Genomic DNA, 72,089 nt, shown 5'->3' with positions numbered 1-72,089 from the left:
TAAAATGTCTATATCCTTAATGTGGTTCTAGGAAGTGGCAGACTAGAAATATAGTCGATCATTTGATCGACAAATTATGTCACTTGGCTTATGCATAGGGAAATGAATGTTTTACATAATCCTGGAAGCATAGAGGTCACTCAAGATGCATCACCCATTGAAAATCCTATAGAATTATTGATTAATGAAGCATTCGAGGGTTTAAGGCATGAGGGGGGGGGGTGTTAATGTTGGTCCGTCAAAAGTAGTAGGAGAAGAATAAATGTTACATGATATGCCCACTTCAAATAACAAAGATTGTTTTGAGTTGCTTAGAGATGAACGTCAGGAATTATATGAAGGATCTAAGTACTCAAAGTTGGAATTTTTGTTAAAGCTCTATCACATAAAGTGTTTGTCTGGGTTAAGTGACAAGGGAATAACTATGATACTAGATCTACTCATAGATGGATTTAAATTTGCAAAGATTCCTGATTCTTTCTATGAAGCCAAAAGTACCATCAGTAAGTTGTGTATTGATTATATCAAAATAGATGCTTGTCCAAATAATTGCATGTTGTACCGGAAAGATGATGTTAATGCAGAATTATGCAAGTATTGTCACACTTCTAGATGGAAGCCCGAGAAGGAGAGCAGTAAAGACAATGCGCCTACTACTAGACCAGCGGGCTAACACTACTCAGAAAAGAGGGTTCAAAACAGATGTTTTGAAGTTTAATTGTGTCAACTTCTTTAAATTGATTCACAGTGGTGATTGTGAGGATGATGATCCATATATTGAAGCATCACAAGCAAATATGGTCTACTATGTTAATGATGAAACTAATAAAGGATGGAGTGTGGTTGTACATCTAAAGCCAAGAGATTTATTTGACATAGGAGAGGTTGATGAAGAGAAAATATACGAGAATAAGCCATACCGACAACCAGAATTTGGATAATTTTTTGATATTGATTACGAGAATATCCAAATTGCAATAGAGGAGCATATGACTGGATAGATATATCATTACTTTTTAGTTCCCTCCATCACTTTTTTTCACTTGATTAGGAAATTTTGATTAGTGTATTTTTTCAAAAACTTACATTCTTTTGGCTAAGAAAGTGGTATTTATTCTTTATGAAATTTTTGTGATTGCTTGTTACTCGGGTTCTGCTCAGAATTCAGCAAGTGTTTGATAAGCTATTATAATATGGATCTAATATGTTCAAACATTTATTTGAAAGTTCACTTTTTAACTATATTGGTTTCTTATTTTGATATTCTCAGTTACTATTGTTTTCAGGAGCTATAATCTATCTTAACTTAGTATTTGTTAGAACTCTACATTCAAAATCAGTAATGAACAAACGTTAGTTTAAAAAACAAAAGCAGAAAATTTCGAGCCCACAAGTTTCTTGTATTTCCTTAAAAAATTTAATACCCTCACAATGCCCAAGGTTGAGGATTAATTCCTCCCAGGATAAAATGGAATAACTATTCTGTGATAGCGGCACTTCAAATCACAGAATTTCGGCGAACTCAAATGGCGGAGCAAATCACACAAAATACTTACGTTTTTGGTTTTGGAAAAACAATGCAGAATGCAGAAGTTTGAGGGGAGTTAATTCAGATTTTTCGGTGGTGAAAATGAGGCTAAACTTCTCTATTTATAGCCAGCAAGGTTGAGTCCTAACAGGTGCAAAGGTGCTTGTTCAATGATAAGGTGTCTATTCAGCTATTGAATGGAACGTTTCAGCTGTTGGTCGCGAAATAATTCCGCGATCTTCCAATGCGCGAAAATGATTCCGCGATCTTCCAATGTGAAAAATATTTATAAAAGAAAATGTTAAATAATGGAAAAGGAAATAAATTTGGTCCAAATAATTATCAATCAATCATATCAATTGACCAAATTCAAATCCAAATCCAAATCCGAATTTGAATTCGAAGCCGAAGCCAAAGCCGGAGCCAAACCGAGCGAGTGACAACGATCACGGTGCGAGGCACCACTTCTTCTTAACTCTTTAAGAGCTAGAAGGTGAGCTTCTATATTTATAGACAAAGACTTTCTTTCCTTCTTCCAATGAGGGACAAAGTGCATTAGTAAAGTGAACTAATTCAAAATTTCACTTCCTTCATTTCTTTTCCCACCATTTTTCATTCATACCTCTTTTGTTATTAATAACAAAACCCAAAAATCGCCCACATGAATAGGGAATGGCTATCCAAAACAAATATGTATGAAAAAATATGTGTGATTCGCAAGTAAGGATTAACTGCATATGGATAAGTAGGTTTCCCTTTGAACTTTCCCTAGTGAATATATGTCGGATATACTCGATCAATCAGTAGATTTGATATATTTGAACCGTCAAACTTTGGTGTATACCTAGACAGCCATATGTCACACAATCAATCCTTAACCGTTTTTGGTTCTCATTGTTGTGTTCGTTTCAGCCATGAACACCGCCTGGTTTCATAAGTACGTAGAGAACGGGCCTTACAACATTCTCCTTGAAGCGGCTTACACTTCACACTTATATAGGTGGTTCCTAAACATGTTATCCTGTAGATACACTATTTGATATACCCCGTATCAAACTTAGAAACCATTAAAAAGTCCTAATGCTTTATCCTTGGTACTGAACATTGTCTGCATCATGAGAATGGACCAAAATTTTATTTGACAATGTTGAACCGTCATTAATGACTTTCTTTGATCTCCTTGAACCTAGATCTTGGGATCTCCAGCCTTCTAGGTAGAGTTACCGCCGTAGTGACTTGTCCTCAGCCATAGTCCCATTCCCTTTGATGACTTCTCAACCGCCTCTCTAGGTAGGCCTTTTGTAAGCGGATCCAATACATTATCTTTTGACTTTACATAGTCAATTGTGATAATTCCACTAGAGAGTAGTTGTCTAACGATATTATGCCTTTGTCGAATGTGACGAGATTTCCCGTTATACATAATGCTCCCAGCCCTTCCTATTGCTGCTTGACTGTCGCAATGTATGCATATAGGTTCCAAAGGTTTGGGCCAAAATGGAGTGTCTTCTAAGAAATTCCAGAGCCATTCAGCTTCTTCACCGGCCTTGTCTAAACTATAAACTCAGACTTCATTGTAGAGCGAGCGATGCATGTTTGTTTGGACGACTTCCAAGACACTGCTCCACTAATGGTAAAAATGTATCCACTTGTGGATTTTATTTCCAGTGATCCAATTTGTATCACTATATCCCTCAATAACTGCGGGATAATTATTGTAATGCAATGCATAGTCTTGAGTATATTTCAACTATCCCAAAACTCGTTTCATTGCTATCCAATGAGCTTGGTTGGGATTACTTGTGTATCGACTAAGCTTGCTTATTGCACAAGCTATATTAGGTCGTGTACAATTCATAATGTACATCAAACTTTCCAACACTCGGCATGTTCCAATTGAGATTTGCTTTGACCTTTATTCTTTACAAGACTATGGTTTAAATCAATTGTCATTTTTGCTTCTTTAAAGTCCAAATATTTGAACTTTTCAAGAATAATTTTAATATAATGAGGTTGAGACAAAGCTAGACCTTGAGGAGTCCGAAGAATCTTAATTCCCAAAATTAAATCGGCAACTTCTAAGTCTTTCATATCAAACTTACTAGTAAGCATGCACTTAGTAGCATTTATGTTAGCAATGTCATTACTCATTATCAATATATTATCCACATATAAACAAACAATGACTATTTGATTTGGAGTATTCTTAATGTAAACACATTTGTCACACTCATTGATCTTGAAACCATTTGACAACATTGTTTGGTTAAATTTTGCATGCCAGTATTTCGGTGCTTGTTTTAGTCCATAAAGTGACTTAACAAGTCGACACACATTCTTTTCTTTTCCAGAAACTACAAATCCTTCAGGTTGTTCCATATAGATTTCTTCCTCTAAATCTCCATTTAAGAAGGTTGTCTTTACATCCATCTGATGGATTTGAAGGCCATACACGACGACTAATGCTATTAACACCCGGATAGATACAATCCTTATTACCGGCGAGTATATGTCAAAGTAATCAAGACCTTCTCATTGTCTAAACCATTTAACAACTAATCTTGCCTTATATTTGTCAGTATTACCATCAGATTTTATTTTCTTCTTGAAAATCCATTTAGAACCCAAAGGTTTATTTCCTGGAGGAAGATCAACCAATTCCCAAGTATGATTACTTAATATGGATTCTATCTCAGTATTGACTACCTCTTTCCAATATTGTGCTTCCGAGGAAGACATTGCTTCTTTGAATATTTGACGCTCATTTTCCAATAAGAATGCCAAAAAATCTGGTCCAAATGAAGTAGCTGTCCTTTGACGTTTAGTACGTCTTGGATTATCCTTATCAAATGTACTTTCCTTTGTTTCTTCCCGAGGTCGCTTAGATTTTTCATTAGATGAATCACATTCCATTTTATACGGATAAATATTTTCAAAGAATTCAACATTATCTGATTCAATTACCATTGTGAGCACGTGATTTTTGCCTTACGAAAACTACTCCAGAATAAAATCAAAAAATAAAATAAATTTCTTTTACTGTGTAATTTTTTGAATTTGCGTGGTGTTAAATACTTGTGTTATGTCCGTAAGTGTTTACTTTGTCATAATAAAATGAAAAAATAAAATAAAATACATATTGCATGCATATAGGATTTAATTATGCATTTAAAAGATAATTTAAATAAAATTACAAAAAATATGCAATAGTTCTATTTTAAATATTCCACTGTGTGATTGATGTCTTGTCTATGTGTTAAATAATTGTTATAGAGTAATTAATATATTTTTGAAGTTAAAATTGTTTTACAATTAAAATTAGAAATTTAAATTAGAAAAAAATGAAAATATATATATATATATATATATATATACAAAATCGGACCTGGATTAAAATCCAGGCCCAAAACATTTTAACCCCCACAGCCCAATCCAAAACAGCCCAGGTACCGGTCCAATTCAAACAAGGCAAAACGACAGCGTTTGGTCTTAGTTTATCGAAGACCGTTGGATTAAATCTAACCAACGGCTGAGATCCCACGAACCTAACCCGTAACCCGTAACCCGACCCTTTAACCCGATCCAGCCTGACCCCAACCTTTAACCAAACGACGACGTTTGGTTAAGTGAATTGATCTCAACCGTAAATCTTAATTGATCCAACGGATGAGATCAATCCACCCCACTCGTATATAAATCCAATCCACACCCCAGCCCCCCAGACCAAACACCCCACCCTTCGGCCCTGTTCATCGTCTCCTTCAAGAGACCAAATGAACTTCACCTTCCACCACCGTGCACCGCCTACCGGAAATCGCCTCACGGCGGTTCCGGTAGTCCAAACCACCCCACCTTAACACCCTCGACTCCTCTCAACCTCCCCATTCCAAATCCATAACCCATATACCTCGAATCAGGCCCCAATGTCTCGAATCTTCGATTGAAGGTTGGCCTAAAGAACCAACTGTCTCCGATGACCTCCAAAATAACACCAGAGCTTCCCCTGTCCATCCTCATCACGGATCTATTAGTAGCATGGTTCGAATCTTCATAGAACTGCTCAAATCTTCATTTGAAGATTCGAGTGAAACCTAACCCTACTCAGATTCCTTCCAAATTAACACCAAATGACCCCTAGACCTCCCTCGTGCCTAGAATACCATTGGTTTGCTTCGAATCTGCCTAGAAGTGTTCGGATTTAAGATCCAAAATCTGAAACCCTAAGAATTTTCCAATCTTGGAATTTTTCCGATTCGAGTGAAGGATTGAGGTCTAAGAGACTTTAATCGAGGTATTCTCAACTGAGAATACTTCGAATAAAGTCTGTTCAACCTCAAAAATGTCCGAATCCAAGTTGAGTCTGTGTCTGAATAAATTTGAAGATTCAGAGGTATTTTTCTATTTCTTTTGTGTATTCTACGTGTATTGTTGTCTGTATTAATAGCTTGTTAATTTTTCATATTTTGTTTTGATTAATTCTGTCATTTCTGTCTCCTACCTATCTACTTGATTTGAATGTGAATTGTTTCTGTTGGTTGTGACTAATTACAATGTGTGTAATCGACTCGATTAAGTTCGTCGATTAGTTATATTACGAATTTTCATTTCTGAAAATGTTGACTGAAATAACCTGTTTTGGATGGATTATTTTGCTATAATCAATTAATTAGTTATTGTTAATCAGTTGGTTCTTGTTTAATAAATCCATAAAATGGACGTTATATGTGTGTTGTTTTCTGAACATTAAGTTCAGAACATTGTCAATATTGACAATGCTCCTGTTTGTTTGATCTTAGTTCAAAAGCTGAGTTCAGTTGAATTATTTACTGAACTCAGTGTAATATGTTGTTATGATGATTAGTTCTGAATTCAGTATGATTCTACAAATGTTTGATTGGATGTAATTGTGTTAGGAGGTTACATTCTTAATCAGGATTCAGTCCAAACTTTAGGATTGGTTGTAGCTGTATTAAATCAGATTAATAATCAAGCTTATACAGATTTTAAAATCTGTATTGTTAAGATGCTGAATTTAAGGCAGTAATACCAGTGTAAAACAGTAGGTCAGGGACATTTTTGGGATAGAACAATGAGGATAATATGTTAATAGCAATGTGCTGAAAGTGGAAGTTAATGGTTATAATTTAAGATACTAATGGGGAACAAGGGATAATGGGGCTGCTGAAAATCAGGGAAAAGTTAGCCTAATGGGATTTAAAGTGGAAAAACAGATTTTTAATGGAAATTTTCTGTTTTTAAAAGATAAAGGGGGTCCGGGCAGCACTTAAAAAAGGGGGGACAGACCTGTATAAGATAGAGGGGATTGGGACTGATTTAGGAGAGTTTTACACACAGACTTTGAGAGCTTAGAGATAGTTTAAAAACAGACTTTAAGAGGAGAAGAAAAAAAATCAGATTTGAAAGCAGATTTTAAGAATTTAGGAGAACTTATCAGATTTTAAGAGGGAATTTGAGAGAGAGAAATCAGTTTTTTTTCAGACAGAAATTTTAGAGTTCAGTTTTTCAGAGAGATTAGAACAAGGAAAAGTGAGACTTTGGGTAGATTTTAAGAGGAGAAACAATCTTATTTAGAAAGAAAGAAATATGAAATAGGAATCTGAAACGGGTAGAGGAAAGAAACTGAAATATGAAATGTTATCTTTCTAGAATCTGTCCGTTGTTTGCTTGTGAATATTGTTCGGCTCAAATCTGAAATTTTCCTCAAGCTTCTGTCACTGTTCATCTGGGTTAACGGGTCTTGTTCAGACTTGTTGTGTTATTGGTATATTCTGCTGATTTTGTTACTGCTGCTACTGCTGAAATTTACTTTTTCTACCTCCATTTCCAGGTACATACCTTTTAAACTCAGGTTGTAAAAAGCTTCAACACGACAAATAAATGAAGTTTGGAGTTATAATTTTGCTTTTTACTCATCTAAGTCCTTTAGTTTAAATTTCTGTTTTATTTCATGTTGGTTAACTAGTGGTGAATTCAACACTATGGCTATTAGTTAATCATCTTATTTTGAAATTCGCGTAAAAGTTTGTAATAATATTATCCATTTCGAAGTCTCATTAGTATAGTTATATTTGAATTGTCAAAGTAGGGAATATGGCATGAATGTTGGTCATTATTTAATTTTGTTGTTAGCTAAGTAAGAAAGTAATGTAGAAGTATCAAGAAAACTACAGTAGTAATATCTATTGTTAAATAAGGTAAAATGGTGTTGGTATTATTTTCATGTATAAGATAGCAGGTATCTATAGAACCATCAGTGGATGGTAAGTTGAGTTGTTATGGCTCATTATGATGTTAAAGTGCTACGAATGTTTCAAGACATACAAATATGTGGCATGTAAGGCAATGTTGTTAATCAATTTGTACAATAATTCCCTTTATTATCAATTTGATGCCTATTTACCATCCTAAATAAATAATTAGGCCTATTAGATTAAAAGCAAGTATATGCGAATAAGATGAGATATACAAATTGCAACATGTTTTATCAACGACAATTAGAAATAGGACTTGCACTAAATAGAAATAATAAAAGTTCTTAAAAAAATATTCTTCCCTTCATAAATTATTTTGTGAGTTTCATATGTCCCTCATTCTTTGGTATATGTATATATATGTTGTATTTGTGAAGAATAGTATTAATCATGTTCTTATTCTTTATTTTGAATTTGAATAGCCTTGGATAAACATAAATTATACGCGGAAATTCTAATCGACGGGCAACATTTAATAAATTGTGGATTCTTTTTCAAGAATTAAAGGGTATCTTAAATGGAGATTTCTCGTGATATAATAAACATTTTGTGGAAATTCCATAATACCATTACAGTATTTTGCGCAATTAGGGATACGTTCGCGTACCCTGATTATATTTAAAAGCAAATTCGGATTATGCGTACGCGCAATTTCGAGTGAATATTTTAAAGGATTTCTCCGAGGACGTTAAATTAATTTCATAAAAACCCGCGATGTGCGGTTCAATATTTAAGAAAAACAAATATTCTTGATTCAACACAATCTCGAAAAATGATTGCTTAATAAATATATTATCAAAAGTTATTGTGTACACGTACGCGTGACACAATTCCGCATCTTTTTAAATTTATAACACGAATATACGTACGCGTAATTCGATTCAAAAGAATGGTCTTTAATCACAATAAGTAAAAGCGGTAGAAAAATCACGTAACAAAAAGTATTTAATAAAAATCAAGATAATTAAGCCAATAATAAAAACAGTTAAGCGACCGTGCTAGAACCACGGAATTCGGAAATGCCTAACACCTTCTTCCGGATTAACAGAATTCCTTACTCAGGATTTCTGGTTCGCAGAATAATAAACAGAGTCATATTCTCCTCGATTCAGGGATTAAAATTGGTGACTTGGGACGCCTTAAAATTCCCAGGTGGCGACTCTTAAATAATTAAATAAATCCCGTTTCGACTGTCCTTTAATTGGAGAAAACTCCCCACGTGCCTCGCGACGCGGTAAAAAGGTGGTGCGATAGCTCTGGCGACTCTGCTGGGGACCGAACAGAAAAACCAGTGTTATTGTAACCCAGAACCATTGGTTCAGGGTTTAAAGAATTCGAGCTTAAAATAGCTGTGTTAATTGGCTTTATTTACTATATGATTTTCAACTGTTTATATGCTAATATGCTAAATGTTTTTTTACCGCTTTAATATTATTTGAATTGTGAATATATACAACTGCTACGAAACCCCCTTCTTTCTGAGTCTTCTGAATTTATGGTGTACACGTGCGCGTGACCCACCTTTCTGTTAAAGTCATACCAAATAAGACGGAGTTGGGACAAGTAACTAGGCCGGGCAGACTTTCGTGCTCCCGGTACGTTGCCCCCGCTTCGGCTCAAACTGTCCGTTTGGGTAAGCCAGGTTTAGAACAATCAACCTAAGGTTTTACACTTAGAATAACTCAGCCATGTACCGGATCCCTAGTAGGAACGAATATTTGCATCATATGCATTTGGCCTTGGAGACTCAACACAGGGGTTGGGTCTGTCTAGGACAGGTGAACCCGAAATAAAAAGACCATCATGATGCATCCTATTTGCTACTTGTGCATTCATTTACCTCGAACATGCTTGTTGACCAGCTTAAATAAAATCATGGTGAGAAGAAAGGAATAAAATGGGTTGTTTTAAAAATTTCGAAAAAAAATAGTTTTAAATTTTGAAATAAAGGTATTTAATAAATAAAATTTTTTTTCGAAAATAATTTTTTTTAGTATAAATTTTCAAAATGAATTTTGACTTTATCAAAATTAAATTTCAGATACAAAATGAGCACCACACAAAGCCCCTCATCCACAAGTACGGAAGAATTTCTATGTCAGCTTCAAATGTGGTGGTATGATTTAGGCGAAGACGGTCAAAAATGGGTCGTCAAGCATTTGGGAAATCTCACGGACATTATGAAAGTTAAACCCCGTGATGATCTGATTGCGGCGTTAGTAACTTTCTGGGATCCTGTTCACAATGTTTTTCGTTTCTCTGACTTCGAGCTTACTCCTACATTAGAGGAGATAGCTGGATATGCTGGTTTTGACAGAAGTTTAAGAAATCAAAGCTTGATATTCACAAAGGCTCCTTCGGTACATCGATTCTTCTGTCTTCTGAACATCAGCAGTCAAATCAGGAAAAACAACGTCATCAATGGATGTTGTTCCTTAAACTTTTTGTATTCAAGGTTCGGAAAGTCAGATGGGTTCGAAATTCATGAGAAAGGCCTTACTAATAAGCAAAACAAAGACACTTGGTAGATTCACCGTCGATTTGCTTTCATGGTGGCTTTTCTAGGAGTCATGGTCTTCCCAAATAAAGAGCGAACAATTGATATTCGCACCGCAAAAGTTGTGCAAATCCTCACCACTAAAGAAAATCACACCCTTGTCCCCATCATTCTATCAGATATTTATCGGGCTTTGACTTTATGCAAATCAGGAGCAAAAGTCTTCGAAGGATGCAAAATTTTGTTGCAAATGTGGGTGATTGAACATCTCCAACAACAGCCCAAGATCATACAGTATGGGTCAAACAATGATAATTGCATCGAAAGCTATGAGGAAAGAACAAAAAATTATCAGGTTCCAGAAGGGATAGAAGCATGGGTATCTCATCTAAAGGCTTTAACGGCAAATCAAATTGAATGGACCCTGGGATGGCTCCCGATGAGGGAAGCAATACATATGTCAACCTCAAATAGTTATCTACTACTATTGGGATTGAGAAGCATTCAGCCGTATGCACCACTAAGAGTCCTAAGGCAACTAGGGAGATATCAAATAGTTCCTGATGATGAAGATTTGAGTATGCAAGTAATCGAATTACACCCAGAAGCCACTATTCCCGAAGCTCTACTTCAGCAGATGTGGAATGGGTGCCGATACTTGAAAAGTGATACTCAAGTCCTAGACGCTACAAAGGGTGAGATAAATCCTGGATATGCAAGGTGGTTCGAAAAACGGTCTCGCGTGGATGATGTACCAGAACCTGAGCTAAAAAGGCCAACAAAAAGACCCCATGTTCAAAACTTCAATGATAAAATCCAAGAGCGGTTGATCTGGGGAGAAAAAGAAAAAGGGTACAAAGCAACTATCCATGCCCTAAAAGAAAATCTAAGAAGCCTCAGTTTGGAGAAAGATTTGCAAGAACAAGAAGCCGAAGGCGAGAAAAAGAGTCTAGCTTGTGAGAATGAAAATCTTCATGCTCGATTCCAAAAAATGAAAAGAGTTTCTGAAACGCCAAAGAGGAGCTGGAAGGATCAAAAAACCATCGCCAATCTCTTTGAAAGAATGCAAGATTATGATTCCATTCTTGCGGAAAACGAAAGGGCATTGAGCAAAGCAAAAGAAAGGATCCAACAATTAAACGAAGAAGCCAGATCTAACAAGGAACGCCAAGATAGGCAATCCGAAAAAGACAAGGCACAATTCAAGAAGGAAAAAGACTATTGGATGCAATCAGAAGACCAGCTTCGTGCACAAATAGAAGAGGCAAGAAGATGCAACAGAGAACATCAACAAGCAGACCTCGACAGGGAAAGATCGCAAGCAAGATTAGAGCAGGCCAGACTCCGAGCTCTGTTAGAATCAGCTCTAGATCGTGAAAACCGTGTCAGAGATATAGCCACCACTCGTCAGCAGCAATTGCAAGACCAAGACCAACGTCTCCAAGGTTTCAGGGCACAAATCCACGACCTGGCAGTCTTCACATCTCAAAGTTATGTAAACTGCCAAGGAATGGATTATGAAAGATTTACTGAGCATGCGCCCACTTTTGCTCGTCATCTAGCAATGGAGTTGGAAAGGATGTATCGTACGCTGGGAGGCCATCCAGGTCAAGCCCCACATTGAGCAGATAATCCAATATTTGACAACAAAAGTGGAAAGTGGGGCACGTTGTGAGATGTTAAGAATTGTATCTTTTATTTTGATTTAAGTGTGTGTTTTCAAGCCATTTTCTTAAAGTTTTCAAATGTAATTCCATCTTTGTGTAATAAATAAAAGTGATTGCCTTTGGTCCGAACTACGCAAGGTCTGATTCATGTAAGGCATGATACGTAGGCAATCTCTAAGATTCGACCACCACGATAAAAGATATATATAGTAAATAAAAGTAAATGACAATTTTCAATTTCAAGAAAGCTGGGACGACACAAGCAGCCGAGCAAATGCATAATAGAAAGGGATTATTTGTCTAGGAGCATTGCATCTCAACGTGTGATTATATATGTGTTAAACTCTCAAAACTAACAAGTTTGTTCATTTTCAGAATTCAAGCAGTTAGTTTCTCTAAAGAGTATACTGGCATATTATCACTATCACACAAGATCAAAAGGACCAATACCCGAAAGTATGTCTATCCCAGATGTTGACACAGGTATGGAGATAGAGGAGATGGATGTCGGGAAAATGAAAGAAGAGATGTTTAAGCTCAAGCAGCAAATGGCTGAGATGTACCAAGCTTGGTCTACAGGACAGTTACCCCCATCTTACCCAAATAACCCTGCTCCATCAATGACTCAAACTCAGGATAATATCACCACTGAATTATCCCCAAACTTCCCCATTTACCAGCACTACCGAGGCACCACCTCTCAGACACCACAGTCTCCACCTCCGAAACCCGTTCCATATTTTCCTCCACCTATGACTCCTGTTTTCGTAGCACCTCCCCCTGCTACATTCCACAAATCTCCTAGTGAGCCTACATTCCAGGCCCAGGACAACCAATATTACCCCCGGAGCCCACCCTCAAAGCCTCCGAAATTCATTCAACCACTCCTCGTTTTGATCTCCCAACCGAAATTGACAAGCCAGCCAAAAATGCTGAGCAAGAAGAGATGTTCAGGAAGGTCAAGAGTCTAGAACAATCGTTCAGAGACATGCGAGGATTAGGTGGGCAAGTCAGTGTAGCCTACAAAGATTTGTGCTTGTTCCCAAACGTACAATTACCAGTTGGCTTCAAGATGCCCAAATTTGACTTATACAACGGGCACGGTGACCCAGTAGCCCACTTAAGGGGTTTCTGTAGCAAGATGCGAGGAGCTGGGGGAAAGGATGAATTATTGATGGCTTACTTCAGTCAAAGTTTAAGCGGATCAGCTTTGGAGTGGTATACACGCCAGGACCATGGGAGATGGTACACCTGGGATGACCTGGCACAGGCATTCGCATACCATTTCCAATACAATCTGGAAATCATCCCAGATCGATTATCTTTGACAAAATTTGAGAAGAAACACAATGAAAGTTTCAGAGAGTATGGTTTTCGGTGGAGAGAACAGGCAGCAAGAGTGGATCCTCCTATGAAGGAGAGCGAAATGGTAGACTACTTCCTCCAAGCCTTGGAACCAACTTACTATGCCCACTTGGTTTCAGCGGTTGGGAAATCATTCAACGAAGTAGTGAAGATGGGAGGTATGGTGGAAGAAGGCCTCAAGACAAATAAAATCATGAGCTATTCAGCAATTAAGGCAACTACTCAAGCTATTCAAGGCGGGGTAGGAGGAATCGGAAGAAAGAAGAGGGAGGAAGCAACAGTAGTTGATTCAGGAATTTGGTCGGGACCCAGAGGTTCACCGCTTTACTATAATCAACCAACGACCTCGCCAATCAGCTTACCACCATGATTCATCCCAACACTACTATCACCCTTCAGAGCCTCATTTTTCCATTAACCATGCTCAAGCATACAATCAGCCACCTGTTCACACCAATTGGCGTGCTCCTGTCACACCAAATACTTACCCACGAGCCTATCCCGGACCAGGTTTCAGGCCTAGGCCAGCATTCAGGGGAGAAAGGGAACAGAAAAAGAAAACTTACACTCCATTGGGAGAGTCTTACACTAGTCTGTTCCACAGGCTGAGACAGCTAGACATGCTGAGACCAATACAATCCAAGCTACCCAATCCTCCTCCAAAGAATTTGGATTACACCATTAGCTGTGAATATTGTTCCGGTGCACCAGGCCATGATACGGAAAAGTGCTGGCATTTGAAAAATGCAATACAAGAGCTGATTGATACTAATAAAATCGAGGTTCAAACCCCCGAAGCCCTAAATATCAATAGAAATCCAATGCCAGCCCATCAAGAGGCTAATATGATAGAAATCATACAAACTGATGGGGAGACAAAGAAGCCGTCACAAACTGTCATGATGATCAAGTCTCATGAAACCAAGCCAGATAAGCAGTTAATGGAGGAGAAGCCGGTGTCTAAGCAGAACAAAAATGGTGATGAACCGTCTATGATAGTCGATGAGGGATCATCGAGCAAAGTTGCCGCAAAACAAGAAAGGCCGAAAGTGATAGTACCAGGGGTTGCTAACAAACCCATTGTATTCGTGGAAGGAGCCCGTACAGATCGGGTTATTATTGCACCTGTAATCCAGCTGCCGGTCATCAACAACAAAGCCATCCCATGGAACTACGAACGAGTGACTGTAATGTACAAGGGAAAAGAAATCAAGGAAGAAGTGTGCGAGGTGCAAGGCTTGACTCGTTCGGGAAGATGTTTTACTCCCGAAGAGCTGAGAAAAACTAAAAACAATCCAATGCCAACAAAGAGAGCTGTGACGGAAGAAGAGGCGGAGGAGTTTTTAAGAAAAATGAAACTCCATGATTATTCTGTTGTGGATCAATTAAAGAAGACCCCCGCTCAAATTTCATTGTTGTCATTACTGATCCATTCAGAGGAACACCGTCTGGCTTTGATGAAAATCCTGAATGAGGCTCATGTTCCTGAAAAGATCTCTGTAAATCATTTGGGAAAAATAGCCAACAGAATCTTTGAGACAAACAGAATTACATTTGCTGATGATGAATTACCTGTGGAAGGTACCGAGCACAACAGAGCTCTTTACCTCACCGTGAAATGTGAAAACTCCGTAGTAACCCGGGTATTGGTTGACAATGGGTCCAGTGCAAACATATGCCCTCTCTCCACTTTAAACAAATTAAAAATTAAAGAGGAGAGGATCCAGAAGAATAGTATCTGCGTACGAGGATTTGACGGTGGAAGCAGAGATTCATTTGGCGACATAGTGTTGGAACTAACTATAGGGCCAGTTGAATTCACAATGGAATTCCAAGTGTTGGACATGACTGTTTCTTACAACTTGTTGTTGGGTCGACCATGGATCCATGCTGCTAAAGCAGTCCCGTCAACACTACATCAGGCTGTCAAGTTTGAATGGGATCATCAAGAAATAGTCGTGCATGGAGAAGAAAGTTTAAATGCTCACAACAGTACCATTGTACCGGTCGAGGGAACAGAAATTGACCAAGGACCATGGGTATACCAAGTGTCCGACACGGTGTCGGTAGAGAAAATTCCAGAAGGGAAATACCTTCAGAATCCAAAGATATCCTCTGCATCAGTCATGGTAGCTTATGAAATGTTAAAGAATGGCTTTATACTCGGCAAAGGTCTGGGCTTATCTCTGCAAGGAATTGTACAACCAGTATCTCTCCCCGAGAACTGAGGAACATTCGGTTTAGGGTTCATACCCACCGCCAATGACGTGATAAGGGCCAGGAAGTTGAAACACCAAACATGGGTTCTTCCAAAACCAGTACCACATCTGTCAAAGTCTTTTGTCAAGACCGGCGCTAAAAATCGCCCGATAACAACAATTCCTAAATCCCGAGTCAATCCTGAGAAGGAATTAATTGAAAGGTTCGAGAAATTGTTTAGTGATGTGAATATGTTGGAAAGCGGAGAAGGGTGTAGCAACGCAGAAGTTCAATTCGTTGGACCAGAAACAAAGCTCAATAATTGGAAAGCCACTCCTCTCCCAATTCGAAAGGAGTCTTGGTAGTTTTATTTTGATTTTCTTTCAGTTTGTTTGGGTTACTTCAGGGTTGTAATCCCAAAGCTTATCTTACAGTTTGTTTGAAGTGTGCAAACCTTGTTATCTTTCATCATCCAATAAAAAACAGTTTCCTTTTTATTATCATTCCTAATAGCTTTCTTTTCTTTTTCTTCTTTCCTGTACAGTTCCTTTTACGCTGGCTCTAGTGATATGGCATGCATGAGGAATCCTCAGCCCAGTCTTAAAAATCAATCTGGTTCCGAAATATTAATTCAAGAAATATATTGTGATTATGAATCAGAATATGATGAAGATGAGGTTTTTGAAGAGATTAGTAAAGAGTTAATTCACTTTGAGGAAAAAATCAAACCTAACTTGAGTGATACCGAGGACATCAATATAGGGGACACGAGTAATATCCGAGAAACTAAAATAAGTGTCCATCTGGAACCAAAGATCCGAGAGGAGTTAATTAAAGCACTCATAGAATTCAAAGACGTTTTTGCATGGTCGTATGACGACATGCCGGGCCTGAGTATGATTTAGTGGTTCACAAATTGCCCACAGATCCAACGGTACCTCCTGTCAAGCAGAGGCTGAGAAAATTCAAGCCTGACATGAGTGTGAGAATTAAGGAAGAAATCACCAAACAATTGGAAGCAAAGGTCATTCGAGTCACTCGATATCCTGTTTGGTTGGCTAATATCGTTCCTGTACCAAAGAAAGACGGCAAAATTAGAGTATGCGTCGACTATCGCAATCTCAACAAAGCAAGTCCAAAGGATAATTTCCCATTACCCAATATCCATATTTTGATCGACAATTGTGCCAAGCATGATATAGGGTCTTTCGTGGATTGTTATGCCGGGTATCATCAAATTCTAATGGATGAAGAAGATGCAGAAAAGACGGCATTCATCACACCATGGGGAACTTATTGCTACCGGGTAATGCCATTCGGTTTAAAGAACGCCGGAGCAACCTATATGAGAGCAATGACCACAGTGTTTCATGATATGATACACAAGGAAATTGAGGTATACGTGGATGATGTGATCATAAAATCAAAGCATCAGGCCAACCACGTTGGGGATTTGAGGAAGTTCTTCTTAAGACTTCGCAGGTACAACCTCAAGCTTAACCCTGCCAAATGCGCATTTGGAGTTCCATCTGGAAAGTTGCTGGGATTCATAGTCAGTCGACGATGCATCGAGCTAGACCCATCAAAAATTAAAGCCATCCAAGAACTGCCACCTCCAAGAAACAAAACTGAAGTAATGAGTTTGTTGGGGAGGTTAAATTACATCAGCAGGTTTATTGCTCAACTCACAACAACCTGTGAGCCAATTTTCAAATTGTTAAAAAAGGATGCTGCGGTTAAATGGACCGATGAGTGTCAAGAAGCGTTCAATAAGATAAAAGGGTACTTGTCGAACCCACCCGTGTTGGTCCCGCCAGAGCCAGGAAGACCTTTGATTCTTTACTTAACGGTTTTGGAAAATTCATTTGGTTGTGTATTGGGGCAACATGACCTCACTGGCAGAAAAGAACAGGCCATCTACTACCTTAGCAAGAAGTTCACAGCTTATGAGGTTAAGTATACTCATCTGGAAAAGACATGTTGCGCCCTAACATGGGTAGCTCAAAAATTGAAACACTATTTGTCATCCTACACTACTTACCTCATTTCTCGGTTGGATCCATTGAAATACATTTTTCAAAAGCCCATGCCAACGGGAAGACTGGCAAAGTGGCAGATATTACTCACAGAATTCGACATCATCTATGTGACTCGAACTGCAATGAAGGCTCAAGCACTGGCCGATCATTTAGCCGAAAACCCGGTCGATGAGGAATATGAGCCGTTGAAAACTTATTTTCCTGATGAAGAAACAATGCATATCGACGAGGTGAAGCAAATTGAAAAGCCTGGCTGGAAACTTTTCTTTGATGGAGCCGCTAACATGAAAGGAGTCGGGATAGGAGCTGTAATCATTTCTGAAACAGGGCATCACTATCCTGTTACGGCTCAATTACGATTTTATTGCACCAATAATATGGCTGAATATGAAGCTTGCATTTTGGGGTTAAGGCTAGCCGCAGACATGGGTATCCGAGAAATCTTAGTCATGGGAGATTCAGATCTTTTAGTACATCAAATTCAAGGAGAATGGGAAACCCGAGACTTGAAGCTCATACCATACCGACAATGTCTACATGATCTTTGTCAGCAGTTTCAATCAGTGGAATTCCAACATATTCCAAGAATCCATAATGAGGTGGCCGATGCATTGGCTACCCTGGCATCAATGTTGCACCATCCGGACAAAGCTTATGTAGATCCAATACATATTCAAGTCCACGATCAGCACGCTTATTGCAATATGGTTGAAGAAGAATTTGATGGTGAACCATGGTTCCACGATATCAAGGAGTATATCAGGATGGGGATATATCCCGCACAAGCCACAGGAGATCAAAAGAGGACCATTAGGCGATTGGCAAATGGATTCTTCTTAAGCGGAGGAGTTTTGTATAAAAGAACACCAGATCTTGGATTATTGAGATGCATAGATGCCAGACAAGCTGCAGCTGCCATGTCTGAAGTACATTCAGGAGTTTGCGGACCCCACATGAGTGGATATGTGTTGGCAAAGAAAATCCTCCGAGCCGGTTACTATTGGCTTACCATGGAGCGAGATTGTATCAGTTTTGTGCGCAAGTGTCATCAATGCCAAATACACGGAGATTTGATTCATTCTCCACCATCCGAGTTGCACACAATGTCGGCACCATGGCCCTTCGTTGCCTGGGGCATGGATGTGATTGGACCAATTGAGCCGGCAGCATCCAATGGGCACAGGTTCATTCTGGTAGCTATTGATTATTTTACCAAATGGGTTGAGGCCAAGACATTCAAATCAGTGACCAAGAAAGCTGTGGTCGATTTTGTCCACTCAAATATCATATGTCGATTCGGAATCCCGAAGGTGATCATCACAGATAACGGTGCTAATCTTAACAGCAACTTAATGAAGGAAGTATGTCAACAGTTTAAGATTACACATCGCAACTCTACCCCATATCGGCCCAAGGCGAATGGAGCAGTAGAAGCAGCCAACAAAAACATAAAGAAGATACTTCGGAAAATGGTAGAAGGTTCAAAACAATGGCATGAAAAATTACCATTTGCATTATTGGGATACCGCACTACTGTTCGCACTTCAGTAGGAGCAACTCCTTATTTGTTGGTATATGGCACTGAAGCAGTAATTCCTGCAGAAGTTGAGATTCCTTCCCTTCGGATCATCGCCGAAGCAAAGATTGATGATGATGAATGGGTCAAAACCCGTCTAGAACAGTTAAACTTGATTGATGAAAAACGATTGACCGCAGTATGCCATGGTCAATTATATCAAAGAAGAATAGAAAGAGCATACAACAAAAAGGTGCGTCCCCGGAAGTTTGAAGTAGGTCAGCATGTGCTGAAACGTATTCTTCCACATCAGGTTGAAGCAAAAGGCAAATTTGCCCCGAATTGGCAAGGACCATTCATTGTGACCAGAGTATTATCGAATGGTGCACTATGTTTAACAGATATTGAAGGCAAATGCATAGATATGGCGATCAATTCTGACGCGGTAAAGAGATATTATGCATAACTTTTTGAATGTTTGTATTTAGCACTATTTCGAAGATTGGAATGACAAATGCAATTTATTCTGCTATCCAAACACTATACCATTTGCTTTCCCTTTGAGCCATACTTGTTTCTTTCTTACCCCCCTCTTGGAAGCAATGAAATTTTAAAAAAAAAAAATTCACTATTATTAAGTGAACTACGTTTGACCTGATTCCTCAAAGAAGGATACGTAGGCGCCTCACGGCTCGGTCATAGGGTGCACAATATACATAATGTGCACAAAAAGTTATGTCAAGCAACCCCAATCAAAAACTGGGGCAGAGAAACTGTATTGCAACTAAGAGAAAGATTCCAAGAGTTGTAATTTTTAACCCATACCAAAGCTATTTTACTTTTAATACCTTTTCCATTTCTAACCCCATACCAAAAAGACCTTTCGATCAATCTTAGAAAAATGCTGAGTCAAGCAAATGAAGATGGCTCATAACACTCGGGTACAAACAAGAAAAGAAAGTAAAAATGAGAGAGTCTTATAGGTGAAAACCCACACGGGCACCATAAGGCGACGGAAGTTGAGAGAAAAGTAAAATGAGAGAGTCTTATTGGTGAAAACCTTCGTGGGCACCATAAGGCGAAAAGGAAGTGAGAAATGAACAAATGAGGAAAGTTTATCGGTGAAAACTCTTTAAGACGTTACAAGTCCAACAGGTCTGTGAAATGAAAAATGAAGTTGGGTTATGGAAATTTTGGCAAAAACAAAAATGAGACAATTGAAAGGAGATTGATTAAAAGACTGGGTTGATTAATCCGAAATGCATACCCTGATCATTGGTGCCAGTAACTCCAATCAGATAAGTTTTTATTCTTTCTCCAACAGTCATCCAAAATTGGATTTTTCTTTTCATTCTATAATTGTCGAAATCAACGTGTTTCGTCACTAATAATCTTACTTTTCTAAAAGCTTTGAGATAAGTTTTATTCCAAACAAATAAGAAGGAATGTCAAGGTATACTACCGAGATTCAAGGTTACAAAATACAGCCACGAAAGGTGGGAGATAAAAGATATGGGTATAAGAAAGGTGAAATTAAAAATGGATCAGCAAAGTCAGAAGGGACATATGAGTACAGTTAAAAGGGTTTGAAGGAAAACATACAGAGGGGAATCCTATAGTCAAGGATCAATTACAAGGACAAAACAGTCTTTTCAACCATTCCAAGGCAACAAAGAGAAACGAAGAGAAGCCTCACCATCGGTAATAATGCCCCAATTAACCACCCTGCTTTAAACTAACAAAGTTTTCTTTGATTTAAAACAGGGACAAATACAATATCGGTGTCAGGAAATACCTGGTAAAGAAGAAGTCAGGCGTCCACCTGGAGAATGAGGATGAAGAAATTAAAGAAGTCAGGCGTCCACCTGGAGAATGAGGATGAGAATTGAAGAAGTCAGGCATCCACCTGGAGAATGAGGATGAGAATTAAAGAAGTCAGGCGTCCACCTGGAGAATGAGGATGAAGAATTGAAGAAGTCAGGCGTCCACCTGGAGAATGAGGATGAGAATTAAAGAAGTCAGGCATCCACCTGGAGAATGAGGATGAGAATTAAAGAAGTCAGGCGTCCACCTGGAGAATGAGGATGAAGAATTGAAGAAGTCAGGCGTCCACCTGGAGAATGAGGATGAAGAATTGAAGAAGTCAGGCGTCCACCTGGAGAATGAGGATGAGAATTAAAGAAGTCAGGCGTCCACCTGGAGAATGAGGATGAAGAAGTTAAAAAGAAGTCAGGGCACCCACCTAAAGAACGAGGGAATGAAATTGAAGTGTTGAAATCAAAAGCCCGCTCATATGAAAAAGGAGCACATTTAGAATCAATAAAGCAGAGGAGTCCAACAAAATCCCCAGCAAGAAACAACAAGAGTCCCAAAAGAAAATACGGGACACAATGAAAAGGAATACGGAATAAGCCAAATGCCCAAGAGTCACCAAGATATCAAGACAACAAGAAACGCAAGGGCATGATCTAGATAAGATTTTTATAATTCCTGTACCATAATCTAGTTTAGTTTTTTGTATTACCTTTGAAGTAAGGTGTAATAAGGAGGTCAGCAAGCAGTAACATCACAGTCCCATGGTAGTCCCAGCTACCCAAAATTCCCGAACTACATTGACCTGATTCCTTTATAGCCAAGGATATGTAGGAAACCTTTGAAGCAGAGGTTCGGTCAAATCTTTCTAAAAATGCTTCCCACGGAGTATTCGAACGGGCAAAAATCGCTCGTATCCGCTCACTTTATCTTTGCACGAAAACTCTTCGAGTTTCCGCACAAAGAGGGGCAGCTGTGAGCACGTGATTTTTGCCTTACGAAAACTACTCCAAAATAAATCAAAAAATAAAATAAATTTCTTTTACTGTGTAATTTTTGAATTTGCGTGGTGTTAAATACTTGTGTTATGTCCGTAAGTGTTTACTTTGTCATAATAAAATGAAAAAATAAAATAAAATACATATTGCATGCATATAGGATTTAATTATGCATTTAAAAGATAATTTAAATAAAATTACAAAAAATATGCAATAGTTCTATTTTAAATATTCCACTGTGTGATTGATGTCTTGTCTATGTGTTAAATAATTGTTATAGAGTAATTAATATATTTTTGAAGTTAAAATTGTTTTACAATTAAAATTAGAAATTTAAATTAGAAAAAAATGAAAATATATATATATATATACAAAATCGGACCTGGATTAAAATCCAGGCCCAAAACATTTTAACCCCCACAGCCCAATCCAAAACAGCCCAGATACCGGTCCAATTCAAACAAGGCAAAACGACAGCGTTTGGTCTTAGTTTATCGAAGACCGTTGGATTAAATCCAACCAACGGTTGAGATACACTACCCTTACCCGTAACCCGTAACCCGACCCTTTAACCCGATCCAGCCTGACCCCAACCTTTAACCAAACGACGACGTTTGGTTAAGTGAATTGATCTCAACCGTAAATCTTAATTGATCCAACGGATGAGATCAATCCACCCCACTCGTATATAAATCCAATCCACACCCCAGCCCCCCAGACCAAACACCCCACCCTTCGGCCCTGTTCATCGTCTCCTTCAAGAGACCAAATGAACTTCACCTTCCACCACCGTGCACCGCCTACCGGAAATCGCCTCACGGCGGTTCCGGTAGTCCAAACCACCCCACCTTAACACCCTCGACTCCTCTCAACCTCCCCATTCCAAATCCATAACCCATATACCTCGAATCAGGCCCCAATGTCTCGAATCTTCGATTGAAGGTTGGCCTGAAGAACCAACTGTCTCCGATGACCTCCAAAATAACACCAGAGCTTCCCCTGTCCATCCTCATCACGGATCTGTTAGTAGCATGGTTCGAAACTTCATAAAACTGCTCGAATCTTCATTTGAAGATTCGAGTGAAACCTAACCCTACTCAGATTCCTTCCAAATTAACACCAAATGACCCCTAGACCTCCCTCGTGCCTAAAATACCTTTGGTTTGCTTCGAATCTGCCTAGAACTGTTCGGATTTAAGATCCAAAATCTGAAACCCTAAGAATTTTCCAATCTTGGAATTTTTCCGATTCGAGTGAAGGATTGAGGTCTAAGAGACTTTAATCGAGGTATTCTCAACTGAGAATACTTCGAATAAAGTCTGTTCAACCTAAAAAATGTCCGAATCCAAGTCGAGTCTGTGTCTGAATAAAATTAAAATTCAGAGGTACTTTTCTATTTCTGTTTGTGTATTCTGTATGTATTTTCGTTTGTTTAATAACTTGTTAATTTTTCATATTTTGTTTTGATTAATTCTGTCATTTCTGTCTCCTACCTATCTACTTGATCCGAATGTGAATTGTTTCTGTTGGTTGTGACTAATTACAATGTGTGTAATCGACTCGATTAAGTTCGTCGATTAGTTATATTACGAATTTTCATTTCTGAAAATGTTGACTGAAATAACCTGTTTTGGATGGATTATTTTGCTATAATCAATTAATTAGTTATTGTTAATCAGTTGGTTCTTGTTTAATAAATCCATAAAATGGACGTTATATGTGTGTTGTTTTCTGAACATTAAGTTCAGAACATTGTCAATATTGACAATGCTCCTGTTTGTTTGATCTTAGTTCAAAAGCTGAGTTCAGTTGAATTATTTACTGAACTCAGTGTAATATGTTGTTATGATGATTAGTTCTGAATTCAGTATGATTCTACAAATGTTTGATTGGATGTAATTGTGTTAGGAGGTTACATTCTTAATCAGGATTCAGTCCAAACTTTAGGATTGGTTGTAACTGTCTTAAATCAGATTAATAATCAAGCTTATACAGATTTTAAAATCTGTATTGTTAAGATGCTGAATTTAAGGCAGTAATACCAGTGTAAAACAGTAGGTCAGGGACATTTCTGGGATAGAACAATGGGGATAATATGTTAATAGCAATGTGCTGAAAGTGGAAGTTAATGGTTATAATTTAAGATACTAATGGGGAACAAGGGATAATGGGGCTGCTGAAAATCAGGGAAAAGTTAGCCTAATGGGATTTAAAGTGGGAAAACAGATTTTTAATGGAAATTTTCTGTTTTTAAAAGATAAAGGGGGTCCGGGCAGCACTTAAAAAAGGGGGGACAGACCTGTATAAGATAGAGGGGATTGGGACTGATTTAGGAGAGTTTTACACACAGACTTTGAGAGCTTAGAGATAGTTTAAAAACAGACTTTAAGAGGAGAAGAAAAAAAATCAGATTTGAAAGCAGATTTTAAGAATTTAGGAGAACTTATCAGATTTTAAGAGGGAATTTGAGAGAGAGAAATCAGTTTTTTTCAGACAGAAATTTTAGAGTTCAGTTTTTCAGAGAGATTAGAACAAGGAAAAGTGAGACTTTGGGTAGATTTTAAGAGGAGAAACAATCTGATTTAGAAAGAAAGAAATATGAAATAGGAATCTGAAACGGGTAGAGGAAAGAAACTGAAATCTGAAATGTTATCTTTCTAGAATCTGTCCGTTGTTTGCTTGTGAATATTGTTCGGCTCAAATATGAAATTTTCCTCAAGCTTCTGTCACTGTTCATCTGGGTTAACGGGTCTTGTTCAGACTTGTTGTGTTATTGGTATTGCTGTGTTATTGGTATATTCTGCTGATTTTGTTACTGCTGCTACTGCTGAAATTTACTTCTTCTACCTCCATTTCCAGGTACATACCTTTTAAACTCAGGTTGTGAAAAGCTTCAACACGGCAAATAAATGAAGTTTGGAGTTATAATTTTGCTTTTTACTCATCTAAGTCCTTTAGTTTAAATTTCTGTTTTATTTCATGTTGGTTAACTAGTAGTGAATTCAACACTATGGCTATTAGTTAATCATCTTATTTTGAAATTCGCGTAAAAGTTTGTAATAATATTATCCATTTCGAAGTCTCATTAGTATAGTTATATTTGAATTGTCAAAGTAGGGAATATGGCATGAATGTTGGTCATTATTTAATTTTGTTGTTAGCTAAGTAAGAAAGTAATGTAGAAGTATCAAGAAAACTACAGTAGTAATATCTATTGTTAAATAAGGTAAAATGGTGTTGGTATTATTTTCATGTATAAGATAGCAGGTATCTATAGAACCATCAGTGGATGGTAAGTTGAGTTGTTATGGCTCATTATGATGTTAAAGTGCTACGAATGTTTCAAGACATACAAATATGTGGCATGTAAGGCAATGTTGTTAATCAATTTGTACAATAATTCCCTTTATTATCAATTTGATGCCTATTTACCATCCTAAATAAATAATTAGGCCTATTAGATTAAAAGCAAGTATATGAGAATAAGATGAGATATACAAATTGCAACATTTTTTATCAACGACAATTAGAAATAGGACTTGCACTAAATAGAAATAATAAAAGTTCTTAAAAAAATATTCTTCCCTTCATAAATTATTTTGTGAGTTTCATATGTCCCTCATTCTTTGGTATATGTATATATATGTTGTATTTGTGAAGAATAGTATTAATCATGTTCTTATTCTTTATTTTGAATTTGAATAGCCTTGGATAAACATAAATTATACGCGGAAATTCTAATCGACGGGCAACATTTAATAAATTGTGGATTCTTTTTCAAGAATTAAAGGGTATCTTAAATGGAGATTTCTCGTGATATAATAAACATTTTGTGGAAATTCCATAATACCATTACAGTATTTTGCGCAATTAGGGATACGTTCGCGTACCCTGATTATATTTAAAAGCAAATTCGGATTATGCGTACGCGCAATTTCGAGCGAATATTTTAAAGGATTTCTCCGAGGACGTTAAATTAATTTCATAAAAACCCGCGATGTGCGGTTCAATATTTAAGAAAAATAAATATTCTTGATTCAACACAATCTCGAAAAATGATTGCTTAATAAATATATTATCAAAAGTTATTGTGTACACGTACGCGTGACACAATTCCGCATCTTTTAATTTATAACACGAATATACGTACGCGTAATTCGATTCAAAAGAATGGTCTTTAATCACAATAAGTAAAAGTGGTAGAAAAATCACGTAACAAAAAGTATTTAATAAAAATCAAGATAATTAAGCCAATAATAAAAGCAGTTAAGCGACCGTGCTAGAACCACGGAATTCGGAAATGCCTAACATCTTCTTCCGGATTAACAGAATTCCTTACTCAGGATTTCTGGTTCGCAGAATAATAAACAGAGTCATATTCTCCTCGATTCAGGGACTAGAATTGGTGACTTGGGACGCCTTAAAATTCCCAGGTGGCGACTCTTAAATAATTAAATAAATCCCGTTTCGACTGTCCTTTAATTGGAGAAAACTCCCCACGTGCCTCGCGGCGCGGTAAAAAGGTGGTGCGACAACCATATTAATATGAATGTCAGAATTTTCTGATTTATGAACCAGAAAATGATATGCCTTACTATTTGTTGCATATCCTATGAAAATGCAATCAATGATTTTTGGTCCAATCTTTACCCTTTTGGGTTTAGGAACTTGTACTTTAGCCAAACACCCCCACACTTTAAAAGAATTTAAGTTGAGTTTCCTTCCTTTTCATTTTTCATATGGAATGGATTGCATTTTACCTCAAACTTGTGGGGGGAAGCTATCTTGCCCGTTCCTTCTATTTTTGCAGTAACGTAATTTTCCATAAACACTGCCTCGTTGGGTCTAGTGGGAGAATAAGAATTAAATAATTTCTTGTTAGCACAAACATGTCGAGTTGCTCCCGAATCAATCCACCATTCTCTAGGATTTTCGACTAGGTTGCATTCTAAAAGAATGGAACATAAACCATCTATTTCATCATTCTTCTCAATCATGTTTGCTTGACTTTTCTTCTTGTCCTTCTTTGGTGCATGACATTCAGTAGCCTTGTATCCAACCTTTCCACAGTTGTGGCAATTACCTTTGAACTTCTTCTTGCTTGGGTAATTCTTTGGTCCAGACGGCTTCTTTCTCTTTTTACTCGTTGAAGCTTCCTCAACAATATTTGCACCCATTATTGTTGAATTTTCACGAGACTTCTTCTCAGCAGCCTTGTTGTCCTCTTCAATCCATAGATGAATAATAAGGTCTTCAAGCGTCATCTCCTTGCGCTTATGTTTCAAGTAATTCTTAAAGTCCTTCCACAGCGGAGGCAACTTTTCAATAAATGCCGCAACTTGAAACGCTTTATTTATGACCATACCTTCAATCATAAATTTATAATTAGTACAATAAGCAATATCTTGAATAAAAATATTGAATCGTTTTATACCTTCAGCAAGGAGGTCATGAATAATAACTTGCAATTCTTGAACTTGCGTTATGACAGATTTACCGTCAACCATTTTGAAATCCAGAAATTTGGCGGCCACAAACTTCTTTAGTCCAACATCTTCAGTCTTGTGCTTCTTTTCAAGAGCATTCCATAATTCTCTTGATGTTTTCATGACACTATAAATATTGTACAAGACGTCTTCCTAGCAACTTAAAATATAGTTTTTGCATAAGAAGTCAGAATGCTTCCATGCCTCAGTGACCACAAATCGTTCATTTTCAGGAGATTCTTCTCCCAGAACTGGAACGTCTTCGCTGATAAAGCGCTGCAAACTAAGTGTGGTCAGGTGGAAGAACTTTTCTACTGCCAACGCTTAAAGTCCACACTGGAAAACTTTTCAGGTTTTTCTACCAGTGCCAGCGCCAGCGCCGGTGCAGGAGTTGTGCGACTTGAAGATGCATTTGTCGTTACAGCAGTAGTCCCAACAGAACCATTATGTTTTTCTGCACTCGTTGTCATATTTTTGTAAAAGAAATTGACAAATAGAATTAGTATCTCAGTGAAATTTTTATATCTTCAAACCAAATACAAACAACCGAGTTTTTATATCTCGGATTGAGTAGAAAGTTGCAAAGACTTTATTCTCAAACTGGAGTAGAAAATCCGAAGATTTTAATCTCCAAAACGGGAGGAGAAAATCAATAATATTTTAGTCTCCCAAAGCAGAAAGTAAGATTGAATATAGAAATAAAACGTTAAATTCCTTAAGCTTGTTAGAACTCTGTATTCAAAATCAGTAAATGAACAAACGTTAGTTTAAAAAACGAAAGCAGAAAATTCTGAGCCCATAAGTTTCTTGTATTTTCTTTAAGGAATTTAATCCCCTCACAATGCCCAAGGTTGCGGATTAATTCCTCCTAGGATAGAACGAAATAACTATTATGTGATAGCGGCACTTCAAATCACAGAATTTCGGCGAACTTAAATGATGGAGCAAATCACATAAAATGCTTACGTTTTTGGTTTTGGAAAAACAATGCAGAATGCAGAAGTTTGAGGGGAGTTATTTCAGATTTTTTGGTGGTGAAAATGAGGCTAAACTTCTCTATTTATAGCCAGCAAGGTTGAGTCCCAATAGGTGCAAAGGTGCCTATTCAATGATAAGGTGTCTATTCAGCTATTGAATAGAACGTTTCAGCTGTTGGTCGCGAAATAATTCCGCGATCTTCCAATGCGCGAAAAGGATTCCGCGATCTTCCAACGCGAAAATTATTTAGAAAAGAAAATGCTAAATAATGGAAAAGGAAATAAATTTGGTCCAAAAAATTATCAATCAACCATATCAAGCTGAAGCCGAACAAGCGACAACGACGACGGCGTGAGGCACCACTTCTTCTTAACTCTTTAAGAGCTATAAGATGAGCTTCTATATTTATACACAAATATTTTCTTTCCTTCTTCCAATGAGGGGCAATGTGCATTAGTAAAGTGAAATAATTCAAAATTTCACTTCCCTCCATTTCTTTTCTTACCATTTTCCATTCACACCTCTTTTGTTATTAATAACAAAACCCAACAGTATTGTGGTATGCAGATTAATGTTTTGATCCTTAGAGACTATGCAATGCTTCATGGTGTTGTTTTATTTGCTAATATTGAGGTAGCCTGCTTGCGTGAGAAGTCTTTAGGACAATTGGCAGTATTAATACCTTACAGGAAGTTCTTGACTCTTTTTTTTGGTTTATTTGTTAAACCATCGTGGCATTGTTGAATGTATAGCAGTTGCCTATATATCATTGTCCTTGTGGTTGTGAGCATGCTATAATACCGGCTATGAGAAAGAGAACTTCAGTAAATTGATGTGTATTTCCTTAAATTAGATTATGACTTGCACATCATTCTTCTATCTTGAAGTTTTTTGCGGATTTCCTTTGCCTGCTTATTAAATTCATTCTTCCTGCTGCAAGATTCATCATTGAATTGCAAATATGCCAAGGTTCAAGCTTTTGCAGAAAAAATAAAATTCAGATCAATCAGTATGTACTTCACAAGGCACTTAATCAACACCTTCTTTTCTTCAATCAACGCCATGCATGCCAACACCTCTGACCATGTCATTTTTGGCCACAACAAATCTGGCCCCATCATTTCAGCCCACATCGCAGGCGGCCCCAATATTTCAGCTGGCATCACAACCGTCTCGATCAGTTCACTCAACATCTCATCCAGCTCCGACGGATCAGCCCACATCGCAGGCGGCTCTAACATTTTAGCCAGCATCACAACCATCTTGATCAGTTCACTCAACATCTCATCAAGCTCCAATGGACCAGGCCGCATCATAATCGGTGCCAGGAGTTTACTTTTCATCAAAGCCATCTCGGTCAGTTTACTCGACATCACATCCGGCTCCAACAGAACAGGACTCATCACAGTTCCAACAATTTAAACCGCATCTAGAAAGCGTTCTGGGAGCCATTGGACTGTAGAAGCAATAGGTAAATACTTTTGACTATTAGTACACATCAGTCCCTATTAAGCCACTGTTCTTCTCTCTCACCACTTCATCTGATCTCTTTTTCTTATACAAATTTAGAAGAAAATGTCAAACTCAAAGTGAAAGTCAAGGAAGTGCTAAATTTAATGGGTGAAGAACGTATTGTGGTTGATTTTGATTACTTGGACGAACCATTTTGAGATGCACGCGGCCTACTTTCAGGCTTTTGTGGAATTTTAGTGTGACTGCGCTTTATTTCTAATTCACTATGAGAAATGATCGAGTTTACCTATGTCATACTTCAACTGCATCTTCGATCAAATTATAAAGGTATAAGCTCCATTCTTACAACTATATCACTACTTTTGTTTTTTGGGGAAGGACAACTATATCTTTATTATGCCTTTGAAATTTATATTTGCATGTAATAGATATGCTAACCACTCTTTTATTCTTCAATCCCAAGTTCTTCTTTAAGACAACCGAGTTAGTTGCGCGACACCATATTTATAAATTTATTGGAAAGAAATGGGCTGCAAATAAGCTTAACTTGTGGAGTGCATCTGAAGACCCACTTAAAAGTAGATATGAGATTATTGATAATGTGCCGGATGAAATTCCGCGGGATCAATGAATTACTTTTGTTGATTACCAATATAAAGATTCAACAAAGGTACTTATGTAACTGCTTTTACTCGTCTTTGTAATTATATTATTTGTTCTTCTAATTGAGTTTCAATTATAATTTAATAAGGAAATGCATAAAAGAAATGTTAAAAATAGAAAAAAGTACACGATTCCACACACAGGTGGCTCCAAAGCCAACGTTACGAGAAGGGCTGAAATGGTGAGTAAATTAACTTACTATGTAATTAATTCTAAGTAGTAAATAATTTTGATTTGATTTTTTATTTATAGATGGCTTAGACTGGACAAAGTCCCGGACGAGCACAAATATACATTGGTAATCATAAGAATCAAGATGGAGTATATGTAATGAAGAAGCAAAAGAAATATAAGTAAGTTTTTGTGGATTCTTAGATTATCTCAAGGAACAAATCATGAGGAATAAGGAGCAAGCTGGATAATTGAAGCGAGATAATGCTGGTTTTTGTATCCGAAAATCCGATCATTTAAAATCACAAACGTATCGAAAGACTTATTTCATGACTTATAGCTTTGTTGTTCAGGAACTAAAAATTATTTTTTCTATCTAATATTCCTTTTCTGTTTCTATTACCATTAGTATGTCAGTGATTTGCTTTGTGTATACGGCCAATATCGGGAAGTTCGACTTAGGGGCTACTGTGGCTCTCCACGCCCAACGTCGAGAAGCTCGAAGAAGAATGTGAAGTGTGTCCCCGAGGTACGTCCCTCGAGGGAACACATCAAAGGTTCACTATGGTCGATCTCGGAGCAGTACAAATTGATGATTGTCATGGAAAGGCGGGAAAGCTCCCAAGTACACGCGGTTAGAGCTGACCAAGCCTGCAAGAATAGTACAAATCCGTACTAAGCCATTATACAGCTGTACCAATAGCATTTTCTCATTATTATTAGACATATATGTTGGGATTTCCCTCCTTTTATAAAGGGGACCCTTGTTATTTTGTAACACACATGAAGATTGAATACAATAGAGCATTCTCTACTTTTCTTGCCTAAACGTGCTCAACAATTACTCTATAGCTTTAGTGTTCCTCATTCATTGTGTTCATCATTTTTTTAGTTATTGTTCATCATTTCTTCATTTATTGTTCATTATCAACCATTAAAGACTGCCCTCGAGGCCCTCAACCTTGTGACTATACGGGTTTGCTTATCATTTCTTGCTCATTTACACTTAGCATTATTCACCTAATAACTAGTATTAAGATAAATCACGTATTTTTAGAACCACAAATTAAATATAATTATTAATACCATTTTCAAGATAAACAGTTTGGTGCCCACCGTGGGGCTAAAAATAATAGTGATTATGTTGGTGCTAGTTTTCTGATAACACATGTTACTCTTCACACTTTTTCTTATCAAAGATTCTTTGATTTCAGGCTTAATCATGTCTAGCACACAAAATGCGCCTCTTCAGACAGTGAGGAACTTGGAGAAAACAGCGGCATAGGTGCTCAATGTACCACCTATAAACCCTGAGGGAGTGCCAAACGTGGAGCCAGTTGATATCAGCTTCCACAACGCTCCAAACACGGAAGTAGGCGTAGACCCCATAAGGAATGGGCGCAGGGAAGCCCAGGCTGGAAGTTAAGAAGCACAAGGAATGGAAGAAGGAGGAGTCAGCTTCCAAGTAATATTCGAGATGTTGCAAGCTCAGAAAGTCGCCATCACTCAACTTCAAAGTCAGAACAAAACCCCTAATACCACCGAACCAGCAATCATACAGCACGAACCAGTGCTAGAAAGACCCGATGAAAGTGGCTCGGGGACTGACCCCTCTATCATGAAAATGCTCGAGGAATTGACGAAAAGAATTGAGTCAGGAGAAAAGAAGATAGAGGCTAACAATAAAAAGGTGAAGACTTATAACTTGAGGGTCGATCAGATCCTAGGCGCACCTCCGATTCTGAAGGGTGTAGATTCAAAGAAGTTCCTGCAGAGACCATTACCATAAAGTGCGGCTTTGAAGCCCATCCCTAAGAAATTCAGAATGCCCGATGTCCTGAAGTATAACGGGATCACGGACCTCAATGAGCACATTACCTCTTATACTTGTGCTGTAAAAGGGAATGTCTTAAAGGATGACGAGATTGAATCCATCTTGCTGAATTTTTTTTGGAGAAATACTATCAAAGGGAGCCATGATGTGGTATCACAACCTACCCCTAAACTCGATGGATTCATTTTCCATGTTGGCAGATTCTTTTGTGAAGGCGCATTCTGGTGCCATCAAGGTTGCTACAAGGAAGTCCGGCGTTTTCAAGATCAAACAATGGGAGAACGAGATGTTAAGAGAATTTGTATCTCATTTCCAGATGGAGCGAATGGAATTGGCACCTGTCTCCAATGACTGGGCGGTGCAGGCTTTCACTCAGGGCTTGAAGGAGCAAAGCTCGATAGCTTCGAAGCAGCTAAAGTAGAACTTGGTTGAGTATCCTGCCTTGATGTGGGCAGATGTACACAACATATATCAATCGAAGATCAGGGTCGAGGACGACCAATTGGGAGCCCCCTCTGGATCAATATATCTAAGCAGGCTTCTAGCAAAGTAACTAAGGTCTATAAAAAGGGAGTTGAGATCAGGCAAAGAAATGTATCAGCCATACTTCAAAGATCGAAGAGATACTTCAAGGCGGAATTTACTCGAAATGATCGAGGAGTAGATCGAGGCCAAATTCCCGAGGACTGATGAGCAATACCAGGTTTGACAGGAATTCAAGGCCAATAGAGGCACCCCGATTATCGGAATACAACTTCAGTATCGATGTTTCAGGCATTCTATCGGCCATAGGTAGAATCAGGGATACCAGATGGCCAAAGCCCGCACAGTTAGATCCTTCTTGAAGGAACCCTAACTTGATGTGCGAGTACCACGGCATTCACAGTCATATGACCGAGGATTTTAGGCAGCTCCTAGAGGAGGTGGCCCGACTAATCAATAAAGGGCACCTTCGATAATTCCTCAGCAATCGAGCCAAGAACCACTTTCAAGAAAGAGAGGCGAACGGAAAGAATGGATCAGAAGAACCTCAACATATCATTTACATGATCGTTAGAGGAACCGATGTCCCACAAGGACCCATGCTCAAACGAGCTAAACTGTCCATCGCAATAGAAAGGTAGACTTGGAGCCATATACTCGAGGTTGTCCTTACATTTAGAGAAGAAGACATCGAGGCCTTGTCCCAACTACATAATGATGCACTGGTAATTTCTTTTCTTTTGAATAATGTTCAAATTAAACGTGTGCTCGTGGATCCAGGTAGCTCGACCAACATAATCATGTCGAAGGTGGTGGAGCAGCTCGGACTGCTCCATCAGATCATACCCATCACTCGAGTCCTCAAAGGATTCAACATGGCAAGCGAGACAACTAAGGGAGAAATCATCCTCCCAGTCAACGTGTCTGGTACAGTACAAGACACCAAGTTTCAGGTCATCGAAGGTGACATGATGTATAATTCCCTACTTGGAAGGCCATGGATTCACAACATGAGGGCAGTATCATCAACTCTTCATCAGATGATGAAGTTCCCAACAAAAGATGGTATAAAAATGATTTACGGAGAACAACATGCAGCGAAAGAAATGTTCGTGATCAGCGACACGACACCAACATCAACTCTCCCCATCTAGGATGAGTCAGGAAACAGGCTGACCCCCGAGGAACAGGTGGTCTATGATCATTCGAACGAAGATGACGAAGAAGACTTCCTCACTCCTTGTACCTTCGTTGCCCCCGAGGAATCGGATGCAACAAAATCAACGGTCGAAGAACTCGAACAAGCCCTCTTGATCAAGCATCTTCAAGATCGAAAGGTATACTTGGGAACGAGGTTAACCTCCAAACTCAGGAAAAAACTCATCCAATTTCTTATTAACAACATTGATTGCTTTGCTTGGTCCCATTTAGACATGACAAGGATCTCGCCGGAAATAACCACCCATTGACTAAGTGTCAATCCCAAGTTCAAACCGGTGAAGCAAAAAAGGAGGCCTCAGTCCGAGGTAAAACATGCGTTCATCAAAGATGAGGTAACAAAACTCCTCAAAATAGGATCAATTAGGGAGGTAAAATACCCCGAATGGTTGGCTAATATAGTAGTGGTTCCCAAAAAAGGAAATAAGTTAAGAATGTGTGTAGATTATAAAGACTTGAATAAAGAAAACCCAAAGACTCAATCCCATTGCCCAACATTGATCGCTTGATCGATTCCACGGCCGGCCACGAGATCCTCACTTTTCTCGACGTCTACTCCGGGTATAATCAAATTCAAATGAACCCAGAGGACAGGGAGAAAACTTCGTTCATCATAAAATATGGTACATATTATTATAATGTAATGCCCTTCGGGCTAAAAACACAGGAGCTATGTATCAACGCCTAGTTAATAAGATGTTCGAACATCAAATAGGCCAATCTATAGAAGTTTACATTGATGACATGCTAGTTAAGTCCTTGCTCGCAGAAGACCATTTGACTCATTTGCAGGGAACATTCGATTTCTTTAGAAGTTACAACATGAAACTCAATCCCGAGAAATGCGCCTTCGGAGTAGGATCGGGCAAATTTTTAGGCTTCATGGTATCGAATAGGGGGGATCGAGATCAACCCCGACAAAATCAAGGCCATTGAAAAAATCACAGTGGTGAACAATGTGAAGGCCGTACAACGACTGACCGGGTGGATAGCGGCCTTATGCCGATTCATCTCGAGATCGTCGGATCGGAGTCATCATTTCTTCTCCTTGCTAAAAAAACAGCTTTGAGTGGACTCCGGAATGCCAACATGCTTTAGAGGAATTAAAGCAAAATCTCTCGAGCCCGCCTTTGCTCCACACCCCAAAGGAAGATAAAATGTTGTACTTGTATTTGGCCGTATCCGAAGTAGCAGTAGGTGGTGTGTTGGTTCAGGAAGAACAAGGTACGCAATTCCCTATTTATTACGTAAGTCGGACTCTAGGAGATGCTGAAACGAGGTATCCACACTTAGAAAAATTAGCTCTTGCATTAATAAGTGCATCTCGAAAATTAAAACCTTATTTTCAATGCCATCGTATATATGTTTTAACGACGTACCCTCTTCGAAACATCTTGCACAAACCTGAATTATCGGGCAGATTGGCCAAATGTGCCATTGAGCTCGGAGGGTATGATATCGAGTACCAACCCGTATGGCTATCAATTCCCAAATTTTGGCAGACTTCGTGGCGGACTTTACACCTGCACTTGTGCCTGAGGTAGAGAAAGAACTCTTGCTAAAAATGGGCACATCATCGGGGGTATGGACCCTGTACACTGATGGTGGCTCGAATGTGAAAGGGTCCGGGCTTGGCATTATTCTAAAACCGCCTATGGGCGGCATGATTAGGCAATCTATAAAAACTTTGAAATTCATTAACAGCGAGGCCGAGTATGAGGCTATGATTGCTGGTCTCGGGCTGGCCAAGAGCTTAGGAGCAAAAGTCGTCGAAGCAAAATGTGATTCCCTTCTGGTAGTAAACCAAGTAAATAGGAGCTTCGAGGTTCGAGAGGACATGATGCAAAGATACTTAGACAAAATTCAGGTCATATTGCATCGCTTCAAAGAACGGACTCTGGTCCACATTCCTCGAGATCAGAATAGTGAGGCTGATGCACTCACAAACCTAGGATCATCCGTCGAGAAAGATGACATACTCCCGGGGGCTATCATGCAGTTATCCAAGTCGGTGATTGAAGAAGGCCACAGCGAGATCAACTCGACAAGTCTAACATGAGACTGGAGGAATAAATACATTGACTATTTGAGAAATGGGAAGCTGTCCACGGGCCCAAAAGAATCGAGGGACCTTCGAGCCAAAGCAACTCGATTTTCACTCGGCGAGAATGGAACACTACATAGAAGGACCTTCGACGAAACTCTGGAAATATGCTTGGGACCAGGGAACACCGATTATGTACTTTGAGAAACCCATGAGGGCACTTGTGGAAATCATTCTGGCGCCGATTCTTTGGTTCGAAAGGTGATCAGAGCAGGCTACTATTGGGACAACATGGAGAAGGACACCACAGAATTTGTTCGAAGGTGTGACAAATGCCAAAGGTTTTCGCCAATGATTCACCAACCCAGTGAACAACTATATTCAAACTTATCACCATGGTCGTTCATGAAATAGGGGATAGACATCGTCGGCCCCCCACCAACGGCACCAGGTAAAGCTAGATTTATTCTGTTTATGAATGACTATTTCTCGAAATGGGTGGAAGTACACGTCTTCAAGAAGATAAGAGAAAAAGAAGTCATTAACTTCATCTGGGACCATATCATATTCCAATTCGGGATCCCCTCCGAGATTACATGTGATAATGGGAAGCAGTTCATAGGCAGAAAAGTGACGAAATTCTTCGAAGACCATAAAATAAAGAGGATCCTATCAACGCCCTATCACCCATATGCAAATGGACAGGATGAGTCCACAAACAAGACCATCATCCAAAACTTGAAAAAGAGGTTAGAAAATGCGAAGGGAAAATGAAGAGAGGTATTGCCCGAAGTACTATGGGCATACCAAACAACTTCGAAGTCAAGCACAGGAGAGACTCCACTCTCTTTGGTATACGGGTCCGAGGCTTTAATACTGGTCGAGGTCGGAGAGCCAAGCACCAGATTTCGACATGCCACCGAGGACTCAAATAGAGAGGCCATGACTATAGCTCTCGAGCTACTAGATAAAAAGTGATAGGCTGCACTAGTCCGAATGGCCACCCAAAAACAGAGGATCGCCCAAAAATAGAGGATCGAGAGATATTATAACATGAGAACAAACCTCCGACACTTCGGAGTCGGGGACTTGGTCCTAAGGAAAGTCACCCTCAACACTTGAAACCCAACTGAAGGGAAGCTAGGCCCAAGCTGGGAAGGACTGTACCACGTCTTCGGAGTAGTAGCAAAGGGTCCTACAAACTTGGCTACATGGAAGACGAGCAAATTCCAAGAAATTGGAACATATCGATGCTCAGACGCTATTATTGCTAAGGTATAATATGTCCCATACTAATTTCTTATAGGTGTTCTATGGGAGACGTTGAAGCACCATCCGACTCGAAAACCTTGAGTTTTAAAGCATGCGTTGCACTCTATTTCCCTTTGATCGGGTTTTATTCCAAACAGGTTTTACCGGTGAGGTTTTTAATGATGCACCATCCAAATGCTACCTAAGAAGAATTCATCAAGTATTCAAGGCTTCTCTTCGATCAACCTCAAATACTAGGGGGCATCACCCCGGGAGGTCACCTCTTCAAAGAAATCGAACTATGCCTAGGAGGACCTCGATAGGAGAATGTTGTATTAGACCAAACGGTCAAATGAACTGTGTCCATATAGAATAATCGAGCCTCCAAAAGCAAAAAACATGTACGCATATGTCAGGTAATTGAGGAAGCTTATTTGCTTATCAAAACACTTTGTGCTTTGAAGGAGTTCACTACTTTCTCGTAAGACGGCTCAAGGGCTAGAAACTTTCAAAACACTCAGGGACTGTCATCAATAGTCAGCTTATCGAGCCATCGAAAACTCGAATTCGTAAGATCTTGATCAGTCAACTTCGAGCTCGTAAGCCCTTAGTGAGGCGACATCAAATTTGTAAGACCTCAACGAGGCATGCCCAAACTTATAAGACCTCAATGAGGCAATACCGAGCTTATAAGAACTCAACGAGGTATACTCAAATTTATAACACCTTAAAAAGGCATAACCCCGATACTAAGGCCAAGGCTATATATTCGAACTTGTAAGACCCTTAAAAAGGCATACCCTCGATATAGACGCCGAAGTTACCGCACCCGGGGACTAAAGGCTACGGCTGAACATAAAGACTATGGTCGAACTAAAAGACTACGACCGAATTAACGCAGCTCAGAGACATTCGACTGTCGCCATAAAACTAAAGGCCTTCAAATACTTCGAAAAGACCTGGTTAATCAGGCTACCCTCGGCATAAGAAAAGGAGCTTCAATAATATCAGCTTCAAACAATAAAAAGGCTTCGAAACAATCAACCTTCAATGAAAAGGTTTCGAAAACTCTGCCTTTGAGCAAACCCCCGAGGTACTCAGCTATCGTCACATATCGACTCATAATCGAGGTTCTCGTTTGAGCCGTCGAAGAGTCAGACGAACATAAAACATGCCAAGGCATAATCAAAGCTTCAAAAGTCTTTAGCCAAAACGAGGGAAAACAATACCCATATTAGAGGTTGCCTCGACCCAATCTAAAAGAGCCTAAGGGCCAATGCGTAAAAGCCTAAGGGTCAGCCTAAAGATCCTAAGGGCCAATGCGCAAGAGCCTAAGGTCCAGCCTAAAGAGCCTAAGGGCCAATATGTAAGAGCCTAAGGGCCAACATAAAGAACCTAAGAGCCAATGCGTAAGCGCCTAAGGGCCAACCTAAAGAGCCTAAGGGCCGATCTAAAGAGCCTAAGGGTCAATGTGATAAAAACTTGAGGGTCGATAGCCCCGGGTCGAAATTTTACTCGAGGATAGAACCTCGAATAGTCAACCATTATCAATCATTCATCGAGCATGAAAACCTAAGAGGTTTATATTATAAGTCCAACACATCAGGCTGGTTATCGACAAACATCAAAGTTTATACCAAAAAGGCAAAGGAAAGGCAAGAAAAGATGAAAAGCAAAGAACCTTATATATATATATATATATATATATATATATATATATATATATAATAAAGGTTCACAAAGACATATTTGCGAGGCTCACGCCTGGATCCCATACACAAAAAAAGGAACAAACAAAAACCTAATCTACCGTCGGTGTCACTTGACCGGACACAACTCCCTCGGAAGTTGTGCCTTCAACAGCTTGGCCTTCGACCCCTGGAACATTGACGGCCTCCTCCCCCTCAGGGACTTCACCTTCATTTTCATCCTCGTCTGAGCCGCTGACCGAACCACTGGCTGAAACATCATCGGAAGAAAGCAAAGCTGCTGATTCTTCCTCTAGGTCGCTCACCCTATCTATTTCAGCAGACAAATCGATGCTCTATCCATGCATCTCTTCGAGAGCCTGCCTTTGAGATTCCCATCGAGCATGGTCAAGGGCTCGAGCTAGTTTGAGTCTTGCCTCAGCAGATGCTGTCTTAACCCGAGTATTTGCAGCGGCAGCATCACCCCTCTTAAAGAAGCCAAGAGGCCGACCGTAGGCTGCCTCAAATTAATGATTTTAGGAATCGTACAAAAAGCAACCCTTCAGTTCCTTTAACCCTTATGTCATGATGTTAACTTCAGGACCTAAGCATCGGGAGTCAGTTTGTCTGAAATTATTAAGAACAATATACGAGTCAGGTTCGAGTAGACATTCGCTCGACCACTAGGCCCCAAAGCTACCCGAGTTCGAGTAAGTTCTCACTCAGGGACTATTTACAAAGCCTCAAGGCTGTCTTTATTTCGAGCCCGAGCAAACGCTCACTCAACTATTAAGCCCAAAAGTTACCCGAGTTCGAGTAAGTTTTCACTCGTGGACTATTTACAAAGCCTCAGGGCTATCTTTATTTCGAGTTCGAGCAAATGCTCACTCGACTACTAAGCCCAAGGGCTACCCGAGTTCGAGTAAGTTCTCGCTCGGGGACTATTTACAAAGCCTCAGGGCTATCTAATTTTGAGTTTGAGCAAATGCTCACTCGACTATTAAGCCCAAGGGCTACCCGAGTTTGAGTAAGTTCTCACTCGGGGACTATCTATAAAGCCTCAGGGCTATCTTTATATCAAATTCAAGCAGATTTTTACTCAATTAAGAGCTACCCGAGTTCGAGCAAACTATCACTCGGAGTCTATTTGTAAAAGCTTAAGGGATATCTTTATTTTCAGATGATCGAGCAAATGCTCACCTGGTTGCCAAGTCCAAAGGCTACCTGAGCTCAAGAAAACTCCCACTCGAGGGCTATCAATGAAGCCTACAAAATCTAGGTTTATTTCAAAAATCGAGACCCAGATCTCACTCAACTCGGACTCAGAAGTCCCGGTGACCTAAGTTCGCATCAAATCAATCCAAGCTTAGTCCGAGGGACAATAAGGGACTTTAAGAAGCATCATATTAATCGATGAAAAACCTAAGGGTTTATTATGTTCCGGGTCCAGTATTCGGACTAATCATTAGAATCATATACTTGGAACTTTCACAAACGGAGGCAGAATGGAGTTCAACACAAATCAAAGGCAAAATGAAGAAATTTTTATATTAATAAAAGATGTTTACAAAGCTCACGAAGAGCCTTTACACAGGAACAAAGAAGCAAAAAACAATAGCCAAAAGGCCTAATCTACTTTCGAGGGTATATCCTTAAGAGCAATATCTTCGAGAAACTTTTCCTCGGGGACTCCATTTCGCTATTTAAAGCAGCGTTTTTGAGAACCTCCTCCAAAACAGCAATAGATGAAGAAAAGGCTATAGCCTATCAAAGAGCAAAAGCTTTTAACAAGCGAAGAAAATTGTGACCTGGTGAAAAACTTGGCAAGTATGGGTCTCGTCAGTACTACTATTGTGAAGACACTTCTTAATACATTGTATTAGTGTGGGATGCAAAAGTTAATAGATATTTCCACCTCACTCCATGGAAAGAATGAAGCGCCACACCAGGTTGAAGTTAAGAGAGATGAGCAGCGATATAAGGGCCACATATCTTCTGTACGGAAAGAACCTGGTGCCTTTCTCTCATTATTTCGGGCCAACAACAACAACAACAACAATGAAAACAACAACAACAACAACTCAATATAATCCCACTCAGTGGAGAAAAGCTTTGAAAAAACAGCCATGGCATAACTGCCAAAGTTGCTGCCGTATGACCTTGTGGTCACATGGTTTAACCATAAAAATAGGAGTTTAGAAAAGGAGATAGAGAAGGGAAATGACTAAAGGCTGTTGAAGAAATAATGAGTGAAGTTTTGGTTCAAGCAATCCCTCATTTATAGAGAGACAATGACGCAACTGATGGTGTATTCAATGCTTTTGGAAAAGGATAGACGGCGCAATCAATGCTTTTAAGGAAACGGATCGACGACATAGTCAATGCTTTTGGGAAAATGTACCGGCAGTATATTTAATGCTTCGGGGAAGACGAATCGATGGGACGTCTCGATCACTTCGAACTCTTACGTCATGAGCATGACGTCATCACGAGAGGCTCGAGAAAATCGAGGTCATAATCGTTTTATATAATTCTATTCTAAAAAATGCGGGGACTATCTGTATATGGCCAATATTGGGAAGTTCGACTTAGGGGCTACTGTGGCTCTCCACGCCCAATGTCGAGAAGCTCAAAGCAGAATGTGAAGTGTGACCCCGAGGTACGTCCCTCGAGGGAACATATAAAAGGTTCACTATGGTCGATCTTGGAACAGCATGTGGTTAGAGCTGACCAAGTCTGCAAGAATAGTACAAATCCGTACTAAGCCATTATACAGCTATACAAATAGCATTTTCTCATTATTATTAGACATGTACTATGTTGGGACCCCCCCACCCCCCATATAACCCTTGTCATTTTGTAACACACATGAAGATTGAATATAATAGAACATTCTCTGCTTTTCTTGCCTAAACGTGCTCAACAATTACTCTACGGCTTTAGCGTTCATCATTCATTGTGTTCATCATTTGTTCAGTTTGTTCATTTATTGCTCATTATCAACCGTTAAAGGCTGCCCTCGAGGTCCTCTATCGCTGAGCTCGAGGCCCTCAACCTTGTGACTATATGGGTTTGCTTATCTTTCTTGCTCATTTACACTTAACATTCACCTAACAACTAGTATTAAGATAAATCACGTATTTTTAGAACCATAAATTAAATATAATTGTTAATACCATTTCAAGATAAACATTTTGTATTCTCTGTAGGAGTCAAGTTATATTTTTTTCATTTTACGGGTTAGAAAGTTATGAGCAAAATCACATGAATTAGGGGTTGCTCAAAATTTTGTCCATGCCTTAGGAAACATCTGATAAAAGGACCAAAAGGTGTAATATAGGGAGTTTTTCTAATAGCGTTAAAATTATATTTTAATTCTGGTCACAAATCTTATTTCCTGGCTTGAAGTTCTTTTCCTGTTTTAACTAATCGTTAAAACACTATCTGGATTCTGGTTATAGGATTATGGGGATAATAGAAGCACTAAGAATTCCATATGCCCTCATTGAAATAGAATTGTTGCGCCCCCTTTTCTCGTGAAAGCGGGCTTCGACATGTGACAACTCTTTTAAATGGGTATTAAAAAAAGAATTGCCACCTAACGATTTTTAAGGTGCATTAGGGCACCTATTTGTGAATAATTTTGTTTGACTAGTCAACGCTACTAAAGATCGGGTAAAGGCTTAAATTACCTCGGAGAGAAGGTGTTAGACACTCTTCGAGGTCCACAACTATGAGTCCCGGCTGGAGTTTAAACTATGTGTATTATGTAATTAGGCTAGGTGATCAAATAAATAAAGAGAGATTAGAAGTCGAAGAGTCTTATTATAACATATGAGAATTGGTACAAATCTTAATATGACTACAAGGATACAACTACATTGGTCTATATTAACTAAGTGTAGGTAACAAATGTATAAAGGAAAAGGGGGGGGGGTCCTAAGTTTTTTAGCCTAAAGAATCACCCCGTGCAACATAAATAATACTTCGCAACTTCCTTAATGTAGGGGGTTGCTCATATTATTCAGCGGGCACATACTATCATCTCCTGCTACCCAATTATTATGTTGAAGTCTTTTACTTAAAGGCACTCTAATTCAATTCTAAGTCGTGTCCTATGCGTGCATTACCCGTTCCATACCTATGGTCCAGAAGGCTTTGGACCTACTATTTGAGTGGTTCTAAACATTACTTAGGATGCTCAAAATGATAAAAACTAGGCGACATTCAAAACAGGTAGGACTGCACATAATAACAATGAAAGGCTCAACTTAGCCTCCACACATAAGCACAAAAAACACGCGATCAGTCACAGATTTTTAGATTAGGCAGTATATGATGTTATTCGTTGCATCCTATAGGCAGGATTTCTATGTGATTCTGATTTCCAGTATTATATGGGCAGTGCGGTAATTTCTGAACTAACGTATAGGAAAATTGAATGTTGCAAGTCCTATAGACATGTTATCTAATCGTTTTGCATAAATAGGCAATGAAAACAATCAGTCTGAATTACTAATGCTGGTTTTATTGACATGCATTTTAGATAGGGGAATGTGTAATGAAAATAACGGGAATACTCGATTGGAATATTAGAATCCTATAGCCATGATATTTAAATGAGTAGTGCACTAGAAGTAATAGAAGCAATTGATCAATTGATTATTTGAAGTCCTATAGGCATGGCATTAATCGCGCCCAAATATGACTTATAAAAAGGACAAAGCAGTCGCTGCAAATATATTTCGGTTAACAAGTCCAGAGTCAAATCCCACAGGGAATTAACCTATCGATCACAGCTATTGGACTCACAGAAATTCACATATTCAATCTTTAGAGATATTTGAGTAAGAAATTGGGTGCTTACTAACTAAATATTATGTAATAGAAATGCAGTAATTAAAAAGTAGCTATAAACTGGTTGTAAGCAAGAATAAGAATGGTCTAAGGTTCTGATTTCCCCTCTTTTCGGAATCCTTTCCGATGTGTTTGCTATAAATTTGCCTAAGTCTTCTCTATCGATCATGAGCACTCTGACTGTCGTAACTCTCTCTCGAGTAATTACAATAATATACTAGACATATTCTCCCGAATTATGCTAGCCGGCTTTAGTTACAGCTCACTTAGATCGCACCCAAGGTTTTGTTATCCCTAATCCCACCTTTAAACCCTTCGTATTGATCCCTAATATACGTTAGAAGTGGTGTTGTTCAACAACTACCTAAATATACACTCTCTCCCAAGTAATGCATACTAAATAGGCACAGCCGATTGAGGGTCCTTCAATCAATAGTAATCACAATATAGGTGAACAAACAGAGAAAATACTATGGCAAATCTATATTAACATATCAAGAAATTTATCCTCCAAGAGCTTCCATCAAAACTCTAGATTAAGAGTTTAGCTACACATAATCATTTTCATAATCATAGTAGTAGAATTCATCATTAATGATTAAAACAAGAGGAAGAAAGGTAAAACTCTATACCGAATCTTTCGCCTTGCCTCCTGCCTCTTCTTGCCTTCAATAATCCTTCAAAAACCTTGATACCTTCTTTTTGGGAGTACTGGGCTTCTTATAAGTTAAGGAGAGTTGCCCTTGAACTTATGAATTTACCCCTGAAATAAAGTTCCTTGGAGTGACGAGCACGACATCGCTTAGACTGCGGTCAGACCGCGCATATTGCATTCTTTTTTGCCTGACGAGCGCGGCATGAGTGCGGCCGTGGTTGGACTACGCTCATGGAGCTCAACTGTCTTCCATTTTTTCCTTCTTCTTTCATGCGCACTCACCTTCGATTGGCCTTCCTTGCTCCAAATTAACTCCAAACACTGTTTAATGTCTTTATAATCAGGACTTGCTCCTGCAAAGCACAAAATTCATAATTAGAGCCATTTGTTGTCATTTAACCTTCATATAGCAATAAAGTATAGCTAATTTGGGGCGTAAATGATCGCTAAACTACATGAGTATAGCCTATTATCTAGTAGCCTATTATCAGGTATCTAGATATCAGCAAGGCATGCGTTTAACATCTTATAGGCATGCTGCCTAAATGAAACGGTACAAAAACAACCCGAAGTAATTGATTAATTAGTTAAGATCCTATAGTCATGGTATTCATGTAAGTAAAAATGTTGAATTGCTATGTCGTATAGACATGTTATCTAAGAGTGTTGAATAGTAGACATAGAAACAAGTGCAACATATCTGACAAATGAAGTGTCCTGTGTGCGTGATTCCTATAGGCATGCTTTCTACACATGAAACTAAATAGCATATAAGGCATGTTGAACAATTAGACCACATAGACCATATACGCATGTCCTCTACCCTTTTATGAAAGAATTAGAATATACCAGTTTTTCCAATTTCACTAGTACCCCAATTGTTTGTTTACAGATTATTACAGGCCCAAGAATGAAATAATATAGACTTGAAAATGACGAAGCATAGGCTGAAGCAAATACAAGACTACTAAAGCAATTACAGGCCCAAAACAAAGTAACTAGGGATATCCCAAGCCTTCAATAGTCTTATTCTCCGGACAAACGACATGCCCAAACCACAGGCTCACAAGACAATCAGAGTGCTCCTGAATTCAGTGCCTCGAATCCAATGATCGGTTCCAACCCTATACCACTATAGAGTGGCAAGAGCGGTCGATGCAGCTTTTACCCAAAAGGTCGGGATCGAATCCACAGGGAGCTAAGATATGTTTGGAATTGGGTTGCTACCTAATCTAGCAATGTGCGATGTTCTTAATTACACTTCCAATAATTCTTTGTTTGTTTACTATTCTACTTCAATACTAATGATACATGAAAATAAGCTAAGTATGGTATTTTTGTAGGGTTTTCTTAATTGGTCTAAAGGCACTAGGGAAGTAACTTGCACCTAGGTGGGTATCTAACGGGATCTAAAACTTAGGGCAAACTTGTTATAATTGGGATCATGATATAGCCATTGCACGTAACTACTCGCTCTATACCTCTCGGTAGTTTGAGTGACTTTGCCCTAATTGACTTTCTCAATCCCCAATTGGCTGTCAAACAATGCAAGCAAATATAGCTCAAGTCGGGTATTACTATCTCTAGGTTTAACCCTTTAATTGAGGCTATCAATCTCTTGAATGAACCCCAAAGCTTGAATTTTCTAGACTTAGTCTCTCTTTCTCAAGAAGATCCTAAGTCAAAAAGGCACAAATCAGTGTTTGCAACCACCAATTCAACATTTAAAGCATAAATCAAGCCAAATATCATTCACCTATAAACATTTAAGCCCTAAAATTGAAGACCCATTAAATACCCACACTGGGGTTGAGCCACAACCCTAGCTAATGGGTTTAGCTACTCAAAGAATAAATAAAAGATTTAGATGAAATATAACTCATAAAAAGTAATTACAAGAGAAGAATGTAAGATTAATGGTTAATCAAGCTCTAAAATTACTCAAAAGGCTAAAAATGGTTGTTCACGTGTTCCTCTCAACAACGGATGACCTAAAAATCTGAAAAAGAACTATTTGTACACAGCTAAATTTTGGACAAAAATGCCCCTACGGAGGTACCGCTGACAGCGAAATATAGACTGCTGCAGCGCTATGACTACCACGACCGCGCAAAATCAAGCGCGAACTGCGGTCTTCAACTTTTAGCTCAACTTTTGGTCCTCTAAATTTGGCTTCTGTTGAGGGTGATAAAATGACCGCTGCTACACAATTTCACCGCGGGAAGCGGTGACTTGTTAAGCCCAAAACACACTCTCTGAACTTTGCCACTACTGAGAGCGTAAACAAGACCTCCTCAGCGGTGGACGCTCCGCGTCCACGTTTGTTTCTTCGCTGTCAGCGCTTTTTTGACTCAACTTTGAACTTGTGCAGGTTTCACTCCTTTTGAGCTGGTTATGACTTCCTTGTCACTTTTATTGACCAAACACTACAAACAAGCACAATAAGTTAGCTTTCGGGATTACTTGTATACATTTTTAATCCAAAACCTAAGCAAAAAGGAGCATAAAATTGGCTAGAATCCCTAGTTATCATCCAACAACACACATGGCCCATTTCCAGGCCCAATGTATAACTTTCTCACCCAAAAAATGCTAAATTTAGCTATGCAAGTGATACAATACTCATAAAACAACTTAAACACTTAGTTCTTATAGCTGCAACAATCAACAATTCTAGCCAGGACATATAAATAGGATCGTACTAAATAGAAATGCACACAAGACACATATAAGATAAAATTATATTTGTAATTCTAGAAATAGGGTTTGATAGTGACAAGGTTGAGCATCATAGGACAACAAATCATTTCAAAGGGTTTCAAAGTAAAGCATGATCCAGAAACAACCTAAAGACCTTTAAGTAATAGTCTAATAGAATCATGAACAAGAAGCAGGTAGAGTACATTCTTTATATGAAAATTTTAACATGATAACCTAATGAGAATGTGGTTGCAAATAGCATAACAACATGCTAATGGGCACAATTTGGCAAACCTATTACTTAACTTGTGACGACCCGACCAGTCATCTTATGAGTTACCGCTTTGTTTCCCCATTTCTACTTCGTATTGCTTTGTTTATCGGTTCTATGAATGATCAGGTTGGTTGGCTCTCGGAAAGGAATTGGTAAGGTTTGAGATACTTAGTCTCTTTTGAGGAAGCTTAAGTTGGAAAAGTTAATCGGATGTTGACTTATGTGTTAGAGGGCTCATATGTGAGTTCTGATGGTTTGGATAGCTTCGGGAGGTGATTTGGGACTCAGGAGCATGATCGTAAGGTATTTTGGAGGTCCGGAGTAGATTTAGGCTTGAATTGGCGAAATTGGATTTTTGGCGTTTTCCGGTTGATAGGTGAGATTTTGATATAGGGGTTGCAATTGAATTCTGAGAGTTGCAGCAGTTCCGTTATGTCATTTGGGATGTCTGTGCAAAATTTCAGGTCATTCGGACATGGTTTGGTTGGGTTTTGTATCAAAAGCGTAATTTAGAAGATTTTGGAATTCTTAGGCTTGAATCCGATGCGAATTTGGTGTTTTGATGTTGTCTTGAGCATTTCGAAGATTGTAACAAGCTTGAATGATCTTATGGGATATGTTGGCATGTTTGGTTGAGGTCCCAGGGACCTCGGGTGAGTTTCGGGTGGTCAATCGGATCATTTCTAGATGTTGAGAGTTGTAGAAAATTGTTGTTAAGTGTTGCAGAGAAATGGCCTTCGCGTTAGCGAGTAGGCCCTCACATTCGTGAAGGGTTAGTTGAGGAGGCTGAGATTTTAGCCTTCGCGTTCGCGAGGGAGGTTCCACGTTCGCGAAGGGCTGGGTTCGTTGTGCATCGCGTTCGCGAGGGAGGCTCCGCTTTCGCGTAGAGAAAGTTGGGCAGCTGGGTTTGAGGGTGATTTGTTCATCGCGTTCGCGAGAAGGGGAGCGCGCTTGCGAAGGTCAAGCTGAGGAACCATCACGTTCGCGAGGGACTAGACGCGTTTGAGTAAGAGGATTTATGGTCAAAGTAAACTTTGTGCTTTGCGAACGCCCGGCGTTGACCGCGTTCACGAAGAAGGAATTGAGGCCTGGGCAGAATGTTTAAATAGTCATCTTGTCCGCGATTTTAGGGTTAATTTCCACCATCTTTGAGTGATTTTGGAGCTTTTTGAAGAGGATTGAAGAGGAATTCAAGGGGAAACACTTGAAAGTAAGATTTATGGACTTAATACTTGATTCTAATGTGAATTCTACCTAATTAATCATGGAATTTAAGCCAAAAATTGAAGAACTAGGGCTTGCAATTGGAGACCTAGAATTTGGGATTTGAGGGGTCGTTTGTGGTTGGATTTTGATGCTTTTGGTATGAATAAACTCGGGGAGTGATAAGGAGTCCATTGATGTGATTTTTATCAGAATCCAAAACGTGGGCCCGGGGATCGGGTTTGGCCAATTTTGGGATTTGTATTGTAATTTTATTTCTTTTGAGTGGGCTTTGTTCCCTTAACATATTTTGATGGTTTTGCGTTGATTTTTGTTATATATAGAGCATCCGGAGATCGATTCGAGGGTCAAAGGCATCGCGAGCTAGAGTTTTGGACCTGGTAGAGGTGAGTAATGATTGTAAATGTTGTCCTGAGGGTATGAAACCCCGGATTGCACATTGTTGTTCTATATTGAGGTGACTCACATGCTAGATGACGAGCGTGGGGTCGTGCACTATTGGGGATTGTGACTTAGTCCATCCCGAATGAGTATTTTACCGCTTACTTGACTGAAAACTATTTGTTATCATCATGCTTTGGGCTGAATGCCATATTTGGGCCTCGTGCCAACTATTTGAACCATTAGGGGATTTTTACTGATATTTTCTCATTGTTTTGACTTTATACTTGTACTCAATCATGCTATATTCCACTGTTTTCATAACTCAGCCATATCTACTCTGCTTTAACACTTAAAATGATATTTTAAATAATATTTTAGGCTGAGCATCATGTTTTATTGTTGCTTGAGTGGCTTGTGAGAATTTTGACTGAGTAAGGATGGGGGCCTATGTTGTGAGGAAATACCTAATTATGGTTATGAGGCCGAGGGCCTAAGATTTGTACACTACAAGGTGTCTTGTTGATATGAGGTCGAGAGCCTATGTGATTATGCCACGAGATGGCTTGATTATTGCGCTTGGGCCATAGAGGGCCCCTCCAAGAGTCTGCACACCCCCAGTGAGTGCGAGTACCCATTGTGATATAAGATAGAGCCCGAGGGGCTAGTATTGTTCCATGTGTTTCCCGAGGGGCTGATTCTATTGGTATTGTGCCCGAGGGGCGGTTCTTTATGTGTTTACCTTTTCTAGTTGCTTGTCTTTTACTTGCTTAATTGTTTAAAAAGGCATTTTAAGAAGCTTAAACTGAACTAAAGTGACTTTGCATATTTTCATTGTTTCATTACTTTTACTAGAGTTTACTGCTTCCTTATAGCCTGTAATGTGCTTTACGTGATTTCTTATTACTTAATCTGCATTTATTATTATTACTCACTAAGTTGGAGTACTCACTTTACTCCCAGCACCCCGTGTGCAGATTCAGGCGCTTTAGATCCCACTAGCGAGTGTTGATCCTTCCAGCTCAGGCGGATTTAGAGATTCTCTAGGTAGCTGCCAGTGTTTGTAGCCCAAATCTTCTTCCCTTATCTTATTGTCTATGTTTTAGCTCTGTAGACTATGTAGACTCTTCATACTTGTAGTATATTAATAGATGCTCATGGCTGTTGACACCTCGATGTCGGGTTGTGTTGGTTTTGTTTTCCGCAAGTTGTACTGTTTTACTTCTTATTTTGGGATTTTACCATGTTAAAGACTCAATACTTATTATTTTAATTGCTTAAAATGAAGTGGGAATGTGTCAGTTGGCCTTGTCTTCACGAGAGGTGTCATCATGATTGGGTCCGGGTTTAGGATCGTGACAAGTTGGTATCAGAGCCTAGGTTACATAGGTGTCACGAGTCATGAGCAGGTTTAGTAGAGTCTTATGGATAGGTACAGAGACGTTTGTATTTATCCTCGAGAGGTTGCAGAACCTTTAGGAAAACTTCATATTCTTGAAATTCTTGTCGTGCAAATTTCTTGATCCGAGTACTAAACTTCTGTTATTTTATTCTCTCACAGATGGTGAGGACATGCACTACCGGTCAAGATGCACGACCACCAGTACCACCAGCTGTGGCCACTAGAGACCGAAGACGTGGTCGTGGTCACGGTAAGGGTAGGGGTGTGGCCCGCACAATAGCTAAGGCAGCACCTACAGATCCATCAGCCGCCCCAGTTCAAGATCATGTCCTAGTTGTGGATGCTCCAGCAGCACAGCTTAGGCACTAGCTGTGCCCCTTGTAATTCCAGGTCTTTAGGAGGCCTTGGCTCAGATCCTATAAATTTGCACTAGCCTAGCTCAGGCGGTTTCAGTCACTACAGCCGCAACTACTTCTCAGGCGGGGGGAGGCACTCAAACTCCCGCCGCTCGCACACCTGAGCAGGTCGTGCAGGGACTTCAGACACCGGGGGCACATCCAACCCAACCGGTTATAGCTGATCAGGATTATGTAGTACCTGCCATGCCAGAGGACGAGCAGTGTAGGTTGGAGAGGTTTGGTAGACTTCAGCCTCCAACCTTCAGTGGTGCAGAGAGCGAGGATGCCCAGGGTTTCTTAGATAGGTTTCAGAGGATGCTTCGTACAATGGGTATTCTGGAGACCAGCGGGGTCGCTTTCACTACTTATCAGTTTTCTAGAGATACCTTCACTTGGTGGGAGGCTTTTGAGAGGTGTAGGCCTGTTGGTGTAGCACCCCTTACCTGGCAGCAATTCTCCGTTCTCTTTTTGGAGAAGTATGTGCCACAGTCTTGCAAAGAGGAGCTGCGCAGGCAGTTTGAGTGGTTGCATAGGGAGAGATGACTATGATGCAGTATGAGATGCGGTTATTTCAGTTAGCTCGCCATGCAATTTGGTTGGTTCCGACAGATAGAGAGAGGATTAGGAGGTTTGTTAATAGCCTCACTTATCAGCTTCGTATTCTTATGACCAGGGAGAGGGTGACTGGTGCTACTTTTGAGGAGGTTGTAAACATTGCTCGTGAAATTGAGTCAGTTTGTCGCCAGGAGTGAGAGGAGAGGGAGACCAAGAGGCCTCGATGATCTGGTAGTTATAGTGGTGCTCCTTCGAGAGGCCAGTTTCAGCACGACAGAGGTTGTCCATTCAGGTATGCTCAACCAGCTCGCCCAGGTTATCATGGGGAATCATTGGGTCATGGGTCTCATAGTTCTCATTAGGGCTAGTCATCACGTAGTGCCCTTCCAGCTCAGATTTCGTCATGTGCTCCATCAGTTCAGGGCTATTCTATGCCAGGTACATCTGCTAGTCATTCCGGTGCGAAGGGTTCCCTTCATCCCCCTTCTCCAACACTGGGGAGTTGCTATGAGTGTGGAGAGATGGGTCATATGTGGAGGCAGTGTCCTCGTCGCCTTGCGAGTTCATCTCAGTAGAGGAGTCAGCCATCGTCTTCAGCACCAGTTACTTCACCACCACCCGCCCAACCTGCTAGGGGTGGAGGTCAGTCAGCTAGGGGTTTCCCTAGAGGGGGAGGTTGATCAGGTGGCAGTAAGGCCTATTTCTATGCACTTCTAGCTAGACCCGATGTTATTACTTTCGGTGCTGTTATTACAGGTATTGTCTCAGTTTGCCATAGAGTTGCTTCTGTATTATTTGATCCTGGTTCCACCTTTTTTATGTGTCATCATACTTTGCTCGTTATTTAGGTACGCTTCGTGAGTCTCTTGCTTTACATGTTCATGTATCTACCTTGGTGGGAGATATTGTTGTTGTAAACCGTGTGTCTAGGTCGTGTGTGGTGCGTATTGGGGGTATGGAGACCCGAGTGGATCTCTTACTATTATGTTTGGTGGATTTCGATGTTATTTTGGGAATGGATTGGCTATCTCCGTGTCGTGCTATTCTGGACTGTCATGCCAAGACAATCACTTTGGCTATACCAGGTGTACCACGGATTTAGTGGCGAGGTTTGACTGATTATTTTCCCAGTAGAGTGATCTCATTCTTGAAGGCCCAACGTATGGTTGGGAAGGGTTGTCTTTCGTATCTAGCCTTTGTGAGGGATGTTGGTGCAGAGATTCCCAATATTGATTCTGTTCTAGTTGGGAGGGATTTTCCCGATGTGTTTCCTGCAGACCCGCCGGGCATCCCACTGAACTTGGATATTGACTTTGGTATTGACCTGGTGCCGGGCACTTAGCCCATCTCTATTCCATCGTATCGTATGGCACCAATGGAGTTGAAGGAGTTAAAGGAGCAGCTTTAGGAACTCCTTGATAAGGGGTTTATTCGGCCTAGTGTGACGCCTTTGGGGGTGGGCCGGTTCTATTTGTGAAGAAGAAGGATGACATTATGAGGATGTGTATTGATTATAGGCAATTGAACAAAGTAACAGTTAAGAACAAGTATTTTTTACCTCGCATTGATGATTTATTCGACCAACTTCAGGGAGCGAGAGTGTTCTTCAAGATTGATCTCCATTCAGGTTATCATCAGTTGAAGATCAGGGACTTGGATATTCTAAAGACAACTTTCAAGACCCGATATGGTCATTATGAGTTTTTGATGATGTCTTTTGGGTTGACCAATGCCCCAGCAGTGTTCATGCATTTGATGAACAGTGTGTTCCGACCTTATCTCGACTCGTTTGTCATAGTCTTCATTGATGATATTCTGGTGTATTTGTGTAGTCAGGAGGAGCACACGGAGCATTTGAGAGTGGTATTGCAGAGATTGAGGGAGGAGAAGCTTTATGCAATATTCTCCAAGTGTGAGTTTTGGCTCAGTTCAGTGGCTTTCTTGGGGCATGTGGTGTCCAACGAGGGTATTCAGGTTGATCCGAAGAAGATAGAGGCGGTTCAGAGTTGGCCCAGACCATCCTCAGCCACAAAAATTCGCATCTTTCTTGGTTTGGTAGGCTATTATTGTTAGTTTGTTTAGGAATTCTCATCGATCGCATCGCCCTTGACCAAGTTGACTCAGAAGGGTGCTTTATTTGTATGGTCGGATGAGTGTGAGGAGAGCTTATAGAAGCTCAAGACAGCCTTGACCACAACTTCAGTATTAGTTTTGCCATCAGCTTCAGGTTCATATACCATGTATTGTGATGCTTCGAGAGTTGGTATTGGGTGTGTATTGATGTAGGATGGTAGAGTTATTGCTTATGCTTCTAGTCAGTTGAAGCCCCATGATAAGAACTACCCCGTTTATGATTTGGAGTTGGCTGCCATAGTTCACACGTTAAAGATTTGGAGGCATTACTTGTATGGTGCATCTTGTGAGGTTTTTACTGATCATCGTAACCTCCGGAACTTGTTCAAACAGAAGGATCTCAATTTGAGACAGCGGAGATGGTTGGAGTTACTAAAGGATTATGATATCACTATACTGTACCATCCAGGGAAGGCCAATGTGGTGGCCGATGCTTTGAGCTGAAAGGCGGTGAGTATGGGGAGTTTGGCATATATTCCAGTTGGGGAGAGATCTCTTGCAGTTGATGTTCAGGCCTTGGCCAATCGGTTCGTGAGGTTAGATATTTCGGAGGCCAGTCGGGTATTAGCTTGTGTGATTTCTCGGTCTTCCTTATATGATCGCATTAGAGAGCTCCAGTATGATGATTCTCATTTACTTGTCCTTAGGGACAGAGTTCAGCACGATGATGCTAGAGATGTGACTATTGGTGATGATGGGGTGTTGAGGATGCATGGCCGGATTTGTGTGTCCAATGTGGATGGGTTTCGGGAGTTGATTCTAGAGGAGGGCCATAGCTTGTGGTATTCCATTCATACGGGTTCCATGAAGATGTATTAGGATCTGAGACAACATTATTGGTGGAGGAGAATGAAGAAAGACATTGTAGGATTTGTAGCTCGGTGTCTCAATTGTCAGCAGGTGATATATGAGCATTAGAGACTGGGTGGCTTGCTTCAGCGGATGGATATTCCAGAGTGGAAGTGGGAGCGGATCACCATGGACTTTGTAGTTGGGCTCCCACAGATTTTGAAGAAGTGCGATGCTATCTGGGTGATTGTGGATCGGCTGACTAAGTTCGCGTACTTCATTCTTGTGTGTACTACCTATTCTTCAGAGCAGTTGGCAGAGATCTATATTCGGGAGATTGTTCGTTTGCATGGTGTCCCAGTTTCCATCATCTCAGATAGGGGCACTCAGTTTACTTTGTATTTTTGGAGGTCTGTGCAGCGAGAGTTGGGTACTCAGGTTGGGTTGAGCATAACTTTTCACCCTCAGACAGACGGGCAGTCCAAGAGCATTATTTAGATATTAGAGGACATGTTGCGTGCTTGTGTCATTGATTTCGGAGGGTCATGGGATCAGTTTCTACCGCTTGCAGAGTTTGCTTATAACAACAACTACCAGTCGAGTATTTAGATGGCTCCATATGAGACTTTGTATGGAAGGCGGTGTAGATCTCCAGTTGATTTGTTTGAGCCTGGTGAGGCTAGGCTATTGGGGACAGACTTGGTGTAGAATGCTTTAGAAAAGGTGAAGGTAATTTAGGCGAGGCTTCGTACAACGCAGTCGAGGCAAAAGAGTTATGCTGATAGTAAGATTCGGGATGTGTCCTACATGGTTGGTGAGAAGGTTTTGTTGAAGGTTTCACCCATGAAGGGTGTTATGAGGTTTGGTAAGAAGGGTAAATTGATTCCTCGGTTCATTGGGCCTTTTGAGGTGCTTAGAGGATTGGGGAGGTGGTTTATGAGCTTGCTTTGCCACCCACCTTGTTGAGTGTGCATCAGGTATTTCATGTTTCTATGCTTTGGAAGTATATTGGGGATCCGTCTCATGTTCTAGATTTCAGCATGGTTCAGTTTGATGGTGATTTGACTTATGATGTGGAGCCAACAACCATTTTGGAGCGTCAGGTTCGAAAGTTGAGATCAAAGGATATAGCTTCAGTAAAAGTGTAGTGGAGAGGTCAGCCCATGGAGGAGGTTACTTGGGAGACCGAGCGGGAGATGCGGAACAGATATCCTCACCTGTTTGAGGCTTCAGGTATGTTTCTTGACTCGTTCGAGGATGAACATTTGTTTAAGAAAGGGAGGATGTGACGACCTGGCCAGTCGTCTCATGAGTTACCGCTCTGTTTCCCCCATTTCTTCTTCTTATTGCTTTGTTTATCGGTTCTATGAATGATCGGGTTAGTTTTCTCGGGTTTGGAAAGGATTTGGTAAGGTTTGAGACACTTAGTCTCTTTTGAGGAAGCTTAAGTTGGAAAAGTGAACCATATGTCGACTTATGTGTTAGAGGGCTCGTATGTGAGTTCCGATGGTTCGTATAGCTTCGAGAGATGATTTGGGACTCAGGAACGTGATCGGAAGGTGTTTTGGAGGTCCGGAGTAGATTTGGGCTTGAATTGGCGAAATTGGATTTTTGGCATTTTTCGGTTGATAGGTGAGATTTTGATATAGGGGTCGGAATATAATTCTGAGAGTTTCAGTAGTTCCGTTGTTTCATTTGGGATGTCTATATAAAATTTCAGGTCATTCGAACATGGTTTGGTTGGGTTTTTTTTATCAAAAGCATAATTTAGAAGATTTTGGAATTCTTAGGCTTGAATCCGATGCGAATTTGGGGTTTTGATGTTGTCTTGAGCGTTCCGAACATTGGAACAAGTTTGAATGATCTTATGGGATATGTTGGCATGTTTGGTTGAGGTCCCGGGGGCCTCGGGTGAGTTTCGGGTGGTCAATTGGATTATTTTTAGATGTTAAGAGTTACAGAAAATTGCTATTCAGTGTTGCAGAGAAATGGCCTTCGCGTTCGCAAGTAGGCCCTCGCGTTCGCGAAGAGTTAGTTGAGGAGGCTGAGATTTTATCCTTCGCGTTTGCGAGGAAGGCTCCGCGTTCGCAAAGGGCTGGGTTCGTTGGGCATCGCGTTCGCGAGGGAGGCTCTGCGTTCGCGTTGAGGAAGTTGGGCAGCTGGGTTTGAGGGTGATTTGTTCATTGCGTTAGCGAGAAGGGGAGCGCGTTCGCGAAGGTCAAGCTATGGAACCATCACGTTCGCGAGGGACTGGACGCGTTCGCGTAAGAGGATTTTTGGTCGAAGTTAATTTTGTGCTTCGCGAACGCGAGGCGTTGACCGCGTTCGCGAAGAAGGAATTGAGGCCTGGGCAGAATGTTTAAATAGTCATCTTCTCCACGATTTTGGGGTTAGTTTCCACCATCTTTGAGCGATTTTGGAGCTTTTTGAAGAGGATTGAAGAGGGATTCAAAGGGAAACACTTGGAGGTAAGACTTATGGACTTGATACTCGATTCTAATGTGAATTCTACCTAATTAATCATGAAATTTAAGCCAAAAATTGAAGAACTAGGGCTTGTAATTGGAGACCTAGAATTTGGGAATTGAGGGGTCGTTTATGGTTGGATTTTGATGCTTTTGGTATGAATGAACTAGGGGAGTGATAAAGAGTCCATTGATGTAATTTTTATCGGAATCCGAGACGTGGGCCCAGGGGTCGGGTTTGGCCAATTTTGGGATTTGTGTTGTAATTTGATTTCTTTCGAGTGAGCTTTGTTACCTTAGCATATTTTGATTGTTTTGCATTGATTTTGGTTAGATTTGGAGCATCCGGAGGCCGATTCGAGGGGCAAAGGCATCGCGAGCTAGAGTTTTGGACCGGGTAGAGGTGAGTAAAGATTGTAAATGTTGTCCTGAGGTTATGAAACCCTGGATTGCACATTGTTGTGCTATACTGAGGTGACGCACACGTTAGATGACGAGCGTGGGGTCGTGCACTATTGGGGATTGTGACTCAGTCTGTCCCGAATGACTATTTTACCGCTTATTTGACTGAAAACTATTTGTTTTCATCATGCTTTGGGTTGAATGTCATATTTGGGCCTCGTACCAACTATTTGAATCCTTAGGGGATTTTACTGATATTTTCTCACTATTTTGACTTTATACTTATACTCAGTCATGCTATATTCTACTGTTTTCATAACTCAGCCATGTCTACTCTGCTTTAACACTTCAAATAATATTTTAGGCTGAGCATCATGTTTTACTGTTGCCCGAGTGGCTTTTGAGAATTTTGACTGAGTAAGACCGATGACCTATGTTGTGAAGAAACACCTGATTATGGTTATGAGGCCGAGGACGTGAGATTTGTACGCCACGAGGTGGCTTTGTTGATATAAGGCCAAAAGCCTATGTGATTATGCCACGAGATGACTTGATATTGCGCTTGGGCCGTAAGAGCCCCTCCAGGAGTTTGCACACCTCCAGTGAGGGCGGGTACCCATTGTGATATGAGATAGATCCCAGGGGGCTGGTATTATTCTATATGTTGCCCGAGGGGCTGATTCTGCTGGTATTGTGACTGAGGGGCGGTTCTTTATATGTTTACCTTTTCTAGTTTCCTGTCTTTTACTTGCTTAACTGTTTAAAAATTCATTTTAAGAAGCTTAAACTGAACTAAAGTGACTTTGTATATTTTCACCGTTTCATTACTTTTACTGGTTTTTACTGCTTCCTTATAGCCTGTAATGTACTTTACGTGATTTCTTATTACTCCGTCTATATTTATTATTATTACTTAGTCTGTATTTATTATTATTACTCACTGAGTTGGAGTACTCACTTTACTTCCTGCACCTCATGTGCAGATTCAAGTGCTTCAGATCCCACTAGCGAGTGTTGATCCTTCCAGCTCAGGTGGATTTGAAGATTTTCTAGGTAGCTACCGGCGTTCACAGCCCAGAGCTTCTTCCCTTATCTTATTTTCTCTGTTTTAGCTCTGTATTAGACTATGTAGACTCTTCAGACTTGTAGTATATTGATAGATGCTCATGACTGGTGACACCCCGATGTCGGGCTATGTTCGTTTTGTTTTCCGCAAGTTGTACTGTTTTACTACTTATTTTGGGATTTTACCATGTTAAAGACTCAATACTTATTATTTTAATTGCTTAAAATGAAGCGGAAATGTGTCGGCTGGCCTTGTCTTCACGAGAGGCGCCATCACAACCAGGTCCGGGTTTAGGTTCGTGACATAATTGATCGTGAAACTTAACATGATTGACATTAACTATAGCACAAGATTTTAAAGAACTCATAGTAGGTAAAAGAGCATGTCAATTATAGACTAATAGGACAAGCAAACATTAAGATTCATGTCAATCGATCTCACATGAGTGAAAACTATACATTGATATTTATCCTAGAAGCGATGCTAAGAGTGTAGGATTGACAGGTCCAGGAACACAACCACCAGAGTTACAAATTGCAGATAAACATGCTTGGTTATATATTAAGACAGTGCTATAACATGGGAGAATCAAGGATTAGTTTGCAGGAAATAATAGATTACTCCTAAAGGATTCAGTAGGAAGAGATTCATCAAAGCAGATTCTGAGCAAGCAATTTCTATAAAAGATCCTAGAAATCCAAGGAATAAATGTAAACTTATAACAAGAAAAGAACATGACATTAAGGCTAACATGAATATGACCCATCAAGAAAATCTTAAGAAGGTCAGAAACTACTCGAATTAAATACGTAGAGTGAAGGTCTACTACACATGTTGAAACCTGTCAAGTTCGATATTAGAGAATATAAAACTGCAGAACATCATTGAGACAATAGAATTACAAAAAGCACACAAAATACAATGCTGAGAGTTCACAAATAACAGAGAAGCTTAAGGCATGCTTGTCTAAAAATTCAACCAGTGTTGGCATACCGAGTACACATACATTAACAAGTAAAGGAGTAACAATTAAAGCTATACGAGTCGAGAATGCTAAGCAGTTGCGAAGATAAATGAGCAAAAGAGTGAGTAACTCAGAATCTCAGCAGTGATAGCAATAGAAAGGCAACAGTGAGAACCCCCAAATCCTAGTGCGTTAGAGTTTACAGGAGTTTCAGTAAGCCCCGAGCAGTGCTCTCACTAGGGAGGTTAATAGAGAAGATTTTGGTGGTCTTGTCTTTCAGCCGACCACAATCAAAAGAGAACAAAAATAATACAGGAGGTGAAAGTAAGAGATTAACAGTAGTCCTTAGTCATTAGAGTCTGTCCAAAAGGGAAATTGGGGAGGGGTTGAACCAACAATCATGGAAAATAATCAATTTAAACATAGAAAGGAAAGAAACGATTTCATGCAACCGGAATCAGTTAAGGAGATGGAAATATCAAACCCTAGTTGGGTTTAACCAACTGTAAATCAAACTAGGAGTGCAAGAATCGCCTCCTTTCGAGTGTATGTAGACGAAATACCGCCTGAATCCTTAAAGATCAAAGCTAACCACACACGTATGCACAATAGTGAAGCACTGCAAAATAATTAAGTGAATCAATGATTGATTCCTTTTTGAGCTGGATTTGGAGAGGTTTAGAGATACAACGGCTAGGGTTTCTCAGAGAATAATAGAGAGTAGAGAGGATTTAGGGGTGGAAGATTAAGGAGAATGGGTAGGGTTTCGTGGGATTTGGGTAACTAAAAGTGAGGGAGAGGCTATGGGACGTTGATCCTTTGAGATCAACAGTCAGGATTGAGCGAGAGGCGGGGTGGGTTGGAGAACGGGTCCCGACCGGATTAAAAATTAAAGAGGTCGTCTGGTTTGGGCGGGGAAAAGTGGGCCAGAGATTTTGGGGGTGTTTGGTCCACTAATGTGGTCCGAAAATTGGCATAACTTGGACTGTATTTTAAATATAAGGAATTAAGGGAAAATAATTTATGAAAATATAAAATACTTTTTATGAAACTCACTACTTAAAAACAATAATTGAAGATTATAAGAATGTGAAAATTATTTTGACCTTAAATAAATGACAAATGAAATTAATTGTAAAGTATAGCTATTATTACAAAATTGTGTAATTAGCAAACAAATATAAAAATGTAATTATATAAAATGAAGTAAAATATTATGAAACTTATATGTGGATGAAAATAATAAATTTGGATGATTAAGTCATTACAAATTAATTTGAAAGGGTAATTGATAAATAATCAAGTAATTAAAATGCAAAGAAATCAATTTTAAAGCTCTCAAAATTGCGGAAAATTATAAAAAATACTTGTATAATTCTTGTAAATTAAGTATTGATGCAAAAATGTCCTTATGAAAGTATATATACATATTTTAAAATATGATGACAAAATTAGGTATCAACAAGAATAGCATTTTTGTTTGCAAAATCTTTTAGGCTAGCTCTGCCTTCAGTTCGTGAAATATGGTATAATGCAAGCTTCAATAAGAGGTGTATCTGTAGCTAGTCATACATTTCATTTGGTTTAAGTTAATGAGGGGTGGTCACCCTATTGAAGTCTTTGTATATGGATCTGTAAGCGTACACTAGACAAATACATTCCTGTTGGTTTAATTGTGACAATGAGTTTTGTATGTGTAGGAAAAAATTGAGTTAGCTTTGAGCCAAAGCATCATAGATGAGTCTCAAATTTTGCCAAATGATGTTGTTGATAAGGTACTAGGAAAAGAGAACTCCGAAAGGGTGAGATATTTAAGATTAGGACCTATGTCTCCTGAAGAGTTTTTAAACAAGCAAGACCTCATTTTTGTGGTACAAGTGCTTCAAGTAGTGAAGGTTCATATTCATCCCAATGTCAACGGAACCATAATCATATGATGAATGCTCATAATCAAATGATGAATGCTTTCAGGCATATATGATAATGAAAGAAGGGACAAGAACAGTTTGTGGGGTTCTTTGCTTCTCCTTCGATGGTTTCTTCTACAACAGTAAGTAAAGTTCTTCAAAAAAAAAATTCACTTAAATTTGTCTGTTTGCAAAGATAGAGTGGCTTAGGTTAGTAATATTCTTGTAGAACCCAGAGTTACTGCAATGTCTGATTTGGACATGATTTTTTTTTTAAATTAGGAGCACAATGCAATATAAAATTAATCTTTTATTTGGTCATGTTTATTAGTTACTAGTGATTATTGGTTTTACTAACTTGTATACATTGCCAATACTCTTTGACTGCTCCAATAAAGTATATCTGCCCAAACATCTCTTTCCTCAGTCCAATAAAGAAAAGGAAGACTGCAATGTTGATCTAAATTTGAGTTTCAAGTACACGGAAGCTTGAAGAATTACACTTATTTACTTACAGTACTTAATAGAACCTAGATTTATAGCAATGTCTTATTCTGGCATGATTTTTATACTTTGTGTTTTTTTATGCAGCCAAGTGATGCGGAGAGTAGACCCTTTTCGCCCATGGATGCAAGAAGATCATGCGGTGATAGTAATTCTAGTGACAACCATTGATTTTATTGTAATTATCTTAGATAATTAATTGTGACAATATAGTTGTGTGGTTCGAGCGGATGTTAGAATATTGGAGTGAATGTTTTGTGTTTAAATTTAGTTATTGAGTCTAATGATGCTACTTAATGTTGACAATTTGGTTTTAAAGACTAATGATATTTTATGATAATATTTTATGTTTTTACGATATGTATCGATTTCTCTCAACTTTAAAATATTTTTTTTGCTTTGAGTATGATTTACAACTTAATTAGTGATTTTGTCAATAATATATGAATTAAAAAAATTCAATGAATCACTGAGGTTATGACTGCCGGGAGCTGTAAATATAAACTAATAAAAAATAAAAAATTATATTGCGAAAGTTTCAAACCGCCATAATTCATAACTGAAAATTATTTTAAAAAGATTCACTTTTAGTTTTTGCTGGGGTCAAACGCCGCGAAGTAACCTCCGCTACTTAGTTCTGACGGTCAACAAAAAAAATTCGCAAATTGATTGCGGCGGCCCTTATTGTGGGGGTTTTAACGACTGTCGCAACAACATATTGCGGGGCTTTCATGCCGCCACAAACCTTAAAAATAACCCCGCAATAAGGGCTTTTTTGTAGGATTGGGAATGCAATATGGCTTCTCCAATTGCTCTAACAAGATATGGATCGTCTGGACAAATGAGGTTGACGTGAATATTATCAAGGACGAAGAACAATATATTCTCATCAGAGTGGCACACCTTAATGATCCTGATTTTTTCCAATCAGTAGTCTATGCCAAATGCTCAGGAAACCTCAAGAAAGAGCTATGGGATGACACGAGAGGTAGTACTGACAATATTCAAGGGCCATCGGGAGTCATTGGGGACTTTAATGTGATTACTACCAGTGAAGAAAAATGGGGGGGGGGGGGGAGGAGGAGAAGCAATAGAATTGAGGACAACTTGGATTTCGTAAATTGCTTGGAAGATTGTGGTCTTCAAGATGCAAGATATAGTGGTTCTATCTTCACATGGTGTGATAACAGGAATCCTCCTACCACCATTTGGAAGAGGCTTGACAGATTGGTGTATAATTAAAACTGATTTGATGCTTTTAACTCTTCCTCTGTTACTCATTTATTCAGAGCTTGCTCTGACCATGCCCCTCTCATGGTTAGGATGAACAATGAGACTGTTAACACTACTAAGTATTTCAAATTCCATAACTTCTGGACTGAACATCCCAACTACATTAAAACAGTCCAGAATGTCCGGGAAGAAGTTCATGGGAATCCTCTTTACATTCTCTTCCAGAAACTCAAGTGCACCTCTAAGACCCTCATTATATGGTCTAGATACACTTTTTGGGACATCTATGAGGAACCTAAAAAGCTTGAAATTTAGATGAGGAACTTAGAATAGAACTTCCTGACTGCCAACAATGTTGATAATAGGAATGAGTTGTCTAAGTGTAGAGCTGATTATACAAGGTACTTAAAGCTCCAGGACTCTATCCTTAGACAAAAAGCTAGAGTCAAATGGATCCAAGAAGGTGATGCCAACACAACCTACTTTTATGCCATCATCAAAGACAGAAGAAGAAGGCTATCCATTAAGAAGATCATGGATGAGCAGGATCAATGGATTTAGGGTAATGATGCTATAGTTGAAGATGCAGTTGTTGGACCAATTTTGACCCTCCCTTTTTAAATTAATTAATTTATACTTAATAATTCAGTGCATTTCCACCCTCTTCTATCTAATTGTTTGTTTGAGTGATATGTACATGCTGTTTTTTTTCCTATTAACTGCAATGTTTGTCATTAGCATATAAAGTGTTATCCCAATTCATGTTTAAGTGTTGTTGATCTGTGATCATTCCTTATGTTTTCAGACTCTTTTAATTGGTATTGACATAACTGTTACATGACTCTAATGACCTGCATCTCTGAGCCTAAACAATCTACATAATTAAGTTCCTTTTATGAGCCTTAATAACTTTCAGATAGCTAACATGATTAAGTTCCTTTAATATGTTTTGATGACTCCTATTAGGGGTGTACATGGACCGGGTTGGTTCGGTTTTTATCAAAACCAAACCAAACCAACTATATCGGTTTGGATTGGTTCGGTTTTGTCGGGTTTTTCGGGTATTCGGTTTTTTTTTGTTACATGAATATTATTTCAATCTTACTTTGTTAAAATTATAGATAAAACTTTGATAAGTGAATATATGTTTAGTAAATATGGAAAAAATTGACAAACATATGATCTATAAAATTATTCTAATGAGAGAATTTTTTTAGTAACACGTGATAGTTGTTTTCTTAGTCGTCTAACAATAATTTTTCGTTAATAAGCTTTCAAGGTTAATACATGAGAGGATCCCAAATATTTCTACATTTTCTAAAAAAAATTCACTATAAAGTCTTAAAAATATAAATAAAATTTATATATTTATATGTCGGTTTGGTTCGGATTTTTTTACTCAATACCAAACCAAGTCAAACCAAACCTAGTCGGATTTTTTAATCGGTTTGGTTTGATTTTTCGGTTTGGTGCGATTTTTCGGTTCGGTTTTTAATGTAGTACATATATGTAAAAATCTCTTAGATTTTATTTATGGAATTAAACATTTACCCCAAATAAATCATTACCTGAACCAAACAAGAACTGACAAGAGCTTGGAGGTGGAACATGAGATTATGGATTTTTGTTTGGATACAATTAATTAGGAGAGCTACCATTAAATACTTGGGAATCCTTTTGAAAGGGAAGCAAGCTTCTTGGATGGTGAGGAACGTATTGAAGCTATATACCAGAAAATGAGAGATAACTATCAAAAAGTTCCATGGATAAGGCTGATTAGTAACATTATGGTGCACCAAAATAGATTTTCATACTCAACCTGGTAGCTGATGGAAAACTAAGCACCAGAGATAGGGTACTGTGATAGATACATTTATATGTCCTCTCTGTAACTCTGCTAATTCTATACTTGGAATAAAATATTGCTCTGGCAAAGCTTAACAAAGAGGGTTATGAGTTGGCAACATGAAATGTCATGGACAGAAGCTAATCGGAGACGTATCAGAATGCAGGTTTAGAGGTGCTTCAAATGGCTATTACTGGAAGTGTGTATTATATCTCTGGCAAGAACACAACATGAGAATATTTCAAAACAAGCAAATGCAATCTTACTATCTTAATACACGTAAAAGGGGTCTTTTATTCCTTTAATTTGAAAAGTAGAAAATCTTACAAGTAAATAGAAAGTTTTACATGTTCTAGGAAGGTGTTTTACTAAGACTTTTGAACTCAACGACTTGTCTAAGGATTTTTTTTTTTATTTTTATTTTTTATTTTTTATTTTTTTTTTTTGTTGATATACAGCACTTCATTAGATTGGTAACTAAACATGGTGTTCATGTAGATACGTAAAATAAGCATGGTTTTTTTTTCCAAAGAGATCAAGAAAATAGATAAAGTCGAGGGCTGTAGAAGATCAGAAGGGAAATGATCATAGACGCAAACAATGTACGTCCCCTGAAAGTTTGCTTTGAAGGGCCTTTACAATGTCTTCAACATTTACATCGAATCCATTCTCCATCTGCAAGGAACGTAAAATAGATTAATGATTCAACATAAATGTTTGATTAATTTCAAACTAAATGACAGATAAAATAGTTACTGCCAATTTTCTTTTGGCATTTAAACGGTCCTTTTCAATAAGTATACCTCAGAATCATCTGACGCAGATCATAAAATCAAATTTGTGAGGTTGACCTACCAACTTCTTGAATTATTGTGTCGTGGCAACATAGGGATAATTGAATCCTTTTGAAGATTAGTGTGGTGAACTTAATGATGTTTTAAGCGTCAATACCACATAAGAGGGGTGATTTGTGTGGTACCCAATTTTCGCCTAACTGAACTATAGAAGAAACTGGTTCTTCTAGGTGTTCCAACTACTACTGTTTGCGGAATAATAAATACAGAAAATAAAGAATACAGAAATTTTTACGTGAAAAATACCTGGCTCAAAAGGTAAAAGAACCATGACCTACTACTTAGTAGGATTTTCCCAAACTTCCACTAAAATCACTGAGCCAAAATAGCATTGACAAAAATCCTTTGTAAACCTAAGGATTAACTCTAATCCCGTTGTGGCACACAACCTCAACTGTTGCGACAACTTCAAGTTAGCTATAACTTGAACACTCTAGGTACCTAATACAATTGCTTCTATGAAAGTTGAAAGGTACAATTTTAAACCACCTACTACAATTGAACTAGAATAAAAGATAGACACAATCGAACTGGTTCTTCTATCTTGTTCAAGTAGCTTCAGGAGTGCACACTCAAATCACATATAAATTGCTTGGAAAATCGCCTTGCTCTTTTGCTCTCAATTTAGTTTAGCTTCTACATATGTGCATTACCTGTAAAAGAGAACAACAGTTACATTTAATATATTAGTAATTAGAGTTTGATTGGGACTCAATTGTTGCTCTTCTATCGTGGAAGAGTTCATGATGATCTCAAACTCTAACACTATCTTCATCCTAGATTGTATTCTCTTCATATAAGAAGACTTTTTTCCCTTATCCAATATGCAACCTTTTCGATCAGATCAGGAGATATTGCTGCTTGATCAGTAGGACTTATCTCCTTCACGTGCATCTCACATGTATAGGTTGATCATGATTGTTGCTTCACAAGATGGACCTGGTCCATGACTGAGTTCTTTTGTCAATCTTCAAAACTTCACCTGTTCTTGGGCCAACAAATTCCCCCTTGTTGATGATGACAAACTCTGTGCTTTTTACTGATTTGGAACATGTAAGAACTCAGCTTAACCATAAATATTAAACTTAGAAAATTCACTTATCATCAAGGACCAGGTTAATTAGGTTATAAATATCACTTATTTCAGAATATGTAAAGCACAATGTCTCTTTTCCCTTTTGGCATCATCGAAAAGTTGCATACAAAGTGTGATTCCCAGATTTTAATAAGTACTCGTGGCTATTAGGGCAACTGCAAGTGCAATCATGGTGTAATCATCAGTAATCAAACAAACATATTTAAACTATCAAGGACAGATTAATCATTGAACAAGAGCGAAACAGTAGTTATCATTGACAGAGATATGTTGCCACCAACAATCCACAAAAAGAAAGAAAAACATCCAAACCATGAGCAAAAACAAAAGATAGATAAATCCCTTATCTGGGTCACTGTGGCACTAAACAAGTTCAGGAGACAAAAGCTAGGAGTCCTAAGGCTTGGAGGAACTAGAGGGTTAGGTTTGGGTTTGGGGAAGATTCAGCATGTTATGAAGAATTCCATCATTCTTCTCCTTTTCTTTGGCAAGCTCAGTTCTAAGACCGTCCCTCTCAGATTCCACTTCAGTCACACAAGCCTTGAGCCTAGCTATTTCAGCATCCTTGGCTGCACATTCCTGAACCAGAGTCCTAACTTTGCTGTTGATGGGTGCCTTCTGGGATGAACCAAGTTCATTTGGGATGACATTGACTGCATAGTCACAAGCAAGAAGAGTATTCATGCCAAAGTGATCCTTGCTCGAGGCCATTTCCCATTTCTTCAGAGGCACATTGAGCATGTCCAGAACTGTGGTTAGAATAAAGCCATAGGGAGTAGCATGAGCCTTGGAGCCATTTATGACCCTGTCTAGTAGCTTGATAATGAAGGCATGCCAGTTGATTTGCTTTCCTCTCTCCATGCACTCCATAAGAACTAGATCCATGTAATTTGCAATGTGCCTTCTCTCCTGTTTGGGCAATAAACACTTGTTGACAAATTCAAACAAGACCTTGTGCTTAGGCCTCATTTCACTTTTCTGCACAGCCCTGGCTTCATACATATCTTCTGAATCATAAAACCTCCTGGTGATTGCAAGAGCGGTAGGGAGGGAGTCCAGGCAGGGCCACCTTTGCCTTGTATAGTCATCAAATCCTTCAGAGGGTATATCCAGGATCTCTCCCAGTTTCTTTGCATCAAACTGCACTTGAACTCTTTTCACCAGGCTACTAACATTGCCATCCTTAACCGCATCATTTGCCATAAATTCAATTAGCTCATTTCTGGCTAGCCTACCATCCATCTGAAGGACCATGTCCTTCCATCCCGGAGCAGCTAAAACATCCACCAATCTCATTATTCCTGGCTCCACCAGGTCTTTCAGCAGTCTACCCTTTAAAATCTTTTGCCAAACATGGCAAGCTTATCCTGTTCCTTCTCAAAATCATTTTCTTTTTATTCTTCTCCTCCACTCCAGTCATCATCTTCAGAAATTTTTGATTGTTTTTTTTTCACTACAGATCTTGTCCTCTTGGCTAGTGTAGGTTCAACAACCTTAGACATAGAGGAAGACTTCTTGGAGGAAGTCTTGAGCTTTTTGGGTTTGGGGGTAGGAACCTCCACTGATGTATCCCTTTCTTGATGGACCAGTTCCATCCCCTCTTCCTCAACAGCCTCTGAGGATTATGCAATATTTCCCTTTCCTTTATCCATTTTCTTTTTCTTACTTTCAGCCAAAGCCCTTTGTAGATCAGCTTCACTCTGTTTCTCCCTGCTTCTGATGGCTCTACCCTTTGGCAATGAAAATGTCGTAGGTGTTGGGGAAGAAGCCTTTCTTTTCTTGGAAGGCTTATGAATATTTGGGGCTTTTGTTGTGGGAGTTCTGCGTTTCTTTGGGTCATAGCTTGCCCCAACCTTTTTCAGCAAGTCTGCTAGAGTCTCTTCAGTAGATGAAACAGGTTCATCTCTATGTGTGCTCAGATGAACCAACCCCTTAGCAGCTTACCCAGAACCACTTTCCCCTGACTTCATGCCACTCTCTTCTACCCTTCCTTGTGCAAACCCACAAATAGCAAGCACTACTCCTTTCCCATTTCCCCTCTCTTCACTATATGCACCCTCTCTCTTTTTTTCTTTTTCAGAATTCTTTTTACCTCCACTCCTTCGTGACCCTGGTAATTCTACATCCTTAATAGACCCAACCAGAACAAACCTAGTTTCTAGATTTTCAGACATAGAAGAAATTACCTTAGATGGAGATTCTTGAGTCTTTTCAGAGTTAGAACACCCAGGTTTTTCCCCCTCAGTAGCGGATTGATATAATTCAGAATCATAACTGGAGTCGGAGTTTTGGGCATGGCTTGACTTCAACTTCTCATTTAATTTCTTCCTTAGAGCCCCAGATGCTACAGTCTTTCGAGCAAGCATTTTCATCCTTCGCAGTCTAGGCTTTGGAGATGTATTGAGTGGAGGAGGTGTGGATGAATTTGAGGGAGTTGGTGGTGGAGGAGTTCCAGGATTGTCTTGTGGGTTAGTCATGATCATTGGTTTCTTGAGAGAATTTAAGAATTAGAGTTTTGGAGAAGAAGGAAAGTGAAAGTGAAAGTGAAGAAATTTTTTTGACGGTTTGGAATTATGAAGATGGCAGGAGAAACGATGAGTATTTAAAGAGAAATACACATTTAATAGGTAACGACAACTTTTAGCAGTGGTCAATTAGAGGTCTAATCAACCTGAAATTCCAGATTTTGAATGATCGGTTTATCTTCCCTAGATTTTAGGCAAATTTTTTGGTTTAGAGTTCTAGGCAGACGGAATTGGTTCAAAGCTAATGGATAGAATTTTCTAGGAATTGAACAATTATAGGACTTCTGCTCATGATTTAAATATTAATCTTTCTAATTGTGCAGAGTATAGAAAATATACCTTAGCTTTCATATGAACCCATACTGATGAACCATGTTATTCATTTAGAAGTCTCTTGAACATGCCTCAAATTCCATACTAGAGAAAATTTTGTAAGAGATCAGCGAGTCATATAAACATGTCACATGAGTATACTAATTAAAGTATGAAGCTGAGTACGAATTAATCTGGATATTTACACAAGTTTAGAATTCCTAGCCATTTTTTTTTCATTTTTCAAAAAAAAAATCTTATTTTTTTTCATTGTGCATTCTGAGCTGGACTTATTAGGTGATATTAATCATCCCTAATTCCAACCCGTTCCTCTCAAAGTTTTCTCTACTCAGTGCTTTAGTAAAGATGTCAGCAATTTGTTTATCAGTAGCATAAAATTCTATGGAGATCAATCCTTTCTCATAGTTATCTCTTAAGAAGTGGTGTCTAACATCTATGTGCTTAGTCCTCTTATGATGAACAGGGTTCTTTGTCATACTTATAGCACTATTGATATTACAGAATATAGGAATGCGACCAACTTCAATGCCAAAATCTACCAGCTACTATTTGATCCATAGCAGTTGAGCATAACAAGAGGTAGCAATAATATATTCAGCCTCAGTTGTGGATAAAGCCACTAAATTTTGCTTTTTAGTGGCACATGATACAAGACATGAACCAAGAAAGTGAGCCATACCTGAGGTGCTTTTCCTATCCACAAGGAAACCTGCGTAATCAGCATCAGCATATCCTACTAGATTGAAATTACTACCTTTAAGATACCAAAGACACAGATTAGTGGTGCTTTTCAAATATCTTAGTATCCTCTTGACAACAGTCAAGTGAGAGTCTTTTGGATTAGCCTGAAAGCGAGCACAAAGCCCTACACTGAAAACTATGTCAGGTCTACCGGCAGTAAGATACAAGAGTGAACCAATCATACCCCTATACAACTTCTGATCAACTAATGAACCAGGTTCATCTATGTCTAATTTAGTGGTAGTTGCAATGGGGGTGTCTATTTCCTTTGATTCATCCATTTTAAACTTTTTGATCAGCTCTTTTGCATACTTCTGTTGATGGATCATGGTTCCATTTTGGCTTTGTTTGATCTGTAAGCCTAAGAAAAAGTTAAGCTCACCCATCATACTCATTTCAAACTCACTCCCCATTAATTTTGCAAAATCCTTACTTAGTTTATTAGTGGTGGCCCCAAAGATTATGTCATCAACATATATTTGTACCACAAGGAGATCCTTACTTTTTTCCCTTAAGAATAGGGTACTGTTAATTTTACCTCTTTTGTAGCCATGTTCAAGCAGGAATTTGGACAGTCGTTCATACCATGCTCTAGAAGCCTGCTTGAGTCCATAGAGAGCCTTGTCTAATTTGTACACATGCTCAGGACATTCCTTGCTCTCAAACCCTGGAGGTTGTTTCACAAACACTTCTTCTTTCAGGTAGCCATTCAGGAAGCCACTTTTGACATCCATCTAATGGAGAGTGAATTCCATGTATGTTGCAAAGGCTATGAGGAGTCTTATTACCTCTAATCTTGCAACTGGAGCAAAAGTCTCATCATAATCTATACCCTCATCTTGGCTATAACCTTGGACCACCAGTCTTGCCTTATTTCTTGTAACTGTTCCATCTTCATCAAGTTTGTTTCTGAAGACCCATTTTGTGCCAATAAATGACCTGTCTTTAGGTCTTGGAACTAGATGCCAAACTTGACTTCTCTCAAACTAATTGAGTTCATCTTGCATTGCATTCACCCAATCTGCATCCTGGAAAGCCTCAACAACATTTTTAGGTTCAATAAGAGATAAGAAGGCATCAAAAGCACACAGATTCTTTAATTGTGATCTAGTTTTGACTCCAGATGTTGGATCAGTAATTATGTTCTCAATAGGATGAGAACTTTGATACTTGTGAGGTTTCACAACAAGCTGATTTCTGCTAGATGTTTCTACTATGTTCTGTTGCTGAGGAACAGGGTCATGAATAGGTTCTTTTAGGGGATTAGTTTCTCTTTGATCAGTTCCCCCTGTCAGGTCGCCCTAGATGGAAGAACCTGTTCTATCACCTGTTCCTTCTTTTGGTGCCACTTTAACTTGTGCTGAGACTTCAGTCAAATCCTTTACCAGTCCAATGGCTTCATCTTCATGTTCCTGTCTATTAGAGAAAATGTTAGTTTCATCAAGCACTACATGCACACTTTCTTCTACACACAAAGTTCTTTTATTGAACACTTTATATGCTTTGCTATGTGAAGAATATCCCAAGAATACTCCCTCATCACTTCTGGGATCAAACTTTCCTAGGGAGTCATTTCAATTATTGTGCACAAAGCACTTGCATC

General features: G+C 39.2%; 2 protein-coding genes across 2 annotated transcripts; one reads left to right on the top strand and one right to left on the bottom strand.

The window, feature by feature from the left end:
* Window positions 1-26,599: 26,599 nt before the first annotated feature.
* Window positions 26,600-27,502, bottom strand: LOC138887560 (uncharacterized). Its single transcript, XM_070169321.1, has one exon. The coding sequence runs from the start codon at window positions 27,500-27,502 to the stop codon at window positions 26,600-26,602; it is 903 nt and encodes a 300-aa protein (XP_070025422.1).
* Window positions 27,503-35,763: 8,261 nt separating this feature from the next.
* Window positions 35,764-36,258, top strand: LOC138887559 (uncharacterized). The gene has a single exon (XM_070169320.1). The coding sequence runs from the start codon at window positions 35,764-35,766 to the stop codon at window positions 36,256-36,258; it is 495 nt and encodes a 164-aa protein (XP_070025421.1).
* Window positions 36,259-72,089: the final 35,831 nt, after the last annotated feature.

Source organism: Nicotiana sylvestris, chromosome 3 (assembly GCF_000393655.2).
Source record: "Nicotiana sylvestris chromosome 3, ASM39365v2, whole genome shotgun sequence".
NCBI lineage: Eukaryota > Viridiplantae > Streptophyta > Magnoliopsida > Solanales > Solanaceae > Nicotiana > Nicotiana sylvestris.
This window is presented reverse-complemented; position numbering and strand designations above follow the sequence as displayed.

Coding starts and splice junctions, on each gene's coding strand:
- LOC138887560 (XM_070169321.1), bottom strand. CDS start 27,502: ATGAAAACATCAAGAGAATTATGGAATGCTCTTGAAAAGAAGCACAAG.
- LOC138887559 (XM_070169320.1), top strand. CDS start 35,764: ATGGGCACATCATCGGGGGTATGGACCCTGTACACTGATGGTGGCTCG.